Genomic DNA, 72,089 nt, shown 5'->3' with positions numbered 1-72,089 from the left:
TTACTTATGATAATTTTTTAAAATAAAATTAAAATTAAAACTAAACAAAAACAAGCACGTAATAACTGGGAAGGAGGGCATTGCTAGACTCTCCTGGGCAGACAGGGCTGTAGCTAAGTCAGCTCCTGATTTTCTGAATCCAAGTTCAATGCAGAATCATGCCTGCCATCTGAGTGGTCTTTAGACTCTGCATCTGCTGTGCCCACAGATCTAGTTTATACTAGCCTACCAAACAAATCTGGCCTCCTTCTCAATACGTCATTCATAAACAGTTCTCTTCCTGACCCTCATGCTATGTGCCCTGAAGCTTCCAAGAAGCAGGCTCTCTAAATCAAGGCAGGGAGAGAGGGCAAGCAGGAACCCATTCAGACATCCCTCTCCTACCCCCACGCAGGCTCTCAGCTGGACCTTCTAAGGAAACGAGGACAGGGTGGGTGGCTTTTAGGGCTGACATCAGAGGAGGAGGAGAGCAAGTGGCAGTCCAATCAGCTTCCTCTGTGAGTGTGTCTGTGGCTATTTTTGCCTTGTGAATAGATGGCAGGGAGTGGGCCAAGCTGGGCCCGCAGCTATGTGTATTTGTGTGTATGTGTGAACATGTGGGTATGAGAGAGAGTGAGAGGCTTTCAGAGAGAAATTGAGTGGGTGGCTGCCACTGACGAGGTATATGTAGACAAATACAAAACATCAAGCAATTACTGCAATCAGGAGCACGGGGTGTCCGCCTGCGTCAGCAGAGCTGTCTCTGCTCCCCTACGCCTGCTGCAAAGGAGCTAGTGTGCTCTGGGTCTGCAAGGGAGGGGCTCAGGCTGGACCAGGAGGGTGATTTTTAGGCTCCTTGGAGAGTGAGAGCCCTCCTGACACAGTGGGAATGCAACACCTGGAAACACTTGGTACATGTGCCTGCACTAGTCCCAAAAGCAAATTGAGCCACAAAGAGAAGCTTAATTCAAGCCCCACTTTTCCGATGCAGATCCTGTCCTTCTACCTATTGACTCTCTGCATCATACCCTCCCATGGTCTCCCTCATTCTCTCAAAGAGTCTGGCCAGTGGAAGGGCCCCTGGATTTCCCCTGCTCCTGTATCAGTAGTGAGAGCTCCCGGAGAAGGGGTTCATTCAGCATAACCCGGGGAACCCGCCAGTCAGGGTGTAACAGAACCAGCAATAGAAACACCGTCTCCCTGTCTCGGATCAGTAAGGGGTGCCAGGGAAACACACAAGGATCCAGCTTCCACCAAAAGGCCCTTTGGCTAATTTCAGGAGTTCTGGATCTGGGTACATCATGACTACTTGAGTATTGTTAAAAAAAAAAAACAAACAAAAAAACACTCAGAGTGTCAGTCTCTGGGGTTGGAGCCCTGGAATCTGCATTTCAAGCACCCCAGGTGATTTTAACGTGCACCTAAGCTTGAAAACCAACAATCTGTGAGGAAGGGATGTGGACAAAGGAGCCGGGAGATGGGAATAGTGGGTCCACTCATGTCACTGGCTGTGTGGGCAGCTCTAAGTTGATGGGCTCAGTTTTCTCGTCTGGTCAATGCAGATAATAACACCCGTGTAACATAACCTCAGGAGTCTGGGGCTGGTTTTGAAGGCATCCTCTGGCTGTAAACGCAGATTTACAGTTGACCCATGTAGAGCATTGCTGGAATATCCCACTGGCTCTAGTGGTGGGCACTTTCAGGCAGCCAAGCAGAGGAAACACACCTGGATGGGGTGGTCCCATAAGAACAGTTTCATGAGCCTGTGAGAGGAGGAACAGAGTCTGGCAGTGTAAACTCTCAGGTGAGGATGTGAGGGCAGGCGTTATCCTGGCACAGACCTGGACTCAGACATGTCTAAGGTCCCCTGTCCAGAGCACAGGGCCATGGCAAGGGTCAATTAACTTGTGACAGTTCACTCTCTTCCCCAACCTACAGACAGGGTCTTCATCCTGATGCTGGGAAGCCAAACCCTTCACAGTGGGGATGTTAGGAGCATCACAGGGAGCCCCTGGTGGGAGGGACCTCTGAGATACATAAGTGAGGTTACATTAGCCTCCCTCCCCAAAACCACATGACTACAGGATGCAGGGCCCTTCCCACACTCAAATCTAAGAAGCTCAGGAGAAGTTAAACCTGGGCATGGCAGAGTTACACCTACAGTTGTGCAACTTACATCATTCGTAACCTTTTTTCACAACGGGCTGGTTTCAAACGGCTGTAATTTATGGATGTTCTTCTGAGAGGAATTAGTCAGTATATTTGTTTGCACATCAGGCATGAGGTTTATTAAGCCTTGCCAATTTTCTACCACTTCTCAGAGCTATAGATTTTGTTCGTGGAGTGGGCTGTTTCCACCCCAGCATAGAAAAAAGCATTTAGAAAACTGAAAAGCCTTCCAGCTCTCAGAACGCAGAGTGCTCTAAGAGGGCAGCGAGAATCTTGGGAACGAGACTCCTGACTCCCACTGTCCTGGTTGCGGGGAAGAGAGGAGCATTATAAGACCAGGGAGGAGGAGGCTGCAGGTCAGGTCACGTGTCCCTGGTGGGCTGCAGACAACCACAGGGCCTAAAGGGGACAATGATGTTCCTTCCACTGGGCATGACTTCTGCTGTGGGCAAGGCAAGTTCCCCATCCTAAGCAGTTTGGAGAGCAGTGGTGGTCTATCCACCCCAGGTGGTCCCAGGTCAGGAAATGATGCTGTCAACCCTGCCCCTTCTTGCCCTACCACCCTGAAACAGGGCATAGCTTCCAGAGTTAGCCCAGGGAAACTGCAGGTCCAAGGAGACACCCTAAGGGGAAAAGCAGCCTCAAGCCCTCAACAAGGTAAAAAGGTGGAGAGGGATTCCTGGTCCTCAGACTTCAGGATGCATGAGAACTACTGGGTGTCCTTGTCAAATGCAGATTCTCAGGCGCCACCCAACACCGTCGTGTGATTCAGTAGGTCTGGATGAGGCCCAGGACTCTGCATTTTATACAAGAGCCCTCCACAAATTGTTTCAAACCCACTGATCACCCACCTCAACTTGTCACTGCTTAGATGAATCAGGTTTTCCTGCATCTGAGCAGAATGGTGTTTCTTCGGGCAAGTCACAGTGAAAGACATGAAAACCAGAAAAACATTAAAAGCTGTCCAGTATTAATGTTACCAGTGTGGAAGATGTGTCCACAGACCTGATGACACTGGATAGATCTTCCTGGATCCATAAAGGTAACCACAATGGTTACTTATCAAGTGCCTAGGACATGCCAGATGCTTGTCAGCTGTTACCTCGGTTACCTGAGTTAATGGTCCTGTAGGCAGGTTCCATTCTGGAGAAGGTAGATGGATGGGACAGATCATTCCAGCTGCGAATCCGATGCTCTTTCCAGACACACCCCCCGCCCAAGGGCCTTCCTTGCCATGCCTCTGTGTCAGCAGAAACTGCCCCAACACTCCCTAAAGAGTATTTTCAGAATCACTACTTTCCTTTTCCTTTGCTCTCCTTCACTAGGACCTGATGACTTTCTTCTCAGGAAACCACTTTATCCTTTGAACAACAAAGAACATGGCTGTCTTGGTCTCAGGAGCCAGACTACTTAAGTTCAAAGTTCAGCTCTGCTACTTTCTAGCTGTGTAATGTTGAGCAAGTTCTTGACCTTTGTCTTCATCTGCAAATCCTTATACCTACCCCCAGAGAACGTCGGTTTGATTTACATGAGTTAATGTATGCAAAGCTCATATTTAGCACATTAAAAATGTTCCTCATCCTCTCTGTCCTCCTGAGCATCATTCGGTAGTCATAGGCTGTCTGACTGTGTGCAGGGTGATAATGGTAAAGACTCATCTAAGTTATCTAATTTGGGAGATGAGGCTGGACCCTGGGAACTTGAATAGTTTTAGTTTCCTAATCCCAAGAGGGGAAAGACACTACACACTCGCACGCATCACGTGTGCACACACACATCCCTTTGGGTCAGCAAATTTGAACTGCTAAGATCAGAGCGTGTGGGTGTGGCCAGAGAGGGTGTGGTCCCCAGAAGAAGTGGGCATCATCTGCATCCCGTGAGGAATGAGAAAGAGGAGGGGTACAGGACCTATGGGTCAGCAGAGAATGAGTGCGTGGAGCAAGACGGAACTGACCAGGGAAAGGCGGGTGGCTGGGAGCAGGTATCAGAGGACATGGCACACAACATGCAAATGAGAGACAGCTGGGGACATGCACAGTCAGGGACGGTGGGGATCAGGGCTCAAGGGAGGACTGAAATATGTGCCCCCAACCACATCCAAACTGCATCCAAACAACTGCATCCAAATGGCCACATCAGAGCAGTCTACATACAGGCATGCACACACACACACACACACACACACACACAGATACGCATGCATGCACACAACACACAGACACACGCACACATGCTTACACAGGAGCACAGAGACACACAAATGTGTTTATACAGACACTCAGGCAAACACGCACAGAAACACACAAAGGCACACACAAGGTACATACACATCTGTGTATATAGCCTGTGTGCTTTCCATGACATGGCTGTCTGAACATAAGGAAATGGGGTAAGAAATCCAAGTTCTGCTGATAAAATCAGGGATCAAGAAAAATCAACAACTTTAAATTTACACAGGAAACCAGGGGACTCTGAGTCTTCCAAAGAACTATAAAACAAAAATCCGTGTGTGCTTTAACCCTATGCATATTGACTCTGCCATGAAAACCGACTATGCATTATAACCGGATCTACCTCAGCAGCACCCAGGCACCGTGAGCCAGGGTGGTGTTGACTTACGTTAATGCCTTGTTGTAAAAGCCCCCCCCAGGAAGGCCCAAGCCACTTGGGGGAGGGAAGAGGACTGAGCGACTGGTGGGGAGCCAACAAGCTGGACACTCATTTCTTCCCAGACCTCCCTCCTCCCCTGGGGTCCCTCTGACACATGCTTGCCTGGCACCCAGTGCCTCTCCCTAGCAGTGACCAAGATCACAACGAAGTAAAAAAGGCTGGTTAGTGCTTTAATATCTCTCTCCCCTGCCAGAATGTAGACTCCAGGAGGACATGGAGTGTGCATGTTTTGCTCACTGCTCTGCTCAAGTGCCTAGCATATAGTAAATGTTCAATAAAGATGGAAAAGTAGAAACGGATGAATAAATTAACAGTGTTGAAGTCATGAAGGCAGCTAGATGCCGAAGCCAGTGATCAGCATCCTCCTTAGTCACGCAGGTTCCTGCCGTCATCCACAAACAGCTCAGGTGCCTAATTCGAGTCCTGGATATACTCTCCTTCAGGGAGGTGGACATTCTTGCCACCTCCACACCCCCTCCAGGGCAGGGCTAACCTGAGTCTCCTGCCTCACTCAGGGACTTGTGTTGTCTTGATGCAAAATGAGAAAAACACGAGACTGTACATCAACTATGTCAAGTCTGGGATGAAACTCTCTCAAAGGGGCGCTGTGGGGGTTGGAATAATGCCAAAAGGGGTGGAGATGAAAATCACCAAGATGGACCTTTGACAAAATAAGGACGATTTCCATCCCATATCCTCACTGTGCTCCTCAGCCTGCCCCTTCCCTCCCATGACCTCAACCAACCACAGCTTCACCACAGCTTCCCATGCACCCCCCCAGACCCCCTCCATCTATTTCATCTCTTGCTCACAAAACATCTGTTCTCAGATTCAAGACTTAGCTAACAACTGGAGATCATATTAAAGAATCAAGACTTCTAGTTCCAGCCAAGATGAAATAAGAGGAACCAGATTTACCTTCCCTCTTGAAACAAACATAAAACAAATATAAAACACAAAATATATAAAACAATGGTTCTCAGATAATTGGAGCTCTCGTAGCACAGGGCCATGATACATGAGAGAAGGGAGACAAACAAGGTGAGTCCTGTGATTGCTCCACCTTATTGCCCAGGGAAAGTTTCCAGGTAGCAGGGCAGGGAGGGGGAACAAAGGAGGAGATAAATATCTAAGTTGAAGAGACAAAGCTGAGAGTCCAGGGAGACCAAGGTGTGGCTGTCAGCCTTTAAAGGCTTAGGATGGCTCTCAGTGATCTTCGCCTCTAGGTATTCATACTCCTGTGTAGTCCCTCCCACATTGTTCCAAGGCTAGTCTGTGTGGCCAATAGCAATGTAGAACAAGTGATGGTATATCAGGATGGCAGGTTATAAAAGGACTGCAGCTTTCATCTTGGAGGCTGGTGCTATCTGTCTATCTATCTATCTATCTATCTATCTATCTATCTATCTATCTATCATCACTTGCTCTGGGGGAAGTTAGATGCCATTCTATGTGAGCAGCCCTGAGAAAAGGCACACAGAGTAAGGAATGGAGGCTTCTTGGGAGATTTTCCAGCACCTTCAGATGACCATAGCTCAGGTCAACAAATAGACTACAACCTCATGAGAGACCCTGAGTCAGAACCACCCAGCTAAGCTGCTCCCAATTACTAACCCACAGAAACTATATTTGTTGTTTTAATAATGCTATCAGAAATCTACACAGATGAAGGAGTATCAGAAATAGTAAATACGTAGGTAAACATGAAATGCTTTTATCTTTATTTTATAAATCTCTTTTAAAGATAATTGACTTTAAATCAAACATAATAACATATTTTGGGGTTTATGGCACATGTAAAGTAAACACAGAATGATAGTAGAAAGACCAAATATTGTCATAAAGTTCATGTACTATATGTGAAGTGGAATAATATTACTTGAAATTTCACTGTGAAATATAAAAAATGTACACTATAACACTAATGTAATAACTAAAAAGGGAGAATATAGTTAATAAACCAATAAAGGAGATAAAATGGAATATAAAAATTACTCAATCTAAAAGAAGGCAGAAAAAAGAAAGGAAGAAACAAAGAAAAGATGAGACAATAGAAAACAAATTTCAAAATAGGCTTAAACTTAACCACATCAATAATCACATTAAATGTAAATGAAGCAAATACCCCAATTAAAAGGCAGATTACCTGATTGCATAAAAAGCAAGACAAGTATATGCCAATGTTTAAAAGAAATTCATTTTAATTATAGAGACTCGAATAGTTTACAGTAAAAGTGGGTGGGAAGAAACACCATGCTAATATGTATCAAAGAAAGCTGGAGTGGAGTGGCTATAACAATATCAGAGTCAGTTTCAGAGCAAATGATATTATCAGAGATACAGAGTGTTAGTTCATATTGATGGAAAAGTCAATTCATAAGGAAGGTATACAATCATGTTTCTGCACCTAAAACAGAGCTTCAAAATGTATGAAGCAAAAACTAATGAAACTGTAAGAAGAAATAGATAAGTCTACAATTACAGTTGGACTCCAACTCAATGAGCTGGGGAGAGGTGGAAGCACACATAAAGCCCATCATATCCCAGTTATGAGACAGAGGGTCGGGGCAAATGGAGAAAGGGGCTGAAAATCAACAAGAAAATTCTGGTCCAAGGTGGAGTGGGTAGCTCAGGTTTGCATTGTGGAAGAAGGCAACAGACAGAAGATAAGCCATCTTTATCCTTCTCTTGTGATCATGATAGCTTTGACTTCTAGAAGTCTCTCAGGGCAGGAAGCACCCATAGGATGTTGTCATTCCAGAGACAAGCTCTGCTTTCCTAGGAGATCAGAACTTCCTACCCCAGGCCCTACAGCTTCCATTCTTTAGCTCAGAGAAGAAACTTTCTTTTTTGTTTGTTTAATGGCTTTCTTGAGGTATGATTGCCATATAATAAACTACTTATATTTAAATTCTAAAACTTGATACGCTTTTTATATGCCCATGAGACTATCACCACAATCATGATAATGAATATTTCCAACACCTTCAAAAGTTTCCTCATTCTCCTTCACCACCCTTTCTCCCCACCCATCCTGCCTCTTCTCTGAGTTACAGGTGATCACTAATCTGTTTTCAGTCACTGTAGATTAGTTTGCATTTTCTAGAATTTTATATAAACAAAATGATACAGTATATAATCTTTTTTTGTCTGGCTTCTATAACTCAGTATAATTTTTTGAGATTCATTACTGCTATTTTAAATATTAATAATTCATTTTTTATTGCTGAATAGTATTCTGTTGGATGGATATGACACAATTTACTTATCAATTCACCTACTGATAGATTTTTTTTCAATTTGGGGCTATAACATATAAAGCTGCTGTGCACATCTGAGTGCAAGTTTTTTTTGTTTTTGTTTTTTAAAATTTATTTATTTATTTTGGCTGTGTTGGGTCTTCATTTCTGTGCAAGGGCTCTCTCTAGTTGCGGCGAGCGGGGGCCACTTTTCATCGCGGTGCATGGGTCTTTCACTGTCGCGGCCTCTCCCATTGCGGAGCACAGGCTCCAGACACACAGGCTCAGTAGTTGTGGATCACGGGCCCAGTTGCTCCGCGGCATGTGGGATCCTCCCAGACCAGGGCTCGAACCCGTGTCCCCTGCACTGGCAGGCAGATTCTCAACCACTGGGCCACCTGGGAAGCCCTAAGTGCAAGTTTTTAAGAACATATGTTTCTACTTCTTTTGGGTATGTACTAAGGGGTAGAAGGGCTGGGTCATATCTTAGGTGTGTCTTTTAACTTTTTTAACTTTTTCCAAAGTGGTTATACCAATTCTATCTCCACCAGCAGTGTATAAGAGTTCTGGTTTAGTCACATTTAGTCACATTACTAACACATGGTAATGGTCAGTTGTTTTTTTGTTCCTTGCTTTTTTTTTTTTTTTTTAATTTGAGCCATTCTAGTGGGAGTGCAGCAAAATCTCACTGTGCTTTGAATTGGCATTTTGTTAATCACAAATGATGCTAAGCATCTTATCATGTGCTTATTTGCCATCTATATACCTTATTCTGTGAAGTGCTTTTCAATCCTTTTGCCATTTTTTTAAATTCTTTGTGTTATTATTGAGTTGTAAAGCAGGATAAGGGAGAAAAAAGTAATAGAGAGGGCTATTTTGTGATGGGATGACTAGAGAAGGTCTCTCTAGGTGATCTTTAAAGAGAAGACTGAAGGAAGTGAGGAAGTAAGCCATAAGTGTATCAGCAGGAACACAGGAGGTGCAAAGGCCCTGAGGCATCAGGGTTCTTGGTGTGCCTCAGAACTATCAAGGAGGCCAATGAGGCTAGAAAAGAATAAACACAGAGAGAGAGAGAGAGAGAAGATGAGGAACATTCATATAAGATAATCTATTTCACAGCATTAAAATGAGACACCAAATCTTAAAAGGCCTCTGACATAGCAGACATTCCATTTTTAAAATTATTTATTTATTTATTTGGCTGTGCCAGGTCTTAGTTGCAGACTGCAGGAACTTTGTTGCAGCGTGAGGGATCTAGTTCCCTAACCAGGGATCAAACCCGGGCCCCCTACATTGGGAGCGTGGAGTCTTAGCCTCTGGACCACCAGGGAAGTCCCAGTAGACATTCAGTTTTAAAAAATCAGTTTAACCTGAGTATTTACTCATTAGACAATGCCCACTCTATATCCTTTTCAAGCTTAGCTCCTGGATTCTGGATTGAAATGACTCTACCATTTTAGAGACTTTATTCTCTCATTCTGTGCTTCCCTGGGGGCCTGGAGATGCCTCCCCCTGCAGGCCTGGTCCATCCAAGTGACAGAGGCTTGGAATGGGCAGCAGGGGAGGATCATGTAATCAAGAATTATTTAAACTGTTTGCTGGACTTCATTTACCATTATGATGGGACATAAAAGTTTAAGGGCTTTTGCCAAAAAAATCTATGAACCAGCTCTATACCAGTTCTAATAAATCCGCAAAGAGGGAATTTATCATCTCTCAATAAATGTGTCTCTTCTGCACTATCTTCTGAAAACTTGATGCTCCCAGATATAAATCTTGGTGTTAGGCTTCATATTTCTTTCCTCAGGGGTATGGTGTTCCAGACTTGGGCACGAATGTCCCCTGGTGCCCCTCTCTGTTCCTTCCTTTCCCACCCTGTCCTCCCCATTCCCACAGCTTCTGCTTCTCTTCACCCTGGGGAGCCCAAGAATGTTCTGGAGAAGCTTCAGACATGCAGGAAAGCCTCTCTGGGCCTCAGTTTCCTCAAATGGGAAAAAAGGAAGTTGGACCACATGACCTGGAAGTGGTCTTATTGTTCCAATGACCTCTGGTAACGCCCAGCCTATAGCCACCAATGCTGTCTTTGAAGGCTTGTTAGGTGGAGGCTAAGGGGAGAGGAAGTAAAGGCCGGATAAGACATCTCAGCTTTTCTGAGGACCTCTCGAGGCCAAGCATGCCTTCAGGAGGTAGACAGGGGACACAAAAATGCAGACTTGTTACACGTGACAACATGGATGAACATTGAAACCTTATGCTGAGTGAAAGAAGGCAGAGCCAAAAGGCCACATATTGTGTGATTCCCTTTATATGAAATGCCCAGAAGAGGCAAATCCATAGAGACAGAAAGTAGGTGAATGGTTGCCGAGTCATGGGGGGTGGAGGGAAAATTGGGACTGACCGCTAATGAGAACAGGGTTTCTTTTTGGAATGATGGAATGTTTTGAAATTAGACAGTGGTAATGGTGGCCAAACAGAGTGAATGTGCTGAAAATCACTGAAATGTACGCTTTAAAATGATGAATTTTATGTGACATATATTATACCTTAATTAAAAAATATATAGCTCTTAAAAGAAGTCAGACTTTGGCAAGGTGAAGGAATCAGCTGAGCACAGTGGGCAGGGCCCTGTCTCAGCGGGGCCAAGGGCTCAGCCAGCTTAGGCAAGGGCGAGGGCTCCAATCCACCCACTGCAGGAGAGGGCAGCCTAATGGGCTACCCACCCAGGAGGTTTCTCCTCTCTGAGCAAGGCCCCCTGCCTGGGACAGAGAGACTGGTCAGGGTTATCAGGTCCACAGCCCAGGAGGCCAAAGCCCAAATCCTAGAAGCTGTGCTTCCTCAGGTGTGATCCCAGGACCACCTGCATCAGAACTAACTGGGGGCCTTATTAAAAAAGCAGACCCCCAGCCCCACCCCAGACTGACTGAATTAGATTTTTATTCTTAACAAGCTCTCTAGGTAATTCTTTTGCACGCTCAGGTTTGAAAAGCATTTTGAGCTAGAGTACTTTTCAGTCTTTAAAAGGCCTACAAATCACCTGGAGATCTTATTAAAATGTAGCCGATTCTGATTCCATCTGCCAGGGGTGGGGCCTGAGAGTCTGCATTTCTAATCAGCTCTCAGGCCGTGTTCATGGTGCTGGTTCATGGATTCCACTTTGAGTAACAAGGACTGAAAGAGTTTCTTAAAGTCGGCTGCATCTTACAATCACTAGAGAAGCTTTAAAACTCCTGAGGCCGGGGTCTCACTCTCGGAGATTCTGAATTTGTCTGCAGGGTTGCCTAAGCATGGGTTATTTTTACAACTTTCCCCCATATGCAATATACAGCTATGGTTGCAAATCACTGATGCAGAGGGAGACTGGGGTTCTAAGTAGGTATCCAGGTAGATTAAGGAGTGGAAATCCAAGGGGTTTCTATGGATATGAACAATGCAGGGGGAGTAAAAACCGTTTCAGTTTCTGAGCTATACACACAGGAGGTCTTGGATCTCACCCCTGGAGTATAAGAAAGTGAACACGGTACTAGAATGACTATCTCCAAGCCCAGCAGTTGGGGGAAGCAGGGTATTCCTGCTCGTTTCCTGCCTCAGTCCTACATGGCTCAGGGGCTGGGCCTGAAAGTGGGGTCCATCAGTAGATCCAGTTTGAGGAAGCTGTGTGGGCAGAGGCAGGTACCTGGTGCCTCCTACTTTACTCAGAATGTCCCAATTATTGAAGTCACCTTAAATCCAATGAACTATATTTCCCGGGAGGTCTTGGGGCTAGGGAGGGGACACCATCAGGGCATCATCTTCTTGATCCCTTCACCTCTGTTGTCCTGCACTGCCCATAGCAGCAAGGGCAAACTGCTTTTGATTGGAAAAGTTTGAGGAATTGGGACCTTCACATCTTTCCAGGCTTGCACAGGGGGACTCTTAGCACTTGGGGAAAGACACACATGCCAGGAGGAAGAAAGAGGTGGAGAGCAGGGAACCACAAGGGCTGTTTGCAGGGAAAGTCAGAGACAGATGTCAAAAACAGCACAGAGGCACATTGGCAAGATTGTGCCTGAGCTGCGTGGAGCAGAAACACAGGCCATATTTCAGTGGGAAATAAAAATGTGTCTGTAATTAATGATGCTCTAGAAACACACAACCCTTATTAATGTAGCAATTTGGAGAAACATAATTCACTAGAGTCAGGCTTGAATTGCCAGAATGGTTTTTCAGCTGGAGGAGTGTTCAGGGAGAGCAGAAAGCGGAGGAGGAGCAAGCTGTGATGACAGGTTCCCTAGGGACAGGGTGCTGGGGGCAGGCAGGGACTGGGCCAGGGATGCCACATTGACCACTGGGACACAGAGGGGAAGGCAACTGCCTTCTTGCCGGGCCTCAGCGCCCTACCTCCACATTATATTCACAGAGGTGTGTGTGCAGGCTGCGGAGCCAGATGGCCTTGTTCATATCCAGGGCCCTCCCCTTTGCTGGGTGACCTTGGCCAAGTTGTTTGACGTCTCTCTCTGTACCCCAGATTGCTCGTCTGTCAATCAGAGCGTAATCATCGTACCTACTCATAAAATTAAACAAAGTGCTTTAGCACAGTGCCTGGCACATCATAAGTGCTAAAGAAATCCTTTTTATTATCATTGGCAGATTTCATCTGTGTGTGAACACGAAGGATGGTAGCAGTATGGGGTACAATGAGGATTTCTGTGGAAACCCCTTGCTAAGCTGTCTGCCCAACCAGCTGTGTGAGACAAAGTGTCTTGTGACAAAAGAGGAAAGAGCAAAGCAGAAATGGCCTCTGTCCCACTTAGTACACAAATGGTGTTCGATTACAAAAATAATAATAATTCCAATCAGGAAAACAGAGTTATTGCATGTCCTAGGCCAGCACCCAGCAAGCAGTGTGAGGCTCACCCATAACGCTGAAAGAGCACAGGGCAGGGAACCGGGAAGCCTGGCTTCAGGTCCTAACCCTCCTTTACTAGCAGTATGGCCTTGGGTTAGCTGCTGTTTTAGATCTGCACTTCCTCATCTGAAAAATAACTCATCAGATAGTTTCTAAGGGGCCCAGTAGTCTAACTTTTTTCTTTTTAACTCTGTGGTTAAAAAGGGAGAAGAGCGCACAGCTTGAGTAAATGTGGGGGACTAAACCAGGGCAAGCAGAGTCTGTACATCAACGATTCATAGGTCCTCCCAGGCAGACCCCTGTATCTGGGGCACAGATGCTCTCCTTGGCAATCTAGACACAGCCACACTATCTGGATATGTATGGACTGTGCTTCCACCCTGCTCCTGACCTGCCCTCCCAGAGGGTCCTAGGAGAGAAGCCACATTCTCAAGTCCTGCCTTTCCTGAACTCCATCCAGGAGTCCATGTGGTCCCAAGTGGTACCAATTTGGACCTTTTCTCTGTGTTTACTTTTCACTCTTCTGTATCATCAGATGCTCTCACTGGCTCCTTCCCTTCACCTTATCAGCACACACAAGTCTGTCTTATCCAAAAACAAATAAACAGAGAAACATTCCTTGGTTTTGCTTCTCGACTCCAGATCTCTCTCCTTTCCCTGGCAGGCAAGCATCTTGAAAAATAATTAGCACTAGATGTCTCCATTCCTCATTTCCCAATCACTGTTAGAGTCATCACTCTGACTTCAATCACCTCCATGCCATGGAGACCACTCTGACCACGTCTGTCATCAACATTCCTACTGCCAACTCCAAGGAGCCTTTTCCATTACCTATCTTAAAACTGAGGTGGATTTAAAAGGTGGGCCACTCTCACCATTTTTACAACTTACCTTTTTTCGGTTTGTGTGGTGCTTGTCCTTCCTGGCTCTTCTCCTACTTCTCTGCTCCTTTGTGATTGCTGGACTCTCCTCCTGCACCCGCACCTCAATTGCTCTTCTGCCTATAATGCTGCACTCATCCACCTTCTCCTCTTGTTTTATATCCTTTTCTTACAAGATAACATTCATTCCCATGTTTTTAATTAACACCTAACTATTGATGGTTTCCACATCCTTATTTCAAACCAAGACTACTCTCATAGACATAAAACCCAAAAAGGATAAAAGTAAGTTATAAACCTACCTATGCCATGTTTTTCTATGAATTTCCCATAGATATCTCAAACTCAGTATATCCCAGAAAACCATCTCGCCATTAGCACCCCCAGCCTTACACTCAGCTTTTCTCTTCTTGGTATTTGATGGACTGCCGCCAGCATCTCTATCATTCCCCAAGCCCGAGAACCGTGCATCACTCATAACCCCACCACCCACCTTATCCCCAACCGTCTCCAAGCGCTGCCGGTTTTACCTTCAAAATATTTCATTTGTCAGTCTTCTCCCCAATCCATACTCACTGTCACTGCCTTAGTTCAAGTAAATTTCTCACCTGGATGTGTCAATAGTCACCTAACTGACCTTACTGTCTCTCGACACCTCCAATCCATCTGCCTCACCACCGCAAAAGTCATTGATCTGTGTATCTCATCATATCTTTTTCATGCTGAAAGTCCTTCATTGGCTTTGCTCACTGTAAGATAAATGCAAATGCCCTGTCCTGGCATACCATGCTTTTTCATAATTTGGGCCATCCTCACCCTTTTCTCTGGCCCCATCACTTGCTGAATGACTTTAAATTCCCCAAACACAGTAGGTAATATTTCATGTCTCAAGATGTCTTCCTAGAATACTCTTATCCTTTGTTTGCTGGGAGGCTGGGTGTGGGCTAGTTACTTCCCTCCTTTTCTTACACTCTTTTCTGGATTTGACTGTTAACATTTCTGATTTTTGTAATCTATTAGCCACTCTCTCATCCAGCTAGATGCCTATCCTTGAGCCTCCTCTCCTGCCATGGCTTGTTCCTCATAACATCTTAGTGAGACAAGCTCTCAGAAAACTTCAGAGATTCATAGGTCTCCACATTCAACAAGTAGTATGTGGAGACATTTTTCCTAATTTCTTCTTGTTTTTTAAAATTATATTCATCATGATGTGTTTGTATTTATTTCTCTTATACAGATAAAATCTAGCTAATCCATAATAAATCCATATATAATATAACATTTTTATAGGTTAAAAAAAAAGGTTGTAGTGTCATTTTTTTAATTGTTCATACTTTAGAAAAGACAAGGCACAGATGCCCTGCTACACATTCTGTAGTTCTGGGTAGCAGCTCCCAGAACTACATACAGAGCAAGGATATTTTTTAAACTGAGGTATAGTTGTTTTACAGTATTATTTAGGTTTCAGGTGTACAAGATAATGATTCACAATTTTTAAATTTATAGTTATTATATAATATTGACTATATTCCCTGTGTTGTACAATATATCCTTGTAGCTTATTTATTTTATAAATAGTAGGTTGTACTTCTTTTTTTTTTTTTTTTTTTTGCCGTACATGGGCCTCTCACTGTTGTGGCCTCTCCCGTTGCGGAGCACAGGCTCCGGACGCGCAGGCTCAGCAGCCATGGCTCACGGGCCCAGCCACTCCACGACATGTGGGATCTTCCCGGACCAGGGCACGAACCCATGTCCCCTGCATCGCCAGGCGGACTCTCAACCACTGCGCCACCAGGGAAGCCCCAGTTGTACTTCTTAATCCCCTACCCCTATCTTACCTCTCTCACCTTCCCTCTCCTCACTGGTAACTACTAGTTTGTTCTCTATATCTGTGACTATGTTTCTCTTTTGTTATATTCATTAGTTGGTTGTTTTTTTAAGATTCCACATATAAGTGATATCATATTTGCCTTTCTCTATCTAACTTATCTCACTAAGCGTAATACCCTTCAGGTTCACCCATGTTGTTGCAAATGGCAAATTTTCATTCTTTTTTATGGCTAAGTAGTATTCCAGTGTGTGTGTATATATATATATGTATATATATATATATATACATATATATATATATATATATATATAAATATAATGCCTTCTTTATCTATTCATCTGCTGATGGACATAGGTTTCTTCCATATCTTGGCTTTTGTAAATAGTGCTGTTATGGACATTGGGGTGCATGTATCTTTTTAAATTAGAGTTTTCTCTGGATATATGCCCAGGAGTGGGATTGCAGGATCATATGGTAACTCTATTTTTACTTTTTCAGGGAATCCCCATACTGTTCTCCTTAATGGCTGTACCAATTTACATTTTCACCAAAAGTATATGAAGGTTCCCTTTTCTCCACATTCTCACCAACATTTTTTATCGGTGGTCTTTTAGATGATAGGCATTCTGAGAAGTGTGAAGTAATATCTCACTGTGGTTTTAATTTGCATTTCCCTGATAATTAATGATATTGAGCATTCTTTTAACTGTATCATGTAAGTTTCAATATGTCACGTTCTTTTTTCCATCAGTTGAAAATTTTTCTAATTTCTCTGGTTGATTCTTATTAAGAAGATATTTTGTTTAATTTAAAACTATTAGCTGATTTACCAAATTTCTTTTGATTTTTAAAATTTTTAATTTAATTCTGTTGTAGATAGAGAACATACTTTGAATAATTTGAATTTTTTAATATTGATGAAGGCCTATTTTAAGGCCTAGCATAGAGTTTTCTAGAAAATGTTCCATGTGCTCTTGAAAAGAATGCATTTTCTTCTCTTCTGGGGTGGTATTTCTATAAATATCAATTAAGTCACACTGGTTGATGAGGTTGTTCAAGTGTTCTATATCTTGGATGATTTTATGTCTAGCTGTTTTTTCTAAATATTGTAAGTGTGGCATTGAAATCTCCAACTATGAATTGGAGACAATTGTGAATGGTCTACATCTATCAATTCTATCAGTCTTATATTAATATATTTTGAGCTTTTTAATTAGGTGTTCATACATTTTAACTATTATAGCTTCCTGCTACAGTAGCCCTTTTATTATGAAATGTCCATTTTGCTCTCTAAAAATATTAAAAATCTATCTTGTCTGATAACAATATAGCCACTCCAGCTCTCATGTGGATACTGTTTGCCTGCTCTATCTTTTCCATCCTATTAATTTCAAAGTAGTTGTTTTTTCTGTCTGTAATGTATCTCTTGTGGATACCATATAGCTGAATCTTGATTTTTTTATCCATTCTGACAATTTTTGCCTTTTTAGTGACCTGTATAGTCCATCCTATCTAATCTAATTATTTCTTTTCTGAGATTCTTTGTTGAATCGTTATCATTTTTTCTTTAATTTTTAAAACATTTATAAAAGCTGCTTTGAAGTCTTTGTTAACTGTCTGGGCCTACTTAGAGTATGTTTTACTCTCTGTATTGTTTTGTTCTTGTTCTCCTGAGTGTGGGTCACAGCTTCTGTAAAATACTGGATATATTTAGTGAATATATTGTAGCAACTCTAATTAGCCTTTGACATCTGCCACTGGGCCACTGCAGCTCCCTCACAAGCCCGGTCCATACCATTGTCTTGTCATTGCTTTTTTCCTTCTGTAGTCAGATAATTAACCTCAAATGTGATGTATGGGAAGAGAGTCAGGGATAAGGAAAAAAATCAGGAGCAAACACCTATAAGAACTATGTCTTTGGTAGGAGACCTTCAAGATGGTGGAGGAGTAAGGCGTGGAGATCACCTTCCTCCACACAAATACATCAAAAATACATCTACATGTGGAACAACTCCTACAGAACACCTACTGAATGCTAGCAGAAGACCTCAGACTTCCCAAAAGCAAGAAACTCCCCATGTACCTGGGTAGGGCAAAAGAAAAAGCAGAGACAATAGGGACAGGACTTGCACCTCTGGGAGAGAGCTGTGAAGGAGAAAAAGTTTCCACACACTAGGAAGCCCCTTCACTGGTGGGGGTGGGGGGAACTTCGGCACCACAGAGGAGAGCGCAGCAACAGGGGAGCGGAGGGCAAAGCGGAGAGATTCCTGCACAGATGATCTGTACCAACCAGCACTCACCAGACCGAGAGACTTGTCTGAGGCTTGGGCTTCAGAGTTCAGATCCTTGTCTAAGGGAGCTGAGGCTCGGGCTTCAGAGTTCGGATCCCAGGGAGAGGACTGGGGTTGGCTGTGTGAAGACAACCTGAAGGGGGCTAGTGCGCCGCAGCTAGCCGGGAGGGAGTCGGGAAAAAGTCTGGAGCTGCCTAAGGGTCAAGAGACCATTGTTTCGTGTTTAGGAGGTGTTAGAGCACCTCCTAAATGAGCTTCAGAGATAGGTGCAAGCTGCAGCTATCAGCAAGGACACAAGAGATAGGCACGAAACACTAATGCTGCTGCAGCCACCAAGAATCCTGTGTGCAAGCATGGGGCACTATCCACAGCTCCCACTGCCCCACCCTGTAGCCTGTGCAGCCCACCACTGCCAGGGTCCCGTGATCCAGGGACAATTTCCCCAGGAGAACACACAGAGTGCTTCAGGCTGTTGCAACATCACACCAGCATCTGCTGCAGCAGGCTCGCCCCGCATTCTAATTACAACTACCATACCCCTCCCTCCCCCCAGCATGAGTGAGCCAGAGAGGCCTAATCAGCTGCTACTTTAACCCCCTCTTGTCTGGGCAGGGAACAGACACCCTCAGGTGACCTACACGCAGAGGCAGGGCCAAAACCAAAGCTGAACCCCAGGAGCTGTGTGAACAAAGAAGAGAAAGGGACGCTTCTCCATGAAGCCTCAGTAGCAGCAGATTAAATCCCCACAATCAACTTGATGTACCCTGCATCTATGGAATACCTGAAGAGACAACAAATCATCCCAAAATTGAGGCAGTGGACTTTGGGAGCAACTGTAGACTTGGGGTTTGCTGTATGCGACTGACTTGTCTCTGATTTTTATGTTTATCTTAGTATAGTTTTTAGGGTTTGATATCATTTGTGGATTTGTTTATTGGTTTGGTTGCTCTTTTCTTATTTTTATTACTTTAAAATTTTTTTTATTTTAATAATTTAAATTTTTTTTATTTTAATCATTTTATTTTTTTTTCTTTCATTTATTTTCTCACTTTTCTTCTGAGCCATGTGGCTAACATAGGTTTGGTGCTCTGGCCTAGTGTCAGCCATGAGCCTCTGAGTTGGGAGAGCCAAGATCAGGACATTGGAACACCAGAGACCTCCCGGCCCCATGTAATATGAATCGGTGAGAGCTCTTCCAGAGGTCTCCATCTCAATGCTAATACAAGGCTGCACTCAACGGCCAGCAAGCTCCAGTGCTGGAAGCCCCATGCTAAACAACTAGCAAGATAAGAACACAACCCCACCTATTAGCAGAGAGGCTGCCTAAAATCATAATAGGCTCACAGACACCCCAAAACACACCACCAGATGTGGCCCTGCCTAGCAGAAAGACAAGATCCAGCTGCACCCACAAGAATACAGACACCACTCCCCCCACACCTGGAAGCCTACACAACCCACTGAACCAACCTTACCCACTGGGGGCAGACATCAAAAACAATAGGAACTAAAAACTCCTTTGTGAAAAGGAGACCCCGAAAACAGTAGGTAGAGCCAAATGAGAAGACACAGAAATAAGCAGCATGAAGGAGCAAGGTAAAAACCCACCAGACCAAACAAATGAAGAGGAAATAGGCAGCCTACCTGAAAAAGAATTCAGAGTAATGATAGTAAAGATGATTCAAAGTCTTGGAAATAGAATGAAGAAAATACAAAAAACGTTTAACAAGAACCTGGAGGAGCTAAAGAGCAAACAAACGATGATGAACAACACAAAAATGAAATTTTAAATTCTCTAGAAGGAATCAATAGCAAAATAACTGAGGCAGAAGAACGGATAAGTGACCTGGACAATAAAATAGTGGAAATAACTACCACAGAGCAGAATAAAGAAAAGAGAATGAAAAGCATTGAGGACAGTCTCAGAGACCTCTGGGACAACATTAAACACACCAACATTCGAATTATATGGGTCCCAGAAGAAGAAGAGAAAAAGAAAGGGTCTGAGAAGATGTTTGAAGAGATTATACTTCAAAACTTCCCTTACATAGGAAAGGAAATAATCAGGCCCAGGAAGCGCAGAGAGTCCCATACAGGATAAATCCAAGGAGAAAAATACCAAGACATGTATTAATCAAACTATCAAAAATTAAATACAAAGAAAAACTATTAAAAGCAGCAAGGAAAAACAACAAATAACATACAAAGGAATCTTTCAGCAGAAACTCTGCAAGCCAGAAGGGTGAGGCAAGACATATTTAAAATGATGAAAGGGAAACACCTACAACCAAGATTACTCTACACAGCAAAGATCTCATTCAGATTCGATGGAGAAATTAAAACCTTTACAGGCAAGCAAAAGCTAAGAAAATTCAGCACCACCAAATCAGCTTTATAACAAATGCTAAAGGAACTTCTCTAGGCAGGAAACACAAGAGAAGGAAAAGACCTATAATAACAAACCCAAAACAATTAAGAAAATGGTAATAGGAACATACATATCAATAACTACCTTAAATGTAAATGGATTAAATGCTCCAACCAAAAGACATAGACTGGCTGAATGGATACAAAAACAAGACCCATATATATGCTGCCTACAAGAGACCCACTTCAGACCTAGGGACACATACAGATTGAAAGTGAGGGGATGGAAAAAGATAATCCATGCAAATGGAAATCAGAAGAAAGCTGGAGTAGCAATTCTCATATCAGATAAAATAGATTTTAAAATAAAGACTATTACAAGAGACAAAGAAGGACACTACATAGTGATCAAGGGATCAATCCAAGAAGAAGATATAAGAATTGTAAATATTTATGCACCCAACATAGGAGTACATCAATACATAAGGCAAATGCTAACAGCCATAAAAGGGGAAATTGACAGTAACACAATCATGGTAGGGGACTTTAACACCCCACTTTCACCAATGAAGAGGTCATCCAAAATGAAAATAAATAAGGAAACACAAGCTTTAAATGACTCATTAAACAAGATAGACTTAATTGATATTTAAAGGACATTCCATCCAAAAACAACAGAATACACTTTCTTCTCAAGTGCTCATGGAACATTCCCAAGGATAGATCATATATTGGGTCACAAATCAAGCCTTGGTAAATTTAAGAAAATTGAAATCCTATTAAGTATCTCTTCCAACCACAACGCTATGAGAGTAGATATCAATTACCAGAAGAAAACTGTAAAAAATACAAACACAGGGAGGCTAAACAATACACTACTAAATAACCAAGAAATCAAAGAGGAAATCAAAAAATACCTAGAAACAAATGACAATGAAAACACGAAGACCTAAAAACCTATGGTATGCAACAAAAGCGGTTCTAAGAGGGAAGTTTATAGCAATAAAATCCTACCGCAAGACACAAGAAAAATCTCAAATAACCTAAACTTACGCCTAAAGCAATTAGAGAAAGAAGAACAAACAAACAAAAAAAAACCCCAAAGTTAGCAGAAGGAAAGGAATCATAAAGATCAGATCAGAAATAAATGAAAAATAAATAAAGGAAACAACAGCAAAGGTCAATGACACTAAAAGCTGGTTCTTTGAGCACATAAATAAAATTCATAAACCTCTAGCAAGACTCATCAAGAAAAGAAGGGAGAAGACTCAAATCAACAGAATTAGAAATGAAAAAGGAGAAGTAATAACTGACACTGCAGAACTACAAAGGATCATGAGAGATTACTACAGACAACAATAAGCCAATAAAATGGACAACCTTGAAGAAAAGGACAAATTCTTAGAAAATCACCACCTCCCTAGACTAAACCAGGAAGAAGTAGAAAACATAAAGAGACCAATCACAAGCACTGAAATTGAAACTGTGATTAAAAATCTTCCAACAAACAAAAGCCCAGGACCAGATGGCTTCACAGGCGAATTCTATCAAAGATTTAGGGAAGAGCTAACACCTATCCTTCTCAAACTCTTCCAAAATATAGCAGAGAGAGGAATACTCCCAAACTCATTCTATGAGGCCAATATCACCCTGATACCAAAACCAGACAAAGATGTAACAAAGAAAGAAAACTACAGACCAATATCACTGATAAACTTAGACGCAAATATCCTCAACAAAATACTAGCAAACAGAATCCAACAATACATGTAAAGGATCAACAACCGTGATCAAGTGGGATTTATCCCAGGAATGCAAGGATTCTTCAATATATGCAAATCAATCAATGTGATACACCATATTAACAAATTGAAGGGTAAGAAGCATATGATAATATCAATAGATGCAGAAAAAGTTTTGACAAAATTCAACACCCATTTATGATAAAAACTCTCCAGAAAGTAGGCATACAGGGAACTTACCTCAACATAATAAAGGTCATATATGACAAACTCACAGCCAACATGATTCTCAATGGTGAAAAACTGAAACCATTCCCTCTAAAATCAGGAAAAAGACAAGGTTGCCCACTTTCACCACTATTATTAAACACAGTTTTGGAAGTTTTAACCACAGCAATCAGAGAAGAGAAAGAAATAAAAGGAATCCAAATTGGAAAAGAAGAAGTAAAACTTTCACTGATTGCAGATGACATGATACTATACATAGAGAATCCCAAAGATGCTACCTGAAAACTACTAGAGCTAATCAATGAATTTGGTAAAATAGCAGGATACAAAATTAATGCACAGAAATCTCTTTCATTCCTATACACTAATGATGAAAAATCTGAAAGAGAAATTAAGGAAACACTCCCATTTACCACTGCAACAAAAAGAATAAAATACCTAGCAATAAACCTAGCTAAGGAGACAAAAGACCTGTATACAGAAAACTATAAGACACTGATGAAATAAATTAAAGATGATACAAACAGATGGAGAGATATACCATGTTCTCGGATGGGAAGAATCAACATTGTGAAAATGACTTTACTACCCAAAGCAATCTACAGATTCAATGCAATCCCTATCAAAATACCAATGACATTTTTCACAGAACTAGAACAAAAAAATTCACAATTTGTATAGAAACACAAAAGACCCCGAATAGCCAAAGCAATCTTGAGAAATAAAAATAGAGCTGGAGGAATCAGGCTCCCTGACTTCAGACTATACTACAAAGCTACAGTAATCAAAACAATATGGTACTGGTGCGAAAACAGAAATATAGATCAATGGAACAGGATAGAGAGCCCAGAGATGAAACCATACACATATGGTCACCTTATCTTTGATAAAGGAGGCAAGAATATACAATGGAGAAAATACAGCCTCTTCAATAAGTGGTGCTGTGAAAACTGAACAGCTACATGTAAGAGAATGAAATTAGAACACTCCCTAACACCATACACAAAAATATACTCAAAATGGTTTAAAGACCTAAATGTAAGGCCAGACACTAGAAAACTCTTAGAGGACAACATAGGCAGAACACTCTATGACATAAATCACAGCAAGATCCTTTTTGACCCACCCCAAAAATTTCTCTTCACCTAGAGAAACGGAAATAAAAACAAAAATTAATAAATGGGACCTAATGAAACTTAAAAGCTTTTGCACAGCAAAAGAAACCATAAACAAGATGAAAAGACAACCCTCAGAATGGGACAAAATATTTGCAAATGAAGCAACTGACAAAGGATTAATCTCCAAAATTTACAAGCATCTCACACAGCTCAATATCAGCTTAATATCAAAAAAAAAAAAATCCAATCCCATAATGGTTAGAAGGCCTAAATAGACATTTCTCCAAAGAAGATATACAGATTGCCAGCAAACACATGAGAGGATGCTTAACATCACTAATCATTAGAGAAATGCAAGTCAAAACTGCAATGAAGTATCACCTCACACTGGTCATAGTGGCCATCATCCAAAAATCTAGAAAACGGAACCCTCTTACACTGTTGCTGGGAATGTAAATTGATACAGACACTATGGAGAACAGTAAGGGGGTTCCTTAAAAAACTGAAAATAGAACTACCATACGACCCAGTAATTCCACTACTGAGCTTATACCCTGAGAAAATCATAATTCAAAAAGAGTCATGTACCACAATGTTCACTGCAGCACTATTTACAATAGCCAGGACATGGAAGCAACCTAAGTGTCCATCGACAGCTGAATGGATAAAGAAGATGTGTCACATATATACAATCGAATATTACTCAGCCATAGAAAGAAACTAAATTGAGCTATTTGTAGTGAGGTGGATGGACCTAGAGTCTGTCATACAGAGTGAAGTAAGTGAGAAAGAGAAAAACGTATATCGTATGTTAACACATATATATGGAATCTAAGAAAAAAAATGTTTCTGATGAAGCTAGGTGCAGGACAGGAATAAAGACACAGACGTAGAGCTGGGACAAAATGAGACAGTGGCATGAACTTATATACATTACCGAATATAAAATAGATAGCTAATGAGAAACAGCCGTGTAGCACAGGGAGATCAGCTCGGTGCTTTGTGACCACCTAGAGGGATGGGATAGGGAGGTTGGGAGGAAGACGCAAGAGGGAGGGGATATGGGGATATATGTATACATATAGCTGATTCACTTTGTTATACAGCAGAAACTAACACACCATTGTAAAGCAATTATACTCCAATAAAGATGTTTAAAAAAAAACTTTATGAGTATCCTTATATACTGCAAACATAGCATTGTGTACTCTGAAAGAAACGTTGAGAGATATTTTAAAGAGCAAAAAATCTCACCCATATTCCCACCTGTAACTTTAATATAATCTCGCCACCCTAATGAAACTGTTAGCACGTTTTAGATCCCCTCCCAGTCTCTATCCATATGCACTGATTTCACAACATTGTGATCATTTCTAAAAATAATTTCATGAAGAGCTTCTATCCCTACCAGTAACCCAAGTTAAGGCATCTAAAATAAATTTAATGTAACAAGACAGCGCTGTGTGACATGGATTCTGAGATTGTTTGTTTTTTTCAGACTTTGAATCATAGAAGAAAACAGTGGCCTGGACAGAACTGGAATTCCCAGCCTTTGGGAAATGTAATGTTGAAGAATGTGATGATTGATGCCATTGGAGCTCAGAGCCTGTAGATGGGAGTGGCTTCTTCATGGAGAGAGAAATGTTAATTCTGGAGCTGGGAAGAAGGATGTAAGCAGCCAGCTTTAGGCAACTGAGAGGGAAAGAACTTCCTCTTCTCTCTAGTTGGGGAGTGGGGTGCTAATTGGGCCAGTCCTAACATTCTTGAACAGCTTGACAACTTCAAAATGCTGCTCCTGGCCACAAGAAGGCAGGAAGGGTTCCTGGTGTGGACCCAGTCTGCAGTTTCCTGGGGTGCCTCTGGACCTACCCTCCGAATTACGGAGAGTAGTCACAATTACTCTCTGCATTTATCTCCCCTTCTATCATCCCCAACCTTTTAGTAAAGATATTTAAAGGTTACAGCCTGATATCAGGTATCTGAGTTAGTTTCCCAGAGCTGTTAGAACAAACTACTGCGGACTTGGTAGCTTAAAACCACAGAAATCTATTCTTTTACTCTTCAGGGGGTCAGAAGTCTGAGATCAAGGTGTTGACAGGACTGTGCTTTTTACAAAGGCTCAGGGAGAATCCTTCCTCCCATCTTCCTGCTTGGCTCCAGGCATTACTTGGATTGTGGCTGTACCCCTCCAATCTCTGTTTCTATCTTCAATAATCTTTTCTGTCTGTATCATCTCCTCTTCTACTTATACGATCATTTGCCATTGGATAATCTAGGATGAGCTCATCTTCACATCTTTAACTTAATTACATTTTCAAAGACCTCGTTTCCAAATAAAGTCACATTCACATGTTCCATTGATTCTTTTTGGCGGGGGTTGGGGGATGACCATTCAACCTGCTACAGCTGTGGTGTAGGGAATTAAAGTCAGAGATTATACCACTTTGGGACAAAGACGAGTGAAGGGCAGTATCCCCACCCCCACAGCCAGAGTTATGGGACAGCAGTCCCAGCAGGGGACACCTGGGCACAGTGGAGGTCTCACAAGGGCACCAAAGGTAAAAGGATCAGCAGAAACAGCACAGAACCATGATAAAGAAACCAGTTCCCAGGACATGGGGGACTGGTGATTTCTCCAGGATTTCTGCCTATTAAGGCAGTGGGGCAGCAAGAAACCACTTTGATATTCTAGTGCTAATTCTGGTTCCTTCCAAGCTAGTAAACTAGTAGGAAGGGTGGATCTCTACCAAGAGATCACAACGGTATTCTGGTCTAGCCTCCACCCATACTCATAACTGATTACAAAATAATCAATATCTTGGGGCAGGGGGAGGCACACATGCCAAAATAAGAAGACATTTGAGAGGCACCACCACTTCACATAAAAAGCAATATGTTGGGTTACTGTGTGCACTAAAAGTGGAATAATTAAGAGAAAAGTATCAATTATTCAAAATTACTTCTAAAAACATTCAAAGAGGTTGCAAAGAATAATTTCAAAAAAATGAAATTATGGTTCTCACACAAATTACAATAAAGACATATTTTAACTCTGATTCTTTTAGCTCAGTAAAACCAGCAGAGTAGTAAAGTTGGTTCAAATGAGAAGTTGAGAGATTGGCTATGTGTAGTTGATGGAAGAAAGATGACTGGAATATGACTGCTAAATCAGACACAAAACTGGTTAATGTCTTATAGAGCAAAAGAAAAAATAATAATAATAACCTTTCAGGTTACCTTTTTCAACCAGACAGAAATTAGCTTGTATTTATCAATTATGTTAGTTTAACCTGAAGCTTCACACAGCATGAGCCCTAGTTAGTTATAAATAGTAAGTCAAAAGTGCATTCTTCTACAGAGTTAGATAATCCTCGAATGGGACTAGACTGTACTCCAGTATGACATTGAAAGGCCTTGCAATTAGCCCTTGCCTTAGTTCCAAGTTTCATACAACTTTTCTGAAGAGAGATAAGAGAAGATGTTAGTCACATGAAATAGAAATAAGATACAAAAATAAAAAAACAGAAATATTTGGCATAAAATATGTTGTTAAATAAACACAAAAGACAATAGCAGAAGGAATTCAACTAAGAGAGGAACTTGTGATTTGGAAGACCAGATTGAGGAAATCTCTCAAAATAAAGAATGACTGATAGAAAATATAAGAGAAAAGCTATGAGAAATGGGGATAGAATTTAAACTACTGACATTTAGATTAAAAAGAAATCCCAGAAAGAGTGATAAACATAAATGGAAAGAAGAAAATATTTGAATAGTGGAGATATATTTTCTGGATTGAAGAGGGGTGAATCTATCAGATAGAAAAAAACCTGGTAAAGTGACAAAGAAAGGAGATCAAGAAAAACCACATCTAAACACACCACAGAGAAATTTAAGAATACATATTAAAAAGATAAGTCATAAAAACTTAAAGAGAAAGAGCAGGTAACATCCAAGAAATAGGAAACTGATTAATATCAGATTTTTAAAAATAACACTACATGCAAGATAATAAGGGAGTAGTGATTTCAAAGTATTAAGCAAATAGACATAAAATTTAGAATAATATATTGAGTCAAACTGTTTTTCAAATATGAGGACATAACAAAAAATATCCTAGGTATACAAAGTCTCAGATAAATTGCCAAAGAAATACCCACACTGAAAACAGTTTAAAATAAAGTACCTAAATAAATGAGAAGCAAATCCAGGAGATCTTGGAAGAAATTCATGAGGTAAGGTGATCAAAATTTTCATAAGAAGAATACTGGAAAAATTGAAATAATGTATTAAAATATTATAAATTGGCCCAAATATATGAGTAATTAAAATATATTTTAGACAATTATTAGACAAAAATTGACATTTTGATTTTTTTTCATTCTGGTATATGGTATCTTAAAAGAGAAAAACTAAATCTTACAGAAAAAGAAGTTGAAAATAAAAGGATGGAAAATAGTGTATCAGGCAAATTCTAGCCAAAGAAAGATGATATAGATATTTTAAAATGACTTAAGCTAGACTAACAGAAAAAAATTGTTATTAGGGATAAAGAGAGCCACTTTGTAATGATAACAGTTTTGATTCACCAAAAATATATAGTAATTTTAAAAGAATATATTCATCTAATAAAATAACCTTAACATGCATAGAGGAAAAATGATAGAACAGCTGAGAAAATTTGATAAATCACCATTATAGTAGGAAATTTCAACACTCCTCTCTATATTATTGATAGGTCAAGTAGAGAAAAACTATCAAGGATAACGATAATATGAACAACACAATTAGTCAACTTGACTTCATGAACATATATAGATTTCAGTATCCAACAACTATATAATATACATTTTTCAAGCTAATATGAAATATTTACAGAATTTAATCATGTACTAGGCACACAAGAAAACTCTCAACAAATTTCAAACTGTGTATCATATAGACCATAATTTCTGGCCATAGCTCTTTTAAATTAAGTATTTATAATAAAAAAATATAAATTCCCAGAATTTGAAAATCTAAAACTGCACTGTGCTTAGCTTGTGAGTTAAAGAAGAAATCATAAAATTTTAAAATTTTCAGAACTGAGTGATAATGAAAACATTTGATAATGAATAAAAGCAATGCTACAAGAGAAATTTATTGCTGTGAACACGTATTTTGCAAAAAAAATGAAGCCTCAAATTACTGAGTTAATTTTCTTTCATCTTAATGAACAAAAGAATAAACCAAAAGTAATAAATAAAAGAAAAACAATAAAAATAGGAGAGGAAATTAACAAAATAGGAAACAAACATATAATAGAGTTTATCAACAAATCAAAGCTGATTCTTTGAAAAACAGAAACATAAAACTTGAGAAACCTCTGAACACTAACAAAAAGAGAAGAAGGAACATAAATGAAAACTACTGTGAATGAAAGAGGGGGTAATCTACAAAGAAAAACCTTCAGACAAAAAAAATGTGATAATAAAATAATACTATCAGAAACTATTTGTCAATAATTTTGAATAAACTGGATAAAGCAATTGAAGCTGTGCTTTAAAATCTTCCCACAAATAAAATACCAGATCTGGTTTTACAGGTGATATTTTTCCTGTAAAACTTTTAAGTAATAGACTATCCCAATTTTATGCAACCCCTTCTAGAAAATAGAAAAGGAGGGCACATTCTCCAGCTTATTGATGTGGCCCCAATAGTAAAACTGCAACCCTAATACTAAAACCACACGAAGATGTTCCAGGAAAGGAAAAAAAATTATTTTGAATATACATGCAGATATTCTTTAAAATATTAGCAAATCTGACCTAAAAACATTAAAAATTACACCTTGACCAAATTAGCTTTATCCCAGGTATAGAAGAATGATTCACTACTATGAAAATCAAGAAATATAATTCACCATATTAAGAAATAAACAGGAAAAACCAGACAAATTTGTCAATAAATGTAGGGAAAATTTTTGATAAAATTCAACAACCATTCTTTTTTATTGAAGTATAGTTGATTTGCAGTATTATGTTAGTTTCAGGTATACAGCAGTGTGATTCAATAATTTTCCAGATTATACTCCATTAAAAGTCATTACAAGATAATGACTATAATTTCCTCTGCTATACAATGTATCCTTGTTGTTCATCCATTTTATACATAATAATTTGTATCTGTTAATCCCATATCCCTAATTTTCCCCTTCCCCCTTCCCCCTTCCCTCTCTCCTTTGGTAACCACTAGTTTGTTTTCTGTATCTGTGAGTCTGTTTCTGTTTTGCATATATATTCGTTTGTATTGTCTTTTAGATTCCACATATACATATTTGTATTTGTCTCTGTCTGACTTTTTGCTAAGCGTAATATTCTCTAGGTACATCCATGTTGGTGCAAATGGCAGAATTTTGTTCTTTTCTATGGCTGAGTAATATACATATATATATCACATCTTCTTTATCCATTCATCTGTTGATAGACATGTAGGTTGCTTCCATATCTTGGCTACTGTAAATAATGTTGCTATGAACATTGGCATGCACGTATCTTTTCAAATTATTGTTTTCATTTTCTTCAGATTTATACCCAGGAGTGGAATTGCCAGATCGTATGATAGTTCTATTTTTAGTTTTTGAGAAACTTCCTTTCCACAGTAGTTGCACAAATTTACATTCCCATCAAGAGTGTACAATGATTCCTTTTTTCCACACCCTCGCCAACATTTGTTATTTGTAGACTTTTTGATGATGGCCATTCTGACTGGTGTGAGGTGATATCATTGTTTTGATTTGCATTTTTCTAATAATTAGTGATGTTGAGCATCTTTTCATGTGCCTAATAGCCATCTGTATGTCTTCTTTGGAAAAATGTCTATGCAGGTCTTCTGCCCACTTTTTGTTTGGGTTTTTGGTTTTAGATATTAAGTAGTATTAGCTGTTTATATATTTTGGATATTAACCCCTTATAAGTCATATCATTTGCAAATATTTTCTCCCATTCAGTAGGTTGTCTTTTTGTTTTGTTCATTGTTTCCTTTGCTGTGCAAAACTTTTAATTTTAATTAGGTCACGTTTGTTTATTTTTTACTTCTTTTCCTTAGGAGACAGATCCAAAAAATTATTGCTATAATTTATGTCAAAGAATGTTCCATTTACATTCTCTTCTAGAAGTTTTATTGTTTCAGGTCTTTAAATAATTTTGAGTTTATTTTTGTATGTATTGTGAGATAATGTTCTAATCTCATTGTTTTACATGTAGCTGTCCAGTTTTCCCAGAACCACATGTTGAAGAGACTATCTTTTCTCCATTGTATATTCTTGTCTCCTTTGTCACGGATTAATTGACCATAGGTGCATGGGTTTATTTCTGGGCTCTTTATTCTGTTCCATTGACCTATGTGTCTGTTCATGTGCGAGTACAATGCTGTTTTGATTGCTGTAGCTTTTTAGTATAGATTGAAGTCTGGAAGGTAATATTTTCAGCTTTGTTCTTTTTTCTCAAGATTTCTTTGTCAGTTTGAGGTCTTTGTGGTTTCATATAAATTTTAGGATTATTTGTTCTAGTTGTGTGAAAAATGTCTGTATTTTGATAGGGATTTCATTAAATCTGTAGATTGCTTTAGGTAGTATGGACATTTTAATAATAATTCCTCCAGTCCAAGAGCACAGGATATCTTTCCATTTCTTTGTATCATCTTCAATTTCCTTCATCAATGTTTTATAGTTTTCAGAGTATAGGTCTTTCACCTCCTTGGTTAAGTTTATTCCTAGGTATTTTATTCTTTTTGCTGCAATTTTAAAGAGGATTTTTTTTTTTTACTTTCTCTTTCTGATAGTTCATTATTAGTGTATAGAAATGCAACAGATTTCTGTATATTAATTTTTTATCCTGCAAATTTGCTGAATTCATTTATTTGTTCTAATAGTTTTGGGGCAGATACTTTAGGGTATTCTAAATAAAGTATCATGTCACCTACAAATAGGGACAGTTTTACCTCTTTCTTCCAATTTGGATACTTTTTATTTCTTTTTCTTGTCTGATTGCTGTGACTAGGAATTCCAATACTATGTTAAATAGAAGTGGTAAGAGTGCGCAGCCTTGTCTTGTTCCTGAATTTATAGGAAAGGCTTTCAGCTTTTCAGCATTGTGTATGATGTTGGCTGTGGTTTTGTCACAAAGGCCTTTATTATGTTGAGATTTGGTTCCCCTTTACCCACTTTGATGAGACTTTTTATCATCAATGGATGCTGAATTTGTCAAATACTTTTTTGCACATATTGAAACAATCATGTGATTTTTATCCTTCCTTTCATTAATGTGGTGTATCACATTGATAGATTTGTGAATGTTGAACCATCCTTGAGACCCTAGAATAAATATAACTTCATCACAGTGTATGATCTTTTTTATATATTGTTGGAATTTTTTGCTAATATTTTTTGAGGATTTTTGCATCTATATTCATCCAAGATATTGGCCGGCAATTTTCTTTTTTGTCTTCTATATCTGTGTTTTGTAGTTCTTCTCTGTTCATTTCTTTTTCTTTTTGTTAATTCCCTTATGGTTTGATGATTTTTTTAGTAGTGTGCTTGTATTTCTTTCCGTTTGGTTTTTGTGTATTTATTATAGGCTTTTGATTTGTCGTTACCATGGGGTTTGTATATGCTAACCCATAATTATATCTACTTGTTTTAAACTGGTTGTCATTTAAATTCAAACACATTCTAAAAGATCTATATTTTTACTCATTTCTCTCACATTTTGTGTTTTTTAATGTTATAGTTTACATCTTCATGCTTACACCTTAACTGTTCATTGTAGTCATAGTTGCTTTTACACTTTTTTCTTTTAATCTGTATATTGGCTTATTTGAGTCATCTTCAATCCTTACTATACATTTGCCTTTCTTAATGTGTTAGGGTTAGGGTTAAGGTTAGGGTTAGGGTTAGGGTTAGTATTGATGAATTCTTTTGGTTTTTACTTGTCTGAGAAGTTCTTTATCCCTCCTTCTATTCCAAATGATAATCTTGCTAGGTAGAGTACCCCAGGTTGCAGCGTTTTTCCTTTCAGAGCTTGGAATATATCATTCCACTCTCTTCTGGCCTGCAAAATTTCTACAGAGAAATCAACTGATAGCCTAATGGGAATTCCCTTGTATATGACTCTTTCTTTTTCTCTTGCTGCCTTTAGAATTCTCTCTTTATTTTAAATTTTTGTCATTTAAATGATGATATGTCTTGGTGTGTCTATTTGGATTCATCTTGTTTGGGACCCTCTGTGCTTCCTGTAACTGGATATCTGTTTCTTTATTTAGGTTTGGGAAGTTTTCAGTCATAATTTCTTCAAACACATTTTCAAAAACCCTTTCTCTCTCTCTTCTCCTTTTGTATCACTTAGTCTGCAATTCATTCCTTTAAGTGTGTTTTCTATTTCAGCTATTGAATTACTAATTTTTGATTGGGTCTTTTTGAATATTTTCTTGTTCTTTATTAAAATGTTCAGTGTTTAGATCAATTCTTTTTCCTAATTCAGTTAATATTTGTATTACCATGTTAGAATTCTTTACCTGCTAAATTGTTTATTTCTGTTTCATTATTTATGTTTTCACAAATTTTCTCTTGCTCTTTCAGTGGAGAGTAGTTCCTCTGCCTTCTCATTTTACTTAACTTTCTCTGTCTTTATGAATTTAGGTGAAACAGTTAACTGTTGCCATCTTGAAGGGGTGTTCTTATGTGGGAGCATCCCTATACAGAGTACCTGTGCCCAGTGCCTTTGATGAGAGGGCTGGATTTAATTTGGATTCTAGTCACTTCTTTCCTCAGGGTGTTCTGGCAGCTATCATCTTGGTAGGGGGTAGACCTGGAGATGGAGGGGCTGGAGCCTGCACCAGGTGAGAGGTGAGACTTTCTCTTGGGTCAGTGGCTATCACATCCTATTAAGGATGGGGTCTGATCCCAAGTTGCTGGGGCAGAAGCCCTGAGAGCTGGGCTTGAGCTGGCTCTGTTTCTTTTAACTGTGTGTTTTTCTTTCTCCCTGCATTGAGACTTTTGCCCCAGAGGAGGGGAGAGCTGAAGCAAGTAGGGTCTGTGCACATACAGAGGTCCGATGCACTGCCTGTTTAGGCATCTGTGGCTTTGCTAAGATGCAGCGCACAGTTGAATCTTTTCCTCGGTCATGGCTGCCCCATATCCAATGCTGTTCTGTGGCATAGTCTGAGCAGGGCCAGAGTTTTCACTTAGCTTGGACTGGGGTTCACTGCGCTGTGACCCACAGTGAGGTTGTTGCAAGACACCTGGCAACTGGTAGTGCAGAATTCTCTCTGCCCTGCCCTGGGGATAAGACTTATTTGTCTCTCACAGCTGATCACTGCCCCCCCATCTCTGCCACTCTTACCCTGTGGTGGCACTGCTCCATGGGGGATGTGGGGCCTGTGTGGTTGCTCTGTATGAGTGGGGGTGGCAAGTTGCGCTGTGGCCAAGCAGCTGCTGTCAGAAATCTGGGCTCCTTCTGAGGTGCTGTTTGAGTAAGTGTCAACAAGGGCCACTGCAGCTCCCCCTAGGCTATGCCCTAGGGCCAGGCCACCTCGGCATCCCAAGGTTGAGTTTCTTCCCTGGACCTAGCCTCCCCAGATCCAGTGCTGAGGCATGGAGTGAATGGGGCTGGAGCGTTCAATTGGCTCAGGCTGAGGCACGTGGCAAGGTGGTCAAAGGAAACCCAGAATCTGCTAAGGCAGACCTCTGTCCACCCTGCTTCAGGGACAAGCCAACATGTGCTCCTCATGAGCAGAGTCCAGGCTTCTTCAGCCTTTTAGGCTGTCCCTGTGGTCCTCCAACCTGCCAAGAGGGCTTGTCTTCTCTGTGTAGGACCCTAGGACTGAGACACCTAGTCTGTGGCTCAACCTGCTCACTCCCCAGAGTGGGCGTCCACTGGTGTGATCTCTCTTTTCCTCTGAGTCCCTTCCCAGGGTCACAGGTCCCCACCCAATCACTTTTCTTCCCTTTCCATCTGATTACATGTGTATCTTTCTTACAGCCTTGGTTGTACAGGAGTCCTTCTGTCAGTTCCCAGGTAGTTTTCAGTGAGAATTGTTCCACATTTGTTTTTCTTTCCATTCAGGATTTTATTTTTTTAAGAAAAACATCTTTATTGGAGTATAATTGCTTTACAATGCTGTGTTAGTTTCTGCTCTATAACAAAGTGAATCAGCTATACATATACATATATCCCCATATCTCCTCCCTCTTGCATCTCCCTCCCACCCTCCCTATCCCACCCTTCTAGGTGGTCACAAAGTACTGAGCTGATCTCTCTGTGCTATGTGGCTGCTTCCCACTAGCTATCTATTTTACATTTGGTAGTGTATATATGTCCATGCCACTCTCCCACTTCGTCCCAGCTTACACTTACCCCTCCCCATGTCCTCAGGTCCATTCTCTATGTCTGCATCTTTATTCCTGTCCTGCCTCTAGGTTCTTCAGAACTTTTTTTTTTTTTAGATTCTATATATATATATGTATTAGCATACCATATTTGTTTTTCTCTTTCTAATTTACTTCACTCTGTATGACAGATTCTAGGTCCATCCACCTCACTACAAATAACTCAATTTTGTTTCCTTTTATGGCTGAGTAATAGTCCATTGTATATATGTGCCACATCTTTATCCATTCATCTGCCGATGAATATTTAGGTTGCTTCCATGTCCTGGCTATTGTAAACAGAGCTGCAATGAATATTGTGGTACATGACTCTTGTTGAATTATGGTTTTCTCAGGGTATATGACCAGTAGTGGGATTGCTGGGTCATATGGTAGTTTTATTTTTAGTTTTTTAAGGAACCTCCATACTGTTCTCCATAGTGGCTGTATCAATTTATATTCCCACCAACAGTGTAAGAGTGTTCCCTTTTCTCCACACCCTCCCCAGCATTTATTGTCTGTAGAGTTTTTGATGATGGCCATTCTGATGGGTGTGAGGTGATACCCCATTGTAGTTTTGATTTGCATTTCTCTAATGATTGCTCCACAGGTATTGATAGATGTATTTTTTGATGTGTTTGTGGGGGGAGATGAGCTCCATGTCCTCTTACTCCACCACCTTAATCTCAACAATCATTCTTAATTCTCACTAAGTTAGTAATAAACAGGAACTTCCTTATCTCATGAAGAGTATCTATTTTAAAATCTAAGGAAAATATGATCTTATGCCATTCTTATAACTGTAGAATAATTACAATTACCACTTACATTCCAGATTTTAATGGAAGAATTAGGCAGCAAAATAAACCAAGAAAAAGAAATTAGACTCATAAGGATTTATAGATGATATGGTCTTTTAGATAGACAATCTAAAAGAATCTACAGATAAATTACTAGAATATGAGAATTTACCAAAGTAGCTGGATATAAGATCTATCTTTACTGCATTAAGAAATATAAAAAGAAGACATCATTTACAGCAATATCAAAGAATATCTAAGAATGTATCTAACAAAAGACATGAAAGACTCTATGAGGAAAATTTTAAAACTTTATTAAGAGATATTTTTAAAGAATTAAATAAATTGTGAGATTGATAAATTTAAACATGTTAAAATAAAGAACTTTGGTTTTTTTTGTGGTACGCGGGCCTCTCACTGTTGTGGCCTCTCCCGTTGCGGAGCACAGGCTCCGGACGCGCAGGCTCAGCGGCCATGGCTCACGGGCCTAGCCGCTCCGCGGTATGTGGGATCTTCCTGGACCGGGGCACGAACCCATGTCCCCTGCATCGGCAGGCGGACTCTCAACCACTGCGCCACCAGGGAAGCCCTAAAATAAAGAACTTTTATTCATTAAAATATTCTTTAAGGAAAGTAAAAATAAAATTAATATTGACGGAATATATTTGTATTGCATGGCTCCAACAAATAATTAACATATAAAATTTATAAAGACTTTCAAATCAATAGGAAATATACAAACAACCTATTAGAAAAATAGACAAACACAAATAGACATTTCACAGAAGAAATACGTGACCAAGAAACATAAGAAGATACCTTTAATCATTGAAGTGAAAACTAAGGCCATGTTTTAAAGTTATTTAACTGTCAAGAACATTTAAAAATTTGACAAAACCAAGAATAGGAGAAGACATGTTGGGATTGATGCAGTAAATTGATGCAATCATTTTGGATAAAACTTTGGTGATATTTCCTAAATTTGACCATTTATACATCATATGACCCAGCAATTTCTCTCTTAATGCATACTTAAAAGAAATTTTTGAGCATGTGCAAAAGGAGATGTATACAAGAACATTCAAATGATCACAGTTCTTCATAGCAAAAAATCTTGAAAATATGCAAATGCTCATCAATGGGAGAATAAATGAACCAAGTGTGAAACGGTCACAAGATAGATAAGCAGTAGAAGTGAATAAACTTGCAATGATATGCATAAATCTTAGCATTTTTATATTAAGTGGAAAAGTAACCACCACCACCCCAAATTACATAGATCTTGATATTTTTGTGGAGTCTAAAATAACTAAAATCAAAATAGGCTTTTAAAGACTACATGCAGGTGAAATAAAACGATTTAAAAAGCAAAGCAAGAAAATGATAGATACAGGTTTCAGGATAAAGTTTGTTTCAGATGGGAGGAGCCAGAGATGTGATGGGATGAAATGCAACCATGTGGTTAGATATAGGTTACTGTCCATGTCCTAGCTTTCATTTGCATTGGTGGTTTTGTAAATGCTCATTACATTATTAAAAATACTAAAGAAAGTTGTATGTTCCAGTGATGAGAGTGATGTACTAAGGACATGATTAATCCAATTCTGTGCACCTAAGGTCCATAGAGAGTTTAAAAATAGGAAAAAGGAAAAAAAGGGCTATTTGGTGGAGATACTATCAGATGTGAAGTCACTTGTGGAGAGTCAGGGAAAAGTTGAGAAAGAAAAAGTAAAATGGAATAAAATAAATAAATGAAGATGAAAGTAAAGAAATAAATGATAGCTGTGAGGGGGCTTTCCCCATCATATCTGAGTTACACGATGTTTTGTAAAAGGCGTTTGTTTGATCCACGATACCAATGAGCCATTCTTGCCTTTCCTGATAAAGCCAGTTGACATGAAAACACTCTGCTCTATTATAAAGAGATATTGCTAAGTTGAACTCCGTTTCTAGGACAGCTTCTACTAGAAAGCAGCTGCTAAATGTTTCTAGAGGGAACCAGCTGTGGGAAAACTGTTAATTAGTCCCAGTCATTATATGCAGATTAAATTGGTTAACTCACTATAGAAAGCAGATAAGAAGAGTTGGAATGATGTTCTCTTGATATGGTAAGAAAAGCATACAAGGTTTTTATTGTTCCCAGTCCACTAGAAAGAGGTTTTTAGCTAAGAGAAAGCCCAAAGTAGCTCCTGACTAGAGAAGTAAGACAGGATGTTTCTCGGATTGGGGAAGAAACAGTGAGATTACCCTTGAAGAGAAAGGCAAATTATCATTAGAGAGATACGCTTAAAAGACTATGGTGGCTCAAACTCATAAAGGTGGGCTCCAGAAATTTGTAGAACATTTATAACTAAAATAAAATTTGAGGCAAGTTCCAAGACATAATACAGATTATTTTTAAAAGTTACAGTAAGGGTTAGTAGGAAATTACATTTAAATGTGCCACATAGGGGCTTCCCTGGTGGCGCAGTGGTTGAGAGTCCGCCTGCCGATGCAGGGGACACAGGTTCGTGCCCCGGTCCAGGAAGATCCCACATGCCGCGGAGCAGCTGGGCCCATGAGCCATGGCCACTGAGCCTACGCGTCCGGAGCTCTGCAACGGGAGAGGCCACAGCAGTGAAAGGCCCGCGTACCGCAAAAAAAAAAAAAAAAAAGTGCCACATAATTTTTTCATTAAGAAAATTCTAAACCATTTCAAACTTTTCCACCATTAAAACTAAAAAGAGAGACCTTGAACCCCTAGGTGTCCAAGGACACAGCAGTGGCCCACCACAAGACAGTTTTTTATTTGAAGTTCCATTTTTAATCTTAAAAATTCATATAAATTTTACATTCTACTATGTATATATCCAGATTTGCTTCAATGGAAAAATGTTAATGCCTTACTATTTTTTCTTCAAATTGCTGGAAAACTTTAATCTTATTTTAAAATTGATCTGGCTATTTAGGTTTATATTAATATGAAAGGCCAGAAGTGCCTAGATATTTTAGTATACAGGAAGTCCTATAGACAACTAAATGTTAGGGAACCTTCCAAAAAAAAAAGAAAAAATTTAAACAGGTATTAGCTGTGGGTACAAAGAGTTCCCCCATTGAAAGGGAGAATTTTTCTTTCCTATGTCCATTTTCTAACATTTGTTATGGCACTAAATTATAGAGATGAATGAAAACAAGAGCATTAACAATTCAAGAATGAAAAAGTCCCTCCCAAAATATCAGAAAGTAACAAAAATTAATGGAAACCTTGAAAATAATGCTGACTCGCTCTTTAAATGATGGTACTAGATATTACATATAACATAATTTGCAAAGGGCGATGTCACTCTTTCATATCCTTACATCCATCCAGATTTTGCCCCACCATTTTGCTGTTGAGCAGTGTATAGCAGTTCAATTTCATAGGTATCATTTATGAGTGGAGATCTCTCTGAAGATTATAAAGCTAAAAGAACTTGGTAGCACTATATAGCCCTTTTAGTGGTCATTTATATATTATAACCAAAAGGCTAAAATCAATTCAATTGAACAAATCTTCATTAAGTCACTACTATTAAGAACAAAATTGCTAGATGCAATGTTCAAGGAGCTCACAGCCTAATAAGAGTAGACAAACAAACATACATACATACATGTACAAACAAATAATAGATGTCTTACTATTAACCAAAAATTAATCATTCAAGTGTGCCAAGCTTATCCTAAGGTTTTGCATCTCCTGCTCTTTAACACATACTCAGTTTTGAGAAGAATTGTTTTGATTATCCCTTTGGGGTTCAAGTTTTGTCCAAGTTTGATTTTTATTTAGTAAAAATATGTATTTCTGGTATATACTTGGAAATTCAAAAACATAATTCCAAGCAGGTTGAAGAGAAATGAAACTATGGCCCAAATTGAGAAATTAGCTCCCCTGTTTACTTTGTGTGCCCACTCATTTCCTTATTTGTAAAATGGGGACATTCATACCTACCTGTGGCAGAGATGTTCCCCTTCTTTCTGAGAACATAGTTAGACTCTGTCTCCTAGCTCCCCTGGCAGGTAGGTGTGGCCACATGACTGAGTTCTGACCAAAGAAACAGGAATGTGGGGAGTGATGCCTGTGTCTGGCAAAAAAAAAAAAAGAGCAAAAAATCCTGTCAAGGGCAGTGAACCCTCTTTCTCTCCCTTCCCTTTTCTACAGTCTCTTTCCCCAGCCAGGGCCACCTGGGAAGCCTGGTGTGAAAACTCAAAATCCTCATCAGCCCAAGTCCCTGTGGGCAGAGAGAGTAACCTCCCAATCCTGGGCTCCACACAGTGGGATTTTCCTTTGCAAGAAATTAAGTCATGGACATATCAGAGTTTATCTATTATAGACGATTAAGCATTTCTTAAACTAATACATACCTCTGAAAACGTGGAAACGAGTGAGATAATTCATATAAGGTAATTAACACCTCAAGTGTTATGGAATGTGCTCTCCTGTCAATTTGAGGCTGTGGGACCCTGGAACTAGGCTATCACCTCCTATCAATCTATTTCTTAAATTGCATGGTAAAGTTAACCACAAATAGCAAAGTCATGGAATCAAGCTGTCACAAATTGGCCTCCACGTTCCTGAGGCCATCTGAAGTGTGTGTATTGACAGGAAAAAATCAGGAAGAACTCAAGAGAGGAGAGGTGGAGAATGTAACTGGAGTTGGAAAATAATGTTCAAATGTATTTGCAAACCTAGCTGTGGCCCCAAAGAGTAGGAGAAAGAGAAGGGGCTTTTGCTGAGATCCATTAGATGCCAGTTGGAGGAATGAGCAATTCACATTGATGGTCTCATTTTTTCTTTGGAATAATCCTAAAGGTACATAATCTTTTCTCCATTTCCAATTAAGAACTGATGCTGTGAGAAGCAGGATCTAACAGTTTATAGGCAGCAGAGCTGTATTCAAACCTGAGTTGGTCTGGTTCTAAAGTCCTTGCTGTTTCTTTCCTTGATGTAAGCACCTAACCTTTCAACACCTCTGATTCTATGCTGAGGACCGGCCAACCATTCTGCTTGGGGGACAGGGTGCCTGTGATGACACAATTCATTACTGACAGTATTCAGTGCTATGCCAACACAGAGGCCATTGAAAATGGGCTCTCTGAAATGAAAGCTGGGCTCAAACTGTGCCCACTTTCAAGGTAGCCTGGTTTAAATGGCCGACTGCTAGAGAAGAAAGGCATTAGCAGTTCATACAGCTCAATAACAAAAAAACAAAAAACCCAATCCAAAAATGGGCAGAAGACCTAAATAGACATTTCTCCAAAGAAGATATACAGATTGCCAACAAACACATGAAAGAATGCTCAACATCATTAATCATTAGAGAAATGCAAATCAAAACTACAATGAGATATCATCTCACACCAGTCAGAATGGCCATCATCAAAAAATCTACAAACAATAAATGCTGGAGAGGATGTGGAGAAAAGGGAATCCTCTTGTACTGTTGGTGGGAATGTAAATTGATACAGCCACTATGGAGAACAGTATGGAGGTTCCTTAAAAAACTAAACATAAAACTACCATATGACCCAGCAATCCCACTACTGGGCATATACCCTGAGAAAACCATAATTCAAAGAGAGTCATGTACCACAATGTTCATTGTAGCTCTATTTACAAGAGCCAGGACACGGAAGCCACCTAAGTGTCCATCAACGGATGAATGGATAAAGAAGACGTGGCACATATATACAATGGAATATTACTCAGCCATAAAAAGAAACGAAATTGAGTTATTTGTAGTGAGGTGGATGGACCTAGGGTCTGTCATACAGAGTGAAGTAAGTCAGAAAGAGAAAAACAAATACTGTATGCTAACACATATATATGGAATCTTAGGGAAAAAAATGGTCATGAAGAACCTAGGTGTAAGACGGGAATAAAGACACAGACCTACTAGAGAATGGACTTGAGGAGGGGGAAGGGGAAACTGGGACAAAGTGAGAGAGTGGCATGGACATATATACACTACCAAACGTAAAATAGATAGCTAGTGGGAAGCAGCCACATAGCACAGGGAGATCAGCTCGGTGGTTTGTGACCACCTAGAGGGGTGGGATAGGGAGGGTGGGAGGGAGGCAGACGCAAGAGGGAAGAGATATGGGAACATATGTATATGTATAACTGATTCACTTTGTTATACAGCAGAAACTAACACAGCATTGTAAAACAATTATACTCCAATAAAGATGTTTTTTTTAAAAAAAAGAACAGCTATCATCCAAAAAAAAAGAATCAATGAGTGAAGAATATGTTTCTAAGGACAAAAAGAAATATGGTATTTTCATCCAGTTAGTTATTCAACAGGAAGAACTGTGTCACACAATATTATGCATGAACCTTAATCATCCCATTTTGCTAAAAAGACATGTGACTTTATTCTTTCATCTCTTATAATGTTTATGCACTAAAATGTACTTGATATATTTGCCATAACAATGCTGAGGACAGGTGTGTGTAGCAAGGCAACTGGAAAGAAACAGATGATATAGAAATAAAAACATTCATTGTGTTATTTGGTATTTATAAATCTAAAAATGAAAATGTTTTGCAATTATGGAATAAAGATGGTACACATACATATGAAAAAAAAAAAAGAGGATGCCCCTTTCTGCGGGGCTTGCAAAACTTCAGGTTCATGAATTCAAGAGCAGATTAAGGAGGAGAAAACAGGGTTTCAACTGCAGCTTCAGGAGCTTCCTCCATCTCTCAGGCCAGGAGGTTGCCTTTTCCAATGGTGCAATTAAACTGTGCTATCCAGCCTCACTCTCAGTTTTCAATTAACCTGCAGTAATGAATTCAACAACTAAAACGCATTTGCTAATTGAGGTGCATGCTGGCCAGGTCATCTCCCCTTCCCCATCCAACAGCAAACTCCCCTAGCTAAGCCAAGGTCAAATGGGGTGGTGGGGCCCACTGTTACCCCTGGCTAAGGGGAATGCCCAGTGGACAGGAAAAGGAGATGCCTGGGAGACAGTGCCTCAAAATATTAAGTCAGAGATGGAAATTGCTTCTTGGGGCACAACATTTGATTTTTGCTTCTAAGTGAAAGTTCATGACATGTCCCAGCTGTATCATCTCCCTGGCCTGTGGCAGCTGTTATATAACAGTAAGGGCATTCAACTTGTTGATAAAGAGCGTGGACTGTTGTTTCAAAGCAGACTGACTTTGAAAAGTTAGTACCTCTCTCTCAGTTTGCTCATCTAGACAATGGAAAGAATAGAACTGACCTCGGGGGTCAGAGTGAAGAATAAATGAAGGTGATAGGAACTCATCACACTGTCTTATTAGATACCAAGGGATATGGTCAGCCTGGACCTGCAGGGAATGGTGCAAGGGGAGCACAGTGGCAAATGTATAATGTATGACGAATGGGGCGGGGTGTGAGCTGGGGAGGAAGGAGTCAACTGGCAGGAGATAACTGGAAGGTGAAGATCAAGGGGGTGCTTGACTGGAGAGTTGAGATCCTCCTTGAAGGAAATGTACAGGCAGGGTTGGAGAATGAGATGTAAGGAAGGTAGAACAGTGGGAAGACAGAAGCAACATCAGAGTGTCCCCGTGTCCTTCTGCTCCAGCCTCCCGGCCATCTGCAGATTACAAATTCACAAAGTACAGCGACCGCAGGTGCTGGATGTGAAGATGGCCCACAGAATGCTCCAAAGCCAATTTAGAGCCTCAAGAGCTTTTTCTTTTCTTTTCTCTCCTTTTTTCTTTTCTGACATAAAGTACTTGAGAGGATCGGCCCCCTGGCCAACCTTCCTTTGTCTCTATCTGTCTGGGGAAATGTCTTCAGCCAGCTTTAGTCAGTAGCTGGGAGCCTCAGCCAGGCGGCCAGCTCTGGAGATCTGCAGACCAGACCATCCACTTACCACAGCGCTGCCCTTGGGGCTGTGATTTATAAAAGAAAGAGAAAAAGGGACTCGAATGCATTTCCCCAGGGGAGGACAGGGGCCTGGAACACCTGCCAAAGTAGAGAGAGAACGTCAGGTCCCTGAGCTCAGACTCATTTCCCTCAGTCAGAAACGTGGGCCATGGAAGGGGAGGTCCTGGGAATTTGATTTGACTTCAGTTCTAAGAAGGGTGAGGATACAGGACAACAGAGGAATCTGGTCCAGGGGCTGGGAATCAAGGAGTATGTCCCGTGTAGGATGCCACCTTGGAGAATGCAGTGGGTCAGGCCAGAAAAGTGCACAGTGACTATGGGATGCTGTTGCCTTTGCTGCCAGAGACAATATGCCCAATGCTGGGATAAGGGACAGTATCCAGCATATTCCAGCTGTACTCGCTGCCACTGGAAGAGCATGTAAGTCACATAGGCTATCATACTGATGTCAGATTGCCCTCTGCAGACATCTAACTCAGACTTAGGTATCTGCCTCTGGATTTACCATACTTGAAATGGGGAATCAATTTCTTTAAAAATCATTTTCCCCAAGAAACATAGCTCAGGAACCATGAGCATCAGAGGAAGAAATGTCACAGTGAGAGAGGGGAGGGAGCTGACTCTCCTTCATGATGGCCCCATGTGTCAAACCTATGGGTAGGTGTCAAAGAATATTGGCCGCTCTTCATACATTCATTCAATAAATATGTATTGAGTGCCTCCTTTATGACATATATACACTATGAAAAATAGAAACAAATTCCCTGCTTTCAGAGATCTGGGAAAGCAGATATTAAACCAGGAATTACAGGAGACTATGAGTAATGTGTTCAAGCACATCGATGACAGGCAAGGGTGGCATGTCACAAGAGGTAGAACTGGGGAGGAATCCTACAAATTATTTAGTTCAAACTCAGGTGTTTCTAAGAAGGAAAGAAAATCCTCAAAAGGGGAACTTAGTATAATTTAATGCTGATGGGAAATAATGAAGGTGCCTCTAGATGTTATCATCTGGCTGGTCCTGATCCTGGAGAATTAGAGGAGATGGAAACTTTTGAGTCTGAGTCTTAGTGCTTCCACAGAACTGTCACCAATGACCTCAACCTTAAAGAATCCCTCTCTTCTCTGCAGTCAGTTCTCTGCTTTCTGATTGTCTGGCCTACTCAGCCCTAATGCACCTTATTCCAACTAGAGTGTACGGACTAGATGCCTCCATAATGAGCTGTTAGGCTCCCTGCCTTCTGCTCACTTTAGAGCTATAGTTACTCAACCCTGAAATATAGTCTCACTTCCCTACAGAAGAGGGAATTAATATCCTCAGGGAGATGAGCTGTGAGAACCACTAGATCATTTCCCCAGAGATCTTTGGGTCCCCTCTCTAACCTTGGACGTCTACTCCTAAGAAACAAGATTCTACTCTTGAAGCTCAATACTTTGTTCCCTATAACCCAGGACTGAGTTTTCCTTGATTCCTTGGACTATGCCTGACCTGGAACCTATGGCTAGACTTCCCTTCCCAGAACTCCCACCTCCTCAAGTATGGCTAATTGTTGCCTCCTGCCTGCTCTCACCTGAGCTGACCATCACCAGTCTGGACGCTGCACAAAGGGTCAGTTCTCTGAGCCTTGTCTGGATAGATGCTCCAAATTCAATGTCTACTGGATTTCTGGTTAAGTAACTCACTTGTTACCTCTCCTTTGCCCCTCAACCTCTGATTTGTCAGTTTCAAGTTTCCCATCATTTCCACATATGCAATTCCCTCTGGTTACAGGTCTGTAGCTAACACCAACCCTTCCTCAGAGTCCCACTTCTGGATTCTCAACAGCCTGCCCTTCCAGGACAAGGCTGCATCATGGGATTCTTTGTATTCCACTGTTGGTCTCACATACAGATGATTCTCAGGGGCTCTTTCAGTGGTGGGCTGGTCCTTCTCATGTAAGTGCACTTCCCAAGGGGTCACTGAAGCAAGGGTGCATTGAATGACCCAGTCAACCTCCAACTGCTATGATGACTGCACAGCGGCCAGAGAGTCCATGTCTCCTCTGCCAGCCCAGCCTGGTCCACTGTCCTCAATTCCAATTCCCAGCCAAGTGTCATGCTGTCAGCCCCCAGCTTCCCTCGTCACAGTTGCTTGGGAGTCACCAGGATGCTGCCCATGCTCAAGAGGCATAGAAAATAAAAACACTGCTCAGGTTCTGCCATTTTTCCCCATGTTTCCACCGCACCCTGCTCTCCCCTCCTATTTTCCCTTTCTTCTCCTCCCCCTTCCACCCCACTACTTACAAGGAAAAGAATAATAACAAACAGGAAGGCTAATTCTAAGTCTGTGCAGTCCCAGCGTGTATCTTGGTCCACCTTTAGTCATTATTTTCTCCTGTGTCTGGCTTTGACAAGACTGATGACATTTACATTTTCCAAAAGCTTCAGTAAGAGGCGATTTAGCTGCAATCACCTCCATCTAATTTCCCTAGTCAAATTTTCTTTTTGGCTTAAATCACAAAACAAAACTACGGCCAGAGCTGTTCTGACAACTTGTCATCAAATAAGGCTCAGCCCAAGTGGGCAGTCTTGAGGACCAAGGACATAAGGGAAAAAAATGGACTAAGTGGCCTGAAATGAAGTGGGAATGGCTGGAGGAAGAGAGGAGATTGGCATAAGTCAATTTGTCAAAGTTCTAGAACAAGTGGCTCGGTACTCTTTGGGGCCCAGAACAAATGGAAAATGTGTTTTATTTCTCTAGAGAGGAAGTAACAGGGTGCTGGGGCTGCAGGGGTCTATCACCCAATTGTGTATGGGAGCCTTCATCCTAGAGAGGGAAGGCAGCTAGCTCTGGTGGCTCTCCAGCCTATGGGATAGAACCCCTAGGGGAAGGTAAGAGTACCTTGCTTTCCACATAACTCTGGATAGAAGGATTAGTGCCCTGGGGAAACTAAGGCCCAGATGTATTGCCCATAGCTGCACAATGACTCAGAACAGGGAGGAAACATTGCATCCATTTTTTTTTTCTTTTTTGCGTTACGCGGGACTCTCACTGTTGTGGCCTCTCCCCCTGCGGAGCACAGGCTCCGGACACGCAGGCTCAGCGGCCATGGATCATGGGCCCAGCCGCTCCACGACATGTGGGATCTTCCCGGACCGGGGCACGAACCTGCATCCCCTGCATTAGCAGGCGGACTCTCAACCACTGCGCCATCAGGGAAGCCCTGCATCCATTTTTTAAATAAATGTATTTATTGAGGAATTATATACATACAGAAATGTATTCAAATTATATGGACTCATCTCAATAAATTTTTGCATGATAAACTCACTCATGCAACAACTCAGAGCTAGGGAACGACAGCACTTCAAGAAGCTCTGCTCATACTCCCTCTCAGTCACTAAAAAGGACTAAAAGTCTCCAAAAGATATCATCATCCTGATCTCTAAAACCATGGATTAATTTTGCCTATTTTTGTACTTTATATAAATGGAATCATATAGGTAATATGTACTTTTCTTTGTCTGATCCATGTTGTTAGATATGGGAATAAGTCATTTTCATTTTTATATAGCATTCCGTTGTATAACGATGTCACAATTTATTTATTCATCAAACTTTTGATAGACATTTGAGTTATTTCCTGTTTGGGGCTCCTGTAAATAATGTTGCTAAGAACATTCCTTACGTCTTGACACATGAGTATGCATTTTTGTTTTGGTGCACACCTGGGAGTAGAACTGATAGCTCACAGGGTATTTGTATAGTCAACTTTAGTGAATGATGCCAATCAGTTTTCCAAAGTGTCTGTAGCACTTTATCCTCCTGCCATCAGAGTATGAGACTTTCAGTTGCTCCGCAGTCTCACCAGCACTTGGTGTTTCATTTTAGCCACTTTGATGAATGTACGTGGTTTTAATTTGCATTTCTCTAATTCCTAAAGGTTTGCATCTTTTCCTATGTTACTGACTGGATATATATATATATTTTTTTTTCATGTTTATTGGAGTATAATTGCTTTACAATGGTATGTTAGTTTCTGCTTTATAATAAACTGAATCAGTTATACATATACATATGTTCCCATATCTCTTCCCTCTTGCATCTCCCTCCCTCCCACCCTCCCTATCCCACCCCTCCAGATGTTAAGGTTTCTGCCTATTTTGTTCTAATGGATTATCTGTCCCTTTCTCATTGACTTATAGGAATTCTTTATACAATCTGGAGACAAGTTCCTTATTGGTTATATGTATCCAAACAGAAAGTGTGACATGTCACTTACAAAGAGAACTTCATGCCAACAATCTCAACGCCCCATTCTTTTCTGCATCCATCTCCCAACTTTGTTTTAGGCTCAATGTCACTGCTGACTGGAAAAAAATGCACAACATGAGGGTTGTGAGTTAAGTTTTATTGGGGGCAAAATGAGGACTATAGCCCAGGAGACAGCATTTCAGGTAGCTCTGAGGAACTGCTCCAAAGAGTCAGGGGGGAAGATCAGTGTATATGTGATTTTGGTGAAGGGAGACCCATGCAGTCAAGCACACATTTTGGCAGGAAGTTGCTGCTAGTCACAAGAAAATTGCTGCTAGTCACGAACAGCAGATGTCTCCGTTAATTATTTTAGTGCTTTTTAGATATGAGAAGATGCAAGAATTCGTGTTCATAAAATCTCCTGAAAATATCTAACTATCTGAAGACTTGTTCTGCCAGATTTTCCCAGAGCACAGAGTGCCTCATTCCTAATCTCTGTCCTGAACTCCTTTCAGGGTGTGTTGAAGGTCAGTGACTACAGTGGCTAGTGACTTCATCCCAGAAGAGGCAGGTGACGAGTAACAAGTTTTAGCTCGCTTCCCATTCTCCCTACCGTCAGCCCAAGCTCCCACAAACATTTCTTATTCTATCTCCCTTCCCTGTGGCCTGGATGCAGGTACCCCTAGCATCACATGCCAGAGGCACTATGGCTCTCAGAAGACGGATGCACACTCACCCAGTCCTTGTGCTCCAGTCTTGGGTCACATGCTGGCCCTACCATGCCAAGGCTCACCTGTGACTATGAGCTCAGAAGGATCGGGGTAAATGTGGAGGGAAGCCCAGTGGAGAAAGTAGTAGAGTGCTCACATATCCTCTGAAGCATAAGAACAGCATAGGGGACCAGACGTATCAGTGGGAGGACATTTTCAGAACAGTAAGCACTAGAGAACAGATCCACTTGTATGGAACATTTGCTTCATAAGTGAAAAGGCTACTGGTTTGGCTGGAAAACAGGTTGCCAAGACCTTGTCTCATCACTGCTTTGGGTGACCAGCGTAGTTTGGTTTGCCCAGGATGGTCCCAGGTTTAGCTCTAAAAGTCCTGCATCCTGGGAAACCCCTCAGTGAGAGAGAGTGAGTGTTCACCCTCTTGTTGCCTCTAAATAGCTGTGTGCCGTGGGGAAAACTACTTTCCTACTCTGGGCTATAAAACTATCATCTATAAACTGAGCTGGGAATAGGATAGCAGAGCTTTACTTCTCCCTCCATATCTGACTGTGTTGTTGTTCTGGGATCTTTTAGCAACTTACAGTCAAGAGGCAGATGCAAAAATTCTATAATGGAGGTGGGTGTATGCCTATCTCTGTGTTAACCTTTCCCTAATGATAATGTACCAAGTACTGAGAGCCACAGTGTGCCAGGCACTGTGTTATGTGTTCTGTGTTCACAATTCCCTTTAATCCTCAAGACATCCCTGAGATCTAAGCATTACTGTCATCATTTCATTCCTATATAGGGAAACAGAGGCTCAGAGAGTTTGAGCACCAGGACAAATATAACACATCCAGTCAAAAAGAGACTAGCATTCAGCCTCCAGTCTGCCCATTTCTAAAGCCCCTGGCATGTTCTACCAACTCACATCTAATTGCTCTGTGCTTTCATGCCATTGCTTGTAAAATGATGCTCTTTCACTTCCCACCTTACACCTGTCCCAGAACAAGGTGCTTTCATATGCATCATCTCATCTGATAACTACCCGACAGGGTTGTCATGTGATCAAGTAAAAACCTTGAAAAATTAAAAAACTTTCTCTAAATAAAAAGGATTATTATAAATAATGCCTGAAGAAAACCAAAGTACATCCACAAGGTTTGGACAAGTAGGATATGGCAGGTCTGAACAAATGTTTCCTCTCTGAAATAAGCTTTCCAGATCTGATGTTCCATGTGCCTAAAGAGACAGGAAGCTCATCTAGAAGATGGAAAAAAGATATGAGGACAAAAGAGAAGGCAAGAGTCAGGGAACCCAGCAACTGATTTCTGTGACTCTACTCCCAGAAGCAAGAGAATTTACTGGAAACGTAAAGGTTTGGACATTTAAACCACGTTGTCCAGGCTGTGTGCACATCTTGAATGGTATGAAAATTTATGTCAGATCAGAGTTGAATATGGAGATTGGACTCTAACCATTGAAAGGCTAGATAAGCCTTGGTCCAGATGGCAAGAAAGAGAAAACGACAAAAACCAAAACCAACAAAAATCAAGGTAATAATAGGACTAGAAGAAGTGGGTGAAAAGCCCAGCAGAGATGGTCTGGGATGGTCACATGCCTGAGCTGTGGACTCTGAGAGGATTTTTAGCTGTCAAGGGCAACAGAGAAATGCCTACTCCGAGGACCTCCACTTGAGGTCCTGAGGAAAGTTATAGACCTTTGCCCCAGAAAAAAATATACAAACGTAAAATCACATACACAGAATGTTCCATACAGTGCAGGGGATTTACAAACCCAAAACCTATCCCCAGGACCTCTAATCACCACAAAACCCCATTTTTAAAAGAAGGAAACTTAAGACTCATAAAGGTATGCTGGTTTCTCCAAGATAAGCAAGATCGTGGATGGTAGATTCTAGACGGCTGCCTAGGTTTCCTGTCTCTAGACCAGAACTAGTCCCAGGGAGAAAGCTGGAAGAAATTCCTGTCTTCAAGGCTAGAGTCTGCACCTACTGCACTCCTTATAGACAGCCCACAACTGTTCTCAACCTTGCTGTCTATATTGGAAGGTCCACTTCTGCCCCGATGTACCCACCAACCTTGGTATGTATTTCTGGTGTGATTCTTCACCATGAAGTTATATTAAGAATCAGGGGAAACTGAGCTGCCTCCCTGAAGCTAATAGAGATTTCCTGAGCCCTTAGATGAAGACAGAAAAGGTAGGAACAAATGGCCAAAACAAACTCCAGATGTGACACTGGTCTTGATTTAAAACCTACTTTTCCATCCTTTGTCCTGGCTCCATCCGTGGATGTTTTCCATATTCCTGGAGCCCATCAGGGAGGGAAGGGGCAGCTGGCCCTTTACCCAGAGGATGCCTAAAAGCCCCGTCCCCTTCAGCTTCTTGAGGCCATGGCAGGGAGGGTGGGAATATGAGTTGCTGTGCAGCACTCCTGGGGGCAGGGGGGCATTGGTGGGGAATGCCAGGTGGTATCACCCTAAGGGAGGCTACAGCCACAGCAGGGCCCAGTGTGGTGAGGTCCAGAGGGAAATTCGCCATCTTCAAGCCCGGTGCCCTGGCTTAGCAGGAACTTCTACAAACCCCTCAACAGCTGGCTGATGGTCCACACGGCAATGCACCCAGATAGAGCCCAGGCCTTGGGGGGGATTGTTAATTTTATTATCACCATTAATTGTGATCATAACTATTGAAAAGTTTCACATGCTTCTCGCCGTCCCAGCCCAACCCCTGCCGTGGCTTCTTCCCTCTCTCACTTACCCTCTCCCTCCTCTTCACCCTTTCGCACAGCTGCTCATTTAACGTACTTCCAGAAAACAAAATCCACTGTTGGGAGCTTTGCTTTTGAAGGCAGATTTCCTGCAGCCTCACGACTACTCCTAACAGCAGCATGGCAAGAGAAAGTCATTAGGAAGGAGAGGCAGTCTCCCCAGCTCCCTGGTAGCCATGGGCTTCTGTTCTCTGCTGGGGCTGCAGAGCAGCTTAGAGCAGATGGAGGCACAGGTGGAGAAGCTGGAGAAAGGAAGAGGAAGGGAGAGGCTTTGGCCTGGGAAATGGTGTTGCCTGGGGGCAGCAGGAGCTCCAAGGCCTGGATCCAAATTCCAGAGAAACAGCTGTGGCTACTGGGTAAGCCTACACGTCCATGTTAAGACCCCTCTCTCTTAATCCAAGCTCACATCTCCAGTGGCCTGCAGTTAAAATCGATACCTCATTGGTTGTTTGACTGGTTGGTTGGTTGGTTGGTTGGCTGGTTGACTGACTGGCTGGTAGGTTAGTTGGTTGGTGACTGCGTGGGTTGGTTGGTTTTAGGCCAAGACTCATCTGTAAACCTATAAGGCCATAGAGAGGTCACCACATCTCTCGCCTCCATGGTCTCTGCTCTTCCATCCTCTGCTTTCTGTTCAAAATTTGGCACAAAGGAAAGAAAACACTTTACAATGTTACAGCTCACTCACTGCATCACGGACTTTATTGTGACATCTGGAGGTTTTCCACGGCCCCGCCTGGGAAGCCCCGGGCTTGTGTGACAGCTCTTTGGGGAGAGGCCCTGCCTCCTCCAATCTATCATGCCCCACATCGTCTCCATTTCCTCTGCACCATCTAACAGGTGATGAGCCCTTGCATCTTCTTTTTTCTTTTCCAATTTTATTATATCCTTTACTTAACACATATGCAAGGTTTACCATGTACCAGGCAGTATCCTGAGCATTTTGTAAAGATTGACTGATTTAAATCTCATCCCAAACCTCATGATACAGAGAGGGAAACTGAGGCAAGAGTAATTTAAATAACTTTCCCAAGGTCACAGAACCACACGTAGCGGAGCCGGGATTCTCAGGTAAAGCTGTCTCCCAAGCCCGTGTCCTCAACCATGATGATATGATGCTTCTCTCCTGCTGTGGCCAGAGGCCTCCCCATCCAAGACTCAACTGTCTGTTCACCAGCCTCCCTGCCTTCTCTCCCCCCACTCCCAATCCACACCATATTTGCCGCCATAATGTTGTGTCTCGAGATCTATTTCCTTCTGCTGCTTTTGCCTGGATTTCCTGGCTCTGAAATGAACAGTGTAAACCACCAGCTTGCACACGTCCCAGCCTCACCTTGTCATTGCTCTCCAGTTGTTTTATTTGCACAAAAGCTCATCTCCCAGTGTGGAAAACTGTGACAGTTATACCTGGATGTGCTCAAGGCCAAGGCCTTCAGACCTGCAGGGACGTTGTTGCCCAGGCCTCGAGTTTAGCCTCGAGGCCTTCTAAAAACCCACCTGTCAGATCCAGCCGTCAGCAGAGCCTGCCCCTGAGAATCTGCCCAAACCCAACAGACGCACACTTCCGAATTCACTCAGCTTGCCTTCTCAGGATGTCCTCCAGCTCTCCATTGTTAATCCCCACCCGTCTCTGTTTCTGGCAGCTCCTCAGACTTGGCAGCTACAGGCCGACCATATCAGTACCTGACCTGGGCTCTCTCCCTACACATGAGGCTGATGTCTGGCTTAGCCAGACCCTGCTGGTGTCTGACTTTGGCCCGTTCACATTTGCAGCCTTGTTACTCTCACTCAGATGCCAAGATCTTGAATGGTCCCTCTGTTGCCCCTTCTGCTCAGCCTGGGCGAGGCCTCTCCAATTTCAGCCTCATTAAAAAACACCCCATCTTGTAGCTTTCACTAGGAATAAGGAACTGCCTGCTTCTCTTCCAAAATCTGCATCTCATTTGTTACCAGTACTTTCTCCCTTTGGGTCCCTTCAGTTTTCCAGAGCCTATTAAACCAACCACGTCTGCCTTATTCATATAAGATTAGGTTACGATATATGCAATTCCCTTCCTTTCATGTCTCAGGTAATTTATTCTTCATCTTCCTCAGCGTGTCACATGTGTTTTGTCCTTCTCCAGCATTCTATTTTATTTTTCCCAGGCTGGGATTTGAGTTTGATATGAATATTGCCACCAGCCAGGCTCTCTATTACTCAGTTTGGGTGGAATGGGAGGAAGAGGGGTCCCCATATGTTTCTGATGTGGAAACTGGGTACTTTATTGAATTTGGCCCTCCACAGAGGAAAAGAAATGCAAGCCATGGGCACCAGATTACCGATAACTGGGGGTGAGTGTAAGGGATGGAAAATAATCCTGAGATGGTTTATCTGCAATGCACTGGTTTTTCCAACCTTCTCCACAATGCCTGTCTTAGAAATGGGTACCTCCAGATTCATAAGTGCTGCTGAATATATGAAGGAAGGGGGAAGGAAGGGAAAGGAAGCGAGGGAGGGATAAAAGTAAGCTTTATGAGATGTTGAGAATAAGCCTCTAGCACTTCCTAGGTTGCCCAGGGAATCAGCCAGAAAAAGTCTAGCCTGAGTTAAAGAGCTGCATCTCTAATCTTCAAGCCATGAGTCTTAGCAATTGTAATTATTATCATTAGCATCTATATATTTTCAGTTTCCAAACCACTTTCTCCAGTATTTAAATTAGCACTAGTTAACACTCATCTGATCCTTTCAAGACTAAATAGCTATGGTTGCCCAGAGCTAGAACATGGCTCTTTGGGACTCAGATGCCTGTCCCCCTGTACCACACAGCCCCAGACAGAGAGTGGCACACCTATGTTCTATTCTGTGCTTTCAGGGTGGTCCAAAGAGCCCACCAGCCAGAAGACAGACATGTGCAGGACTTCACGGTACACTGGAATGCCGAGTCAGCCTTGGTCTTGGCAGCATTGTTTCAGGAGCAGAGAGAAGCCACCCACATCTTCCACCTTGCTCAGGAATGCACCAAGTGCCCTTGCAGGAGAAAGCCCTCCTAATCCACTCCTATGGCTCAGGGTTATAAAGTAAGCCCTTCCAAATGTGTCATAGATGCTACCATAGAGTCATACTAAGTGACAGGATTGAGCTTGCATTCTTTTTGATCCTTGATAAGAGAAAGAGAGAAGAGCACTAAAGTCACTGTTAATGGCAGATAAGAATATGGGCTCTGGAGCTACACTGCCTAGATTTGAACCTTACAGCACCACTTCTTATCTGTGCAAATTCAGGTAAATTACTTACCCTCTCTGGACCTCAGCTTCCTCATCTGTAAGATGGGCTTGATAATAATGCCTTACTCATAGGGTTTGTGGTAAGGATTAAATGGAATAATGCATGTAAGTTACCTGTAACAGAAGTTGGTACACTGCAAGTGTTTCATAAGTGAAGTTGATGTTAACCTAATTTTTATTAATATTACAGAAAAGATATGTTCTTACCTAAGGAGAGAAGGAAATTTGGATACACTTTACCCATTTCAAAATCTTCCACTTGGGCGTTTTATCAGCTAGTTACTGCTGCATAACAAACCACCTGAAAACTTAGCACAGAAATCAGTTTTTTCTCAGAATCTGTGGATTGGCTGATGTAAACCAGGCATCTCTGCTTTAAACTGTGGATCTGGCTGGACTTGGCTCCCTGCTGTGGTTCAGACTCAGATCTGCTCCACTTGGGTGTGTCCTAGGACTCCAGCTGAGCCAGTGCAGCCACTGGGAGGAAGCAGAAACATACAGCTGTCTTAGGGGCTAGGCTCAGAACTGTCACACTGGCACTTCTAGCCACATTCCTCTGCCCAAAGCAAATCACTAAGCTTCACCCAATGTCAAGAGGTGGGAAATTCACTGAACATTTAATGGGAGTGGGAAGACTTCAGTTACATGGCAAAGAGTATGATGGGATGGAGTGAGAGAAGAAGCAAGACCAATAATTCAGTCCACTACAAATGGGTCTACTTGTGTCATACCCTCTGTGCTCCTCCCAATATCTGTTCTTTATCTGTCAACCTCTTAGTTTCCATGCTCTCCAGGCACAGCAGCCACCTATAGACACAGCTGATTTGCACACCATCAGGGGTGGAAATTGGATCTTTTTCTTTGAAATATGGGCACCTCCAATGATAGAACTATACTTTAGCACTTGACAAAAGTCCAGACCATGAGGAGCTCAGCCAACTGCAGAGGGTTCCCTAATGAGCCAGTGCCAACACCCACCCCTAGGAGGCCAAGGCTTGGGTGGGCCAGCAGAGGGGCTGGGAGCATGTGCCTATTGCACTTCAAGCTCAGGTAGGAGCAGAAGGGACCTACTGCCCTCCCAGAGCTGGACCTACCCCCAAGAAGCATTTGACCCCCAAGTAAGGGCTCAGCCCCATTTTGAGGACAAGGTACAGTTAATAGCTTTGAAAACACACAACTGGAATAAAAACTGTTACCAAAGTGGGGTCTTCAAATTTTAGATAAAAGTAATTGCCTTTGAAAGCTTCAGTCAATCAAGTTGAACTGAATGCAGTGAGATGACTTAATGTAGCTGGGCTAGAGAGTCAGGAAGAGGCCAAGGGAAAGGTCAAGGGGACAGTGCATGTCTGAAGCACAATACCCATCTGTGTTTGCCATCAGAAGACAAGAGAAGGCTAGAGGGTGGAGAGAATGGTTCCTCTCCTTAACATTGGTCCCCGGGCATGTCTGCCTTAAAGAGGCTTGTTTGGTGAGCTCTGGGCATGCCGGGCAGTGGTGCCCCTGCGCTTCCTCTGATGACCTCACAGCCCTGCTCAAACCTGTCACGTTCCTCAGTGTCAACAAGAATAGAAGCCTGCCTGGCACCTGGCACAGTGCCTTCATTCATTCTAACATTCTTTCTGGGGCTTCGAGAATAAGACAGATTCTTTTCCTTCAAGAAGCTCAGTGGCTCTTCAAGCAGACAGATGAGAAGATCAACATTTCAACTGAGGTTGATAAGTGTTGTGATAAAGACCTGCTCCCGGTGCTGTGGGAGCCTGGAGAAGAAGCCCCTGGCCAGAGCAGGATGGGAAGGCCAGGCAGGAGATGCTGACATGAGTTGTCTGGTTGAGGGAGGGGCTACTGAGCAGTCTAGAAAAGAGAACAATGCAAGCAAAGTTGAGATATTTGCGCACTATAGGTGAATCTCCATGCTAGGACGAAAGCTGTGTCGCCCAGGACAGGACCAATGACCAGTCCACAAAAGGGAAGGCAGTGACTAGTCCACAAAAATTCAATTTCAACCACCAGAAAAGCATCAAATAAGGGCTGTGTCCAGGATTCAGGGTACATCTGTGCTACTCCATCCACCTTTGTCCCCTCTCTAGTTCCCACAGAAAGATCCCACATTTCCAATTGCCTTTTTTTCAAACATCTTTAATGGAGTATAATTGCTTTACAACGGTGTGTCAGTTTCTGATTTACAACAAAGTGAATCAGCTATACATATATCCCCATATCTCCTCCCTCTTGCGTCTCCCTCCCACCCTCCCTATCCCACCCCTGTGGGTGGTCACAAAGCACCAAGCTGATCTCCCTGTGCTATGCAGCTGCTTCCCACTAACTATCTAATTTACATTTGGTAGTGTATATATGTCCATGCCACTCTCTCACTTCATCACAGCTTACCCTTCTCCCTCCCCATGTCCTCAAGTCCATTCTCTATGCCTGCATCTTTATTCCTGTCCTGCCCCTAGGTTCTTCAGAACCTTTTTTTTTTTTTAGATTCCATATATGTTAGCATACTGTATTTGTTTTTCTCTTTCTGACTTACTTCACTCTGTATGACAGTCTCTAGGTCCACCCATCTCACTACAAATAACTCAGTTTCGTTTCTTTTTATGGCTGAGTAATATTCCATTGTATATATGTGCCACATCTTCTTTATCCATTCATCTGTCAATGGACACTTAAGTTGCTTCCATGTCCTGGCTATTGTAAGTAGAACTGCAATGAACATTGTGGTACATGACTATTTTTGAATTATGGTTTTCTCAGGGTGTATGCCAAGTAGTGGGATTGCTGGGTCATATGGTAGTTCTATTTTTAGCTTTTTAAGGAACCTCCATACTGTTCTCCATAGTGGCTAATCTCCAAAATTTACAAGTAGCACATGCAGCTCAATATCAAGAAAACAAACAACCCAATCCAAAAACGGGCAGAAGACCTAAATAGACATTTCTCCAAAGAAGATATACAGATTGCCAACAAACACATGAAAGGATGCTCAGCATCACTAATCATTAGAGAAATGTAAATCAAAACTACAATGAGGTATCACCTCACACCAGTCAGAATGGCCATCATCAAAATATCTACAAACAATAAATGCTGGAGAGGGTGTGGAGCAAAGGGAATCCTCTTGCACTGTTGGTGGGAATGTAAATTGACAGCCAATTGCCTTTTGATTTCCCAACCAGCCAGCAGGTTCCCCGGGTTTTCCTGGCAGAAAGACTATTTCAGGTTCGGTGTGAGCAACAGCCCAGGGGCAGGGTCACTGTCAACATCCAGTAACTGTGAGTCCCCAGGACGTCCTCTGCCCTGTCCCTTGAACTGGAATTAGTTTGAACAAGTCCACTTGTTCCATGAGACTATGAGCTCCTTGACAGCCTCTGCCAGACACAATATCTGGCCTGTAGTATGGGTCAGATGAATAACAGAAGGAAAAAAGTGATTGATGAAAGAACAAATCAATGAAGGAAAACTTTCTCCAGCAGTGTGAGAGAATAGTAATGTAAAATTTACCCTAAATGTCATTGGATGAGAAACTATGTTCTTGCTTATAAAGGTATAAAAATACTCTGTTATGGAGACAGACTATAAGAGAGGAGGGGCGTGGAGGCTTATGGGAAAGAGGCCCTTGAAAGGCAGACTTTGAAGAAAAAGATTGACTCTTTACATCATGTATTCTGGGGGTGGCTGGACACATACCCATTTAGTGAGTGGTTATTTTCTGTCAAGCATGATGGTAAGTAATTTGCACGTACAAAGATTCCTGTAGTAGATTTGGTATTTTCACCATTTTGGCTATGAGGAAATCAAGGCACAAAGAAGTTAAATAAATTAAACAAGAAAATATAGGTAGAAAGAAGAAAAACAGTGTTAGTAGTCCAGCTGTTAGACTCCAGATCCTGCCATCCTAACCCCATGACTACACAGCTGTGCTGTACACACATGTGCACACACACACAATTGAGAAACAGCCTGACTTGCCCCAAATGCAAGTCATTCCAATAGGGTGACAGACATAGGCAGAGGACCAAGGAGAGGCATAGGTGTATATGGAGATATGGTGACCATCTTACACAGACAGATGTCAAGATCCCAGGACCTGAACTACGCTTCATGCTCTATCAAGGGCACCCGTCACTGTGAAGTTCACAAGGGAAATCTATACGCAGAAGACAAGGTCAGCCAAGCTCTACTTTATAACTTTGAGGACCGAGGTCCAGTGCATCTTCTAGTGACTTGGGCTGGACCACGTGATGAACTCCTTCTGTGTAGACCACAAGCATTCCTTCCAGCCTCTCTTCTGTATTTTGTCTCTCCAAGACTGAAAAGTATCTAGGAAGAGTAAGCCACCCAGGGAGAAGCAAGAGCCAGAGAAAGCTTACCCCAATGGCAGGGTCTGTTCTACAGACCTTGGGCACAGAGGCTGGATACTGAGGCCTCTGCTCCAGACCAGACCTCCATCTGCAACTGTCTCTGGACAGTTCAGAGGCATCTCACACTAAACAAGCCTCAACTCAAATGTAGGACCTCCTCTGCAAACGGGATCTCCTATGCTCCCTCTTTCAGGAAGTGGTGCCACTGCCCCATGAATTGTACAAACCAGAAACGTGGGAATCAACCTTAACACCCACCTTTCCCCCACACCCCAGATCCTACCCATCAGCTAGTGATGTCAGTGTTACCCCCAAACAGCACTTGGGTTTATTCACTTTGCCCCTTTCCATTGCTATCACCTAAGCTACTGTCCCATCTCACCACTTTTAGGGATCTCTAAAACCAGCACTATGTGTCACTTTAGAATCCAAAGTGTCCCACAGGAAGACAGGGGGCACGACTCTGCAGAAATGGCAATGCCCTCTCTCTCACCCTCCTGACATGCTCTGGTCTTGTTTGGTTTATGATGGTATTTTCTTATTTGCTACTAGAATCCTCCTAATTCTTCTTAACAAGATGGGACGTGACTATGAAAATCTTTTGTACTTTTTTTTTTTACCACCCAAAGGTTAACACCTGCCCATGTGCATAGGGTCATCTAACTTAGTAATTACTAATTCTTCCTTTACAAAAACACAGGTGCTCCCAATTGCCTGATCTTTTATGAAGGCATGTAGCTATTAATAATATGCCTCCTGGCAGATAGTTTCAAAACACAAACACAAAACACTGAATCAACTTCCTTCAATGTTTAATGTTTTAGGAATGAGTGAGAGGATTCTTTTCAAAGAAACCTGTGCTAAGGCAAGAGCATCTTGAAATGAGTATTTGAAATGTTAATATTATTACATGATTTTATGGCCAAAAATGATATAAATGATTCACTTCTAAAATTTATCATGTAGACACACTTTACAAAGTTGAAAATGGACTATTCTACTATGTCTAAAGTCTTTAAAATTAAGTATTTAATTTTTTTAATCCATTTGTTAAAAATATAAAAAGGAAACACCTTCAGATTTGTTTTCAAGAACAACTGACTTGACATCAAGGAAAATAGAAATTTATTAGCCAAATCTCAACAAAAACCTTCATATATTTCGTGGATGTAAAAGCAGCCAATGACATACACTTGACCTTCTTGTACTCTGACCTACATATATTTACAAAATGTTTTTTTCCAGCAATAGACAGACGATAAAACTAAAGATTGAAATGAACTATTTAAAAATTGAATTTCTATATTGCAAAATGATACACTAAGATTCAATAAATACTATGAAGCATATTCAAGCATATTTTTGAACCATTAACAAAATAAACAAAAATATTTTAAGCATTATTTCATTGTTATGTCAATATTATTAATTTCTATATATTATATATGTGCACATATTTTTTATAAGGCACATTATATGTCAGTATACTTTTTAGAAATAAAGAAACAAATACATATTGAGGGGACACCTGCTCAATGTTCTCTCACTTCTAGAGCACATAATCTAACAATGTGGGCACAATACTGTAATCTGAGCTGCTGCATAGCCCCCTAGGGTCTCCCCACACCCACCCTTTTACCACTTCAATCCACTTTCCATCCCACAGCCTGACTCATCTGTTCAAACTCAGCTCTTATTATGTCCCTCAAGACAAAGACCCACATCTAATGCCTTGTCTTCACTCATTGTCTATGGTCGCCTCCCTCCTATAAGGCAGGGCCTTTGCACAAGCTGTTCTCTCTGCCTGGAATGCTTCTCCCTTTCCTCTCTGATGAAAGGGATCTGGAAAGGATCCTTGGTCCACTACCATCCACTCCCAGTGGCCGCATGGTGCCGCTGTTATAGAGTAATGCAGCACAGTGCAAAAGGTGTGAATCCATGGTGCGCTGAGGATCCAGACCCCACCGAAATGATGGGAGAGCCCTAGATGGGATCCCAGCCTCGGACACATGCTTAGCAATGGTTCTCTGAACACACCCACATTATAAACACTCCACGGATAGAGACCATATAGGTTTTATCCATCAACATACTCTCAAAGCCCAGCACAGTGCCTAGAATATTCAATACATATTCATTCAATATTTGTTGAATAAATCAATCACTTTGTGGAGAAGTTGGGGTCATCAACCACAAGCTGTGTCAAAACATCCTTCCTCCTGAAATGGGTCCGGGCCCCCAGGCTTGGCACACTTTTCCTTAACTCTGTTTCATTGCACAACATGTGTGGCCCTTCCTACACCCTCCAGCATGCCATAGTATTTTCTGGATCCAACTCCCAGGGAGAAGGTATTAGGAGCTTCCATCTCTTCCTTCCCCCTAGACCCTGGAGCTTCTTATGCAAATCAAACTACCTTCTTCTTTGACAGTCAAAGAACAGATCACAATACCAAAGGTTATAATTCCAGAGTAATGGAGGTGTACTAGGCTTTGCAAAACAAATAGAGCCACATAAGAAACCCTCAGCTGTCTAAATGTCAGTTTTCCTTGGAAGAAACTCTACCCTGATACGTTTAGAGCTGATCTCAGCTCCAGGGCGTTGGGGGTGAGGTTGTTGTCAGATGTGTGTGACTGGCCAGCCATGTGCAGACAGTGTCATGCAGGGTGTTCAGCTCAGCAAGTCCACAGGCATGCTTTTCCTCACTGGGGGTGACACAAGGACTTCTTAGCTATGAGGCTCCCTAGAGGATCCAAAGGTGGCTTTTGAGAGCAACAGAAAGGTATAGAGAAACAGAGGAACGAAACAGCCACCACCAGGAAAACAAGTTACATACTCTTCTCCCATCATGAAGTAAGTGCAGTGATGTACCAAGTTCAAGCACAGAGCAGACTGGACTGCACACCCATGGGCTTCACAATCTAAGGATGTACCAAGGTGAAAGGTAAAGACCACAGGGGATGCCAGGCTGACTCTGCAGAGAGAAGAGATGGCAGTTCTGAGAGGATTTTCCTGCTACCTCAGAGATTGGGATCAGGGCAGGTCTGGTGAGGATGTGCCCAGAATGGGTCTAGAGGTAGGAGGGATGAGAATCAGTGGATGCATGAAATTCTAGAAAAGCTGGAAAGATGAATGACTTACCTAGAGAAGCAAGCCTCTCTCCAGGTCTCATGTGCCATCCTGGGGGAGGGAGATTAAAGAAAATACCATTGGCTGTGGACGAGATGAATGCATTTCTAAGCTTGAGGCTGGCCGGGAATTGGTTTCTCTGTGCAGACTCTACATGTAATGCTTGATATTTCCACTATGGAGTGTTTTTCTGTGAATTTAACTTCTAAATAAAGCTATGTGGTGAGATTTCTTTTTCGGGAGTTCAGATATTCCCAGAAGTGCTTGGAATGGAGAGAAAATGTGCCAAATGGCAAAACTCCATAAAACTAATTACCTGGGAAATTTTATGGAGAAAATGCATTGTGATACTGGTGTTCCATGTAGTTTATAAGTCAGGACAAGCCCTGCACTGATGAGCCATAAATGAAAATACTGAATATGCAATGTCTATTAAGCTGCAGCCGCGGAGTCTGAATCACTTGTTAAATGTGCCCTCAACACATGAGTAACACCAGCCACAGTGATGAGACCACCAGCCCCCTCTCTGCTCAGTGCTGAAGCACTAGCCTCCTTTCAGTTTACATTTTGGTTTGGGTTCTGATTTTCCCTGTGAGCTGAATGGGTCATCTTAGCCTCACCTGAAATGTTCCAACCTGGCCTCTGGGCACTCTATGCTAGAGCTCTAGGCTACCCATTCTGCCCCCATGTCCTCTGACACTGACTCTATAGATTCTCTTTTCCATCTCCATAAAGATGGGAGTACAGAACAAATTAAAGTGATGATATAAATGCATTGTACAAAACATATAAATATATATTAGCCGTATGATAAGACATATGAACACATATTGAACTAAACCTCCACCACCTCCTCCTGCATCCTCATACTCACCCAAAGTGCCCTTGCTCCTATCTCACTGAGAAAGTTGAAACAGAAAGAGAGGCCTTCACCAAGCTCCACCATCGCACATATCCAGCTACGGGCATCCAATCACTTGGCCTTCCTTCCTGCAACTCCGTCCATGGATGTTTGTATTCTGAGCTCAGCCTAATGCCTCTTCTTGTGCACTGAAGCCTGTCCCTTCTCACCAACTTGGCCTTGGTCCAGCATTCTTCCCCTTTCTCTCTTACATCATCAAATTTTTTCCTCTCTATCACATTATTCCCATAGATCTATGTTAGACACACCCTAGAGTGACTCATCCAGGGAGTCACTTTCTTGGGTAATCCCAACCCTGTGAGTGCAGGCAGAACCTATGACTTGATTCTAACCCATAGAATAGGACAAAGTTGGGAAAGGGGGCAATGTAACTCCCTGGATTATACTATGTTATCTGGAAAAGGTGAAAGGATCTTGAAGATGTAATTAAGCTCCCTGCTCCTGTTGACTTTGAGTCAATCAAAAGGGAGGTTATCATAAGTGGGCCTGACCTAATCAGAGTGAAGCCCTTTAAAAAGGACTTAGGTGCTATACAGTAGGTCCTTATTAGTTTTCCATTTTATATATAGTAGTGTGTATATGTCAATCCCAATCTCCCGATTTATCCCTCCCTCTCCCTTTCCCCCCGGTAGTCATAAGGTTTTTTTCTACATCTGTGACTCTAATTCTGTTTTGTAAATAAGTTCATTTGTACCATTTTTTTTAAGGTCCCACATATAAGTGGTATCATATGATATTTGTCTTTCTCTGTCTCAGCATTATTTCATTCATTTTTATGGCTGAGTAAATGACCTATATGGGAAAAAAATCTAAAAAAGAGTGGGTATGAAACAGAACAGGATGCTGTGGTCCTTCCCCACCATGTCCTCAGCCTGCCTTTTGTCCGTAGAAAACCTTTAGCCAAAGAATAAGTTTAATCAGAGAAGTGAGAAAATGCAGAAACAAGGGAAAATAGTCAAAGGAGACCAAATAATAATATTTTAGCCTTTATCAAGGACCCTTAGTTCCTTCTCAAGGGCTATAGATAACATTATGAGCCATATCCTGTGAGCTATCCTATAGATACTGAAACCTCCACCAGGTGGAAGAAGTTAACTACATGATGACCAGACTGTAGCCATGACATAAGCTGCCACAATTCTGAGAACTGGCTTCAAGGAAATGGGAACAAACCCACCCTGGAACTGAAGATTAATTGTACTTAAAACAACCAAGATGACACTGGTTAGACCATCGATGACCAATTTCAAGATGACGGTCAGAGCTGACTGTGCTGTTTCTGCATGTAGCCCCCTCCCTCTGTCTATAAAAACTCTTGCCCCCTGATTGTCAGGAGAAGGGAGTCAGCCTTTGGACAGGTGTCAGCCCTCCCCCTTCCCCAGTTGCAAGCATCCAAAATAAAGCAAAATTTCCTTTCCACCAAGCTTGCTTCTTTATTGGCTTTTGAGCAGCGAGCAGCCGGACCCCACTTTCGGTTACAGATATATGTATATATATAACTGATTCACTTTGCTGTATACCTGAAACTAACACAACATTGTAATCAACTATACTCCAATTTAAAATTTGTTTTAATTAAAAAAAAAGGATTTAGGTGATCACCAAGCTGAGAGGTCCTCCTGCTGGCCTTGAAGTGACCTGTTGTGTTGGGAGAGGGAACTCTCAGGGTCCACAGGTCAAACAGCCACAGGTGGCACCTGATTCTTGAGAGGGGCCCCAGCTGACATACAGCAAGGAAACAGGGACCTCAGTCCTACAACTGCAAGGAACTGAATTCAGCCCACAACCACATGAGCTTGGAAGGGGACCTCTAGCTCCAGAAAGGAAGGAGCCCAGTGATGCCTTGATGGCAGCCCCATGAGAAACCCTGAGCCAGAGGCACCAGCTGAGCCATGCCTGCACTGCTGACCCTCAGAAACCATGAGATATTACACGTGTTGCTAAGTGTGTGTAATTTGCCACACAGTGACAGAAGACTAATGTAGCATACAACACATTATATCTTCCACTGAGAAAACCCTCCTCTGACCTTACCTCTACTGGAGGTACCACCTCTTTTCTCTTTTTCCTCTGACAGAAAAAGCCCTTAAGACAGTGGGCTAACTTCTCAAATTTCCTCCCATTCTCTCTGGAACCCACTTTAATCAGGCTTTTACTCCCATCCCTCCTCAGAAACTGTTCTTACCTGGAGACACCAATGACCTCTCAGTTTCCAAACCTGGTGATAAATTCTCAGTTCTCTATCATTGACCCATCAGCGGCCTTTGGTACAGCTGACTGCTCTCTTCTTGTGTCAGTTCTTTTTTCCTTGACGTCTGTAACCCTGCAATTGCCTGGTTTTCCTCCCGTCCTTCTGCCTCTCCTCCTCAGTCTCGTTTACTTGTTATCTGTCCTATAAACACTGAAATGCCCCATCCTCAGTCACTATCTTGCACTATCTAGACTGATCTCATTCAGTCTTGTGGCTTCCAATACCATCAATGAGTTGATTCCCAAGTGTCCATCTCAGCCTAAGCCTTTCACTTGAACTCGAGACTCACATGTCTGACTGCTTTCTCATCATCCCACTGTGGGGGCAGACGGGTCTAAGAGGCATCGCAAACTCATATGTAGAAAATGGAACTCCAGAATCTTGCTCCCCATACCTGCTGCATCTCACCTCCATTTTAGTTCATAGCAACACCATCCCTTCAGCTGCTCAGTCCCAAAACCCTGGAGTCAGTCTTAACCCCTCTTTGTCTCACACACCACATCCAATCTGTCAGAAAACGCTTTCTGCTTTCAAAATACGTGTAAAAGCTGACTGTTCTTCACACTTTCTACTGTTACCCCTTCTGCCTAAGCCATTGTAATATTTCCCAGATTATTGCAATATATGCCTGTGTGGTAACTTGACTTCTGCCCTTCCCCACTGTAGTCTATTCTCAACACACTGTCCAGAATGCAGTATCAACATATGATGTCATATCTCTGCTCAACTCTTCCAGTAGTGATCCATCATGCTCAGACTTGGAGCAGACAGACAACATCATATTATGATGTCCTTCCATGGAATTCAATAGCAGGGACACTACAATGATCTGTCCCTGCTGCATCACTAACCTCAGTTCCTACCACTCTCCCCTTAGCTATTTCTGCTCCAGCCTCATTGGCATCCTTGACGTTCTCAGTACTTGCCAGGCGAGTGTCTGCCTCAGGGTCTTTGCACTAGGTATTTTTGCCTGTCTTTCAGACCTTGTTCTCTAGATAGTCAATGATTCCCTCCTTCAATTCCTTCACATCTTTATTCAAATATCACCAGCTTCTCCGGCCATTTTGTCTAAAATTTCAACATCCTCCAACACTTCCCATTGCTCTTCTCTGCTTTATTTTTCTCCTTAACATTCATCACTATTCAACATACTCCATACTTCATTTAATTTTGTTTGATGTCCGTCTTTGATACTGGAACATAAACTCCATGAGGGCAAAGAATTTTGTCTGTTTTGTGAACTGATGTGTTTCTAGTGCCTAGAACAGTGTCTGGCAAGTAACACTCAATACATACTAGTTAAGTGAATCATTGAGTGAATATGAAACCTTCAAAAACATTCTGCAACACAGGAGAGCAAAGTGCTCAGTTGTCAGAGAAGAATCCTTTTTATGAAGTAGATTAACTATAAGAAACAGAAGAAAATTAAAGAAAATACCTTTTTCACGTTTGAAATAAAAATTCGGGAGTGCTTTGCCAACTTTAGACAAAAAATGAGACATTGATGAAGAAACATAATAACTAAATTACATTCCACATTAGATTCATTACCATAGAAAACCAATCAGTCTCTAAAGGATAGAATTGATAAAAATCTCTAACCAGAAAGAACAAAATCTGTAGAGTAAAAAGGATGTGACCTAATTATTTTATACACAAAGACATCCGTCTTTAAATAGTGTAGGTTGAGAAAATATACTTGAGTTCTCCTTCTTAAAAATATTCATGGGGCCTTCCCTGGTGGTCCAGTGGTTGGGAATCTGCCTTCCGGTGTGGGGGACATGGGTTCGAGTCCTGGTCAGGGAACTTAGGATCCCACATGCCGCAGAGCAACTAAGCCTGCATGATGCAACTGAGACCTGATGCAGCCAAATAAATTTAAGAAAAATAATAATAAATATCCATTTAAAACATTCTCCAGATCAGTGGAATCGATAATAGGGAAGCTGTAGGGGGTGGGGTATACTGAAAAAGCCTGGTGATGAACGTCAAAACTAAGTAGAAATAGGTGTAAATAATTTGCTTTAAATGTGGTTATAAAGTTGATGAAAAAAGATAAATCAAGATTACCGTAAAAAAGAGTAGAAAGTGAGGAGAGTTAAGGGAAGCAAAATCCTCACATTGCTTAGGGAAGTCAGAGTTTTTATTTTTGTCTTTGACTAAACAGTTAGAAATGTGAAGGTTTTTAAGCTTTAAAGTATCCAATACTTTAATTAAAAACTGCATGTTAACTCTATCAAATCATCATAGGTGCTAAAAGCAAACAATACATAACCTATTTAATAAAGGCATGATTAAAAATACCTTCTGAGTACAAAGTTTATAATGCTTATTAAAACAAAGTTATTAATATATCATTCACGTCATCTAAATTCTTTTATTTGATCTACTTGATCAAAGACTGAACATGGTTTATTAAACTGTCCCACTATGGTTATGGTCCTATCACGTGTAAGCATATCTGAAATCTCTTGTAGATATTTCTTATGAAGTACTTTTCAATAAAGAAGAGAGGGCATTTGACCTACAACTTACTTCTCAAGAAGGGTGATCAATGGCCAAAGTAAGGAATGGGGCTCTCTCTGGCTAATAGAACAGAAAGATCTCATCTAAGATAGCAGAACACCTGGAGGTCAGAGGAGGCTGGAAAGGGGGGAAAAGTCCAGGTGGCCAAGGCCTGAGATGCTAAAAGCATGTGAGAAGGATCAAACCTGGTGGGAGGTCAGAGACAGGTGTCAAAGTCAAGAGGCTGAAGCAAGTGCTTGGAGCAAGAGGCAAGAATAAGAAGCGGGTCGGGAGCAAATTTTGGCAAGAGGTATATAAGAAGGGATGGCCTAAAAGTGGCCTTGAGCAATGAAATCCAAACAGTTTTAGCAGTGAAGACTTTCCTCAAGTGACAGTTGAAAGTAACACAGATAAAAGAGCAACAACCCTATCAAGAGTGGGGGGCCTGGAACTCACCCACCCAGGGGCAGCCCCAAAGTTACTGCCATTGAACCCCTACTACTCCTGAAGCCAACTTTGTAAACTGTAAACAGGATTACCCTGTGCTTTTGTGTGGAGTTTTGTCTACATAAAAAATTTTGATTTTTAAAGGTACTATAAATCCATGGATCCAATGTCAATTTCCTGACTTGATATTTTACTACAGCTATGTAATTGGTTACCATGGGAGTTATGAAGGTTAATTTTATGTGTCCATTTGGAGAGTGCTTTTGAACCAGATTAACATTTAAATGAGTGAACTTTGAGTAAGCAGATTGCCCTCCACGATGTGGGTGGGTCTCATCCAATCAGTTGAAGACCTGAATAGAATACAAAGGTCAGCCTCCTTGGAGCAAGAGGGAATTCTCCAGCAGACTGCCTTTGGATTTTATTCATACCATCAGCTCTCCTGGGCCTCGAGCCTGCCAGCCCATAGGGAAGACTGTGGATTCACCAGCCTCCAAAATCACATAAGCCAATTCCTTTTAATAAATGTCTTTATATACATATACATACACACACACCATTGGTTCTGGTTCTCTGGAGGACCCTGACTGATAGAGGGAGAAACTGGGCAAAGGGTACATGGGCCATTTCTGTACTATTTTTGAAACTCCCTGGGACCATAATCATTTCAAAATAAAAGCCAAAAAAGGAGGAAAAAAAAAAGCTCAGAGTCATGAAAGTGCACTGAGGAACTGTTCCAGATGGAAGGAAACAGGCAAGACATGGCAGCTGGGTACAGTGTGAGACCCTGGACTGAATCCTTTTGCTGTAAAGGACGTTGTTGGGATGATTGGAGAAACTTGAAAGGGGTTTCTGTGTGATGAATATATGAGAGTTGTCACTACTATGCATGTGCTTTTTCCTTGTAAGTCTGAGACTATTCCAAACTAGAGAGTTAAAAAATAACCCATGGATGCATGTGAGTTAGTGTGATTTATCAATGAAGATTTAGGACATGGGCCAGATAATAAACATTTTTTTTCAGCCTTGTGGACCATATGGTTTCTGCTGTTACCACTCAGCTCTGTTGTTATAGCACAAGAAGCAGCCAGAGAAAATATGAAAACAAGCAGGGGTAGCCAGGTTTGCCCTGTGGTAGGCTCAGGCTGGCAGATCTTGATAATGAGGGAGCTATGAGTGTGGGATGAGGGCAGGGGATATATAGGGAATCTCTGTGCCTCCTTCTTTATTTTATTATAAATCTAAAAGTGCTCTAGAAAAATAAAGTTAAAAAAGAAAAGATTCTTTATAAAGTCCAGACAGCATCTCTTTCTTTTCAGGTCTAGAAACCAGTTCCTCATGTTCTTTATGCTAAAATGTGCTATTCCTGGCTGATTTTATATCTCCCACCTTAAGAAAAATATAGAAATGTTGTTATTTACTCACCATGCTCTGGTTCTTTGAAACCTGTTTGCATTGAAAGAATTAAGATTTTCTTGCCTCTGCAGGTCTCTAAAATCGTGTATTTAATGCTGGTTACATCATACGCACGGTGCCCTGAACACTGGCTTCCGGCAACTCTCAAAGCTGCTGCAGTGCTTCACTGGTAATGATCACAAAGGCAAGTCTACCCAGAGCATACAGGAAAATGTAAATGTTAGCCCATCTTGTGCTATCATGTGAGATGTACCATTTTGAGTTTTAGAGCATCAATGCAGAACAACGCATCTCCCAAGTCTATCCTCTCTTGAACTTTTGAAGCCATAATTACTGAATTCCTCTTATGCGATTTCTTGATCTCTTTGAGTGTTTATGGCACACCTGCCCTCCTATATTACCACCTGGGGTAAGGATAGGCAAGGGGCCACAGGAGCAGTGAGAAAAGAGGCCTCTTTCACACAAGGAATGTCCGTTGCTCATCGGACACACGACACAGAGGGCATGGAAGGCCACTTTGGGTGCCAGCAGCAGCAGTGCTCAGTGGGAGAGACACCTGCCACCACCCCCATCATCCTTGGGTGCTGTAGGCCAGAGGTAGTCCTGCAGGCAGGATATATTCAGGCAAGAATCAGTGCACAGGCCCACACACATAGCTTATGCTTACGGTTTGCTGGTGGACCACAAGTAGCCCAGAGCCCAAAACTCATCCTCTGACATGAGAGAGAGTTTCCCAAAGTCTGTGGCCCAAATCATGCCATTTCAAAACAGAAGCACCCTGCTGGCCAGTGGGAGAACTCACCAGGTGTTCCTCCTGGAGCCCAGCCCACAGGGCCTTGGGACAGCCCCATAAGTACATGAGTTCTGGAGCGCTCAGGATATTGCTTCAAGCCCATGCTTGAAGGGGATAGAGGGTCAAAGAGTGTCCCCAAAGGACTGGGACCCACGTGAGTCTTGGTTCAGGCTTGAGGCACCCCGTCTAAACACACTACCAGCTCCAGCTGGCCCCCAGTATGGAAAGGGACTTAGGGTACTAGAAGCAGGAATGAAAGGGGAAGTTTCCCCAGTCTACATCACCCCATCCCAAGGTAGTCATCACAAAATAGAAGACAATTTGATCACAACAGACAGACCAACAGCACCACGGGGGTGCAGGGAATGGGGCTATTTATTTCTGCTTAGGGTATTAGGATAAGCTGTGGGAATGTAAACAGGATATCTAAGTCAGGACAGCATTTGAACCGCTGAATACAGTCAGCAGAAGACTTTTTAGGGGGCAGGCTTGGCAATAAGTGCTGTCTGAGGAAAGGGGGTCTGGAAGATGAGCCTGGATGGGCAGTGGGGGTCAGAGTGCAGAGGATCCCAAATGCCAGGAACTTCCAGGAAGGCCTTGGCGCTGGATTCTGAAGATGGTTGAGGAACACTGAAAGTGGAACATAATCTGAGGGCAGAAGGGCTGGAGGGAAAAAGGAGCGGTAACACCTTAAAGAGCCTTTAAGGTGTGGGGTAAATGTGTGGGGTAATTGCAACCCAAGCCTTTTCCACCTGGCCAGATCTCTTTCAGACACACACCATTCACTCTGCAGAGAAGGAAGTGAGCTCTAAAAGGGCTGTCAACAGCTGATACTGTGAGAGCAGAGGGTAATAACTGACCAGACATTGAGTGTGAGCAATAAGGGGAAAGGAAGAACCTTTTATTAATCATAGATTAATATTGAATTCATCATGGATTTCTTTTCTGTATTTTATGAGGTTTTGACATCTTAAAGTGCTTGCTGGCAAAGGAGAGACTGCCTCTCCCAGGGCTAGCCAATTCTTAGAGATTATAAAGAACTCTCGCTGGGAGCACGTCTTTCCCATGAGTCTAAACCCTCCAACTCTTCCTTATCTGACACACCAAACCAATATTTCCCCTGCCTTAAATCGCCCCAGGGCCAAGTACCAGGCAACCGGAGACCACCCCTGTGACCTACAGCCAACTGGAATTATTCAAACCAGATAATCCCCAACGCTTTACTCTGCCCTCCCTTGCATTTCCCATGGAATCCCCCGTAAAGTATCTGGCTCAGGCTTTCCCTTCCCTCCTGTCTTCTACCCCCTTACCAAAACCTGGAACTTCCCCTGTAGCCCTGTGTGGTGTGTGGTGAAACCTCTAGGACTTATGAGAATAATAAACTCTTCCTTCCAAGCCTAGTTCTCATTTCCTCCTGTGGCCGAACCATTGTTACCATATTATATCCAATGTGTACATCCATAAAACAACCATCTATTCCTTTTTATTATTTTATTTTTTATTGAAGTATAGTTGATGTACAATATTATATAAGTTACAAATGTACAATATAGTGATTCACAATTTTTAAAAGTTATACTCCATTTATATCTATTATAAAATATTGGCTACATTCCCTGTGTTGTACAATATATCCTTGTAGCTTATTTTATACATAATAATTTGTACCTCTTAATCCCTTACACCTATATTGCCCCTTCCCCCTTCCCTCTTCCCACTGATAACCAATCATATGTTCTCTATATTTGTGAGTCTGCCTCTTTTTTGTT

At 41.6% G+C, this 72,089-nt stretch overlaps 1 long non-coding RNA gene across 1 annotated transcript; it reads right to left on the bottom strand.

Annotated features, from left to right (window-relative positions):
* Positions 1-35,897: 35,897 nt before the first annotated feature.
* On the bottom strand, positions 35,898-63,023 carry LOC117201628 (uncharacterized). The gene is made up of 3 exons (XR_007477919.1): positions 62,861-63,023; positions 61,999-62,037; positions 35,898-39,704 (listed from the first exon to the last, which is right to left on the bottom strand). It is a non-coding gene; the product is annotated as an uncharacterized LOC117201628 (long non-coding RNA).
* Positions 63,024-72,089: the final 9,066 nt, after the last annotated feature.

Source organism: Orcinus orca, chromosome 6 (assembly GCF_937001465.1).
Source record: "Orcinus orca chromosome 6, mOrcOrc1.1, whole genome shotgun sequence".
Lineage (NCBI taxonomy): Eukaryota > Metazoa > Chordata > Mammalia > Artiodactyla > Delphinidae > Orcinus > Orcinus orca.
The sequence above is the reverse complement of the archived record's forward strand: the minus strand, read 5'-3'. Positions and strand labels throughout refer to the sequence as shown.